Source organism: Apus apus, chromosome 1, assembly GCF_020740795.1.
Source record: "Apus apus isolate bApuApu2 chromosome 1, bApuApu2.pri.cur, whole genome shotgun sequence".
In the NCBI taxonomy this organism is placed as follows: Eukaryota; Metazoa; Chordata; class Aves; order Apodiformes; family Apodidae; genus Apus; species Apus apus.
In genome coordinates this window covers 149,152,479-149,223,303 of record NC_067282.1, presented here as the reverse complement: position 1 = coordinate 149,223,303, position 70,825 = coordinate 149,152,479, and the positions used below count along the sequence as shown (strand labels likewise).

General features: G+C 43.1%; 3 protein-coding genes across 10 annotated transcripts in view; 1 reads left to right on the top strand and 2 right to left on the bottom strand.

Moving 5' to 3' along the window:
* Nucleotides 1-22,296, bottom strand: part of POLR3B (RNA polymerase III subunit B) — a 78,295-nt gene extending 55,999 nt beyond the window's left edge. For 2 of the 3 annotated variants that reach the window (XM_051635940.1, XM_051636026.1), the window contains exons 1-10: nucleotides 22,017-22,296; nucleotides 19,754-19,786; nucleotides 17,471-17,527; nucleotides 17,324-17,388; nucleotides 16,770-16,845; nucleotides 13,465-13,565; nucleotides 9,940-10,031; nucleotides 8,637-8,754; nucleotides 7,877-7,985; nucleotides 90-212 (exon numbers count right to left, since the gene is read on the bottom strand). In XM_051635940.1, coding sequence (XP_051491900.1) covers nucleotides 90-212; nucleotides 7,877-7,985; nucleotides 8,637-8,754; nucleotides 9,940-10,031; nucleotides 13,465-13,565; nucleotides 16,770-16,845; nucleotides 17,324-17,388; nucleotides 17,471-17,527; nucleotides 19,754-19,786; nucleotides 22,017-22,088 — 846 coding nt within the window. In that variant the 5' untranslated portion in view covers nucleotides 22,089-22,296. Of the gene's footprint in view, nucleotides 1-89; nucleotides 213-7,876; nucleotides 7,986-8,636; nucleotides 8,755-9,939; nucleotides 10,032-13,464; nucleotides 13,566-16,769; nucleotides 16,846-17,323; nucleotides 17,389-17,470; nucleotides 17,528-19,753; nucleotides 19,787-22,016 lie in introns of those variants that run through there. The other variant, XM_051636100.1, reaches the window with a different exon arrangement.
* Nucleotides 22,297-24,311: 2,015 nt separating this feature from the next.
* On the bottom strand, nucleotides 24,312-41,406 carry TCP11L2 (t-complex 11 like 2). Of its 5 annotated transcripts, none has more exons than XM_051637439.1 (11): nucleotides 41,314-41,406; nucleotides 38,371-38,511; nucleotides 36,245-36,414; nucleotides 34,820-34,955; nucleotides 34,337-34,457; nucleotides 33,420-33,640; nucleotides 32,394-32,530; nucleotides 30,881-31,068; nucleotides 29,325-29,506; nucleotides 28,438-28,610; nucleotides 24,312-27,865 (listed from the first exon to the last, which is right to left on the bottom strand). In XM_051637439.1, the coding sequence occupies exons 3-11, from the start codon at nucleotides 36,378-36,380 to the stop codon at nucleotides 27,621-27,623; spliced, it is 1,539 nt and encodes a 512-aa protein (XP_051493399.1). In that variant the 5' UTR covers nucleotides 36,381-36,414; nucleotides 38,371-38,511; nucleotides 41,314-41,406; the 3' UTR covers nucleotides 24,312-27,620. The 5 variants fall into 5 exon arrangements, with proteins under 5 accessions (XP_051493399.1, XP_051493662.1, XP_051493488.1 ...); XM_051637702.1 differs by having other exon boundaries at nucleotides 34,820-34,952; XM_051637528.1 differs by lacking the exon at nucleotides 41,314-41,406 and adding an exon at nucleotides 41,206-41,306.
* A 6,734-nt stretch (nucleotides 41,407-48,140) lies between these two features.
* CKAP4 (cytoskeleton associated protein 4) lies at nucleotides 48,141-56,908 on the top strand. 2 transcript variants are annotated; one of them, XM_051637101.1, is made up of 2 exons: nucleotides 48,141-48,198; nucleotides 53,845-56,908. In XM_051637101.1, the coding sequence occupies exons 1-2, from the start codon at nucleotides 48,157-48,159 to the stop codon at nucleotides 55,174-55,176; spliced, it is 1,374 nt and encodes a 457-aa protein (XP_051493061.1). In that variant the 5' UTR covers nucleotides 48,141-48,156; the 3' UTR covers nucleotides 55,177-56,908. The 2 variants fall into 2 exon arrangements, with proteins under 2 accessions (XP_051493061.1, XP_051492979.1); XM_051637019.1 differs by lacking the exon at nucleotides 48,141-48,198 and adding an exon at nucleotides 48,971-49,327.
* The last annotated feature ends 13,917 nt before the right edge of the window (nucleotides 56,909-70,825 follow it).

Below are 70,825 nucleotides of genomic sequence, written 5' to 3'. Positions count from 1 at the left end.
TTGAAACAAAAAGTGTATGTCAATTGCTGACAAAGCAATACCCACCGTCTTTAGATTTTTATGGCCTCTGGCCATGTGAAAAGACACACCTGCATCTGTGTAAAAATCTGAGCTTTCTGGCACTCTTCCAGACTAGGAGCAAATGCAGCCATCACATGTTCCTCTGTGCCAATCATCTGTACAATCTCTTGGTCACTCTCAACACCCATGGCCTAGGACAAGAAGAAAAGACAGAAATAGCAGAGTCTTTATGTTAACTCACTGACATTTGCTTATGCTAATTTGGTATTGTTTGTCTGCCTTACTACTAAGCAAGAGCTAGTTCTTCTCTAAGAAACTGTGCCATCTGGCACTGGCAGCACATATTCGTGCTATGGAAGAACACTAAATGGAAACCTTGATAAGCAGCAGGAACACACACACACTCTCTTCGAAGAGTCTCTTTTTCTTCACTGGAAGAAGTTAAATTCTATGCTCTTACATAAGAAAAGTAAATACCAGGTAATAACCCTATAACATATAACACCCTATACATGTAACAATGAAAACCAAGTCAGAATCTACAATAAATAAAGGAAGGTGAAATTTCTGAAGAGATTACAAATGGGTCTCTTACCACAAGCAATTTTGCAAACTTGGTTGACTGCTATGCAGCATGAGGTATTTGAGAAATATTTACAATTTACCTCCTTTGCAGCTCTCTGCATTTAGAAGATGACTTCACTACACAATACCATTTGTAAGCCATTCTATTATTTCACTGATCTTTGGACACCTTGTTAGACTTTATACTGTGGAAAAAAAAGCTTAATAAACTAAGAAGGTGCTTAAGAGGTTTAGAAAATTCTCTCTATCAGTAAGTGTTTCAAGGTGGCAGCCAGCAGTGAAGGCCTTTGTGGATTCCAGATGGTGCTAAAGCTCCCCTCTTCACACATTTGCCTGGAGCTCTGCCATATAAAAAACCAGAATATTCTCACTAAACCTCTTCTGGCTGAGTTATAATATGTTTCTCAGAACTTTGTGAGGAAGTTACGTTTGCATTCACATTATTCTTCAAACTGCCTGGCACAAAGACCGTTGAAATAATGGCATATGTAGACCCTAACATTCTGGTTCTCATTAAAAACCGGCAGTGTCCCAAAAAGTTACATTTTCCTCAAAAATGCAAAACCACCTTCCATTCTTACTGTCTTCATTGGGTGTCACTTTGCTTAACACCTAGCTAACGCTATCCCCTTGCAAAACTGTTGCTCTAATTGTGCAGTATCATGCTTTTTTCTTTGTATCTTTCATTTCTTATTTTTCAACAAAGAAAGGGTTGGTTGAAGTTCCTTTAACTTAAAACTCCATCTCTTCACCTTTTGCTATATTTGAAATTAAAAGCAATGCAAAAGCAGCAAACACCCAAAACAATGTGAGAACATCCCTGTTGTAGTGTAAAGCACAGATCCTAACTCCACCATCTCAGACAGACTTGAGTGCCAAATCAAGACAGAGTTACTCTACGAGAGGTCACTACTATAAGATAGTTTGCTCCTACTAAGTAGCCACCCCTCTGATCTCAAGGCTCTTTTCAGAACCAGAATTTGCCCATGTGATACTGTTGTAGTTCAGATCTCTGCTTTTTCAAATATTATTACACTTTCTCACCCTTTTAAAGTAAGGTCTCCTACTACTCAAAAAACATCAGCAGGTAAATTAACAAAATCTCTCATGACCTGAGAGTCAGACTCATTAAGTGTCTGTAAAAGGATAAAAGCTTCATAACAGTAATTTTCCATACATCTAAGACTTAGGAGATCACCAGCAAACCAGCTTAGGAACCACAACTGGACTCATAAAATTATTGCACTTAGTCTACAGAAGAATCAAAATTCATTAAGGGAATCTGTGTGCCATTCTATGCACATATACCAGAAATACATTAACCTAAAGCAGATAAAATGCAAGCTGATATCACCCTATTTCTGTCCACCAGTTTAATTTTAGGATGCCAATCAGACTGTAAGAGTCCTGTAAAAAGTGAACAAAATAAGTGGGGGAAAATAAAAAGTCAACCTGCAGTTTTACTATGTTATTTTGTCCATTAAAAAAAAAAAACAACACAAAAAACCCCCACAATAAATTCAAGAGTGTCGATGATTTCTTCTAACTAACTTGAGGAATTCTCTGATCAAAAATCTGACAAAACCAAGATGAGAACAGGGCACATCTTTATGCCTGTATAGATTTTCTAGTCCAATTTTGTAGCAGCAAACTCACTTAAGAATTCTGAATATGTGTGAGAAAGGCTAGGATCTGCTATCTAACCATATCTATTGTATTGTTAGATAAATGCAAACTGGGGACAGTTAGTTTATGAGTAATGACTAAAAACATAGGAAAATTACTGAAAGAGATGCACTGATACAATAGGTTAAAACGAAGCCCATTTATTCTACTATGTGCTCTCAAAAAAACCAGGCAGAGCTACACAGACAATTTCACCTACATACAACACTAACAGGGCAAGCAGCAGGCCCATGCTGGTATGAGATAGACTTGTAATGTTAACACTTTCTGGCCCCGATGTTGCACTTCTACAGAAAAAGCAAAACCAAAGAGTTACTCTCAAATTAGCCTGGAACATCACTAGGATAGTAACAAAATATTCCTGGGTTGCTGATCATGTTACAGAAACACTGAGGATAGCAAAGCAGGAATGCGCTGTATGCTTCAAGTGCTCATGATCCCAGGGCAAAGGCAAGACATGAAGGAATTAACATGAAAGCAAAGCAGGAAACAAGATGTCCTGGTTTTGGTTTTCTTGTTTGTTGTTTTTTTTTTATTGGAAGGCAATGTCACAAAGGGATAATGTTAGGGTAGGGTGGAGAGGAAGGAGACATTGCAAAGGGTAACTTAACAGCAGTGGTGAAAGGATAAAGGTGGTGACAGTCACAGGCTCTTGAAGAGCACGGTCGGAAAGCTAGCAGGCAACAGACATAAGAGAGACCAGTCAAAAGTAAAAATTAAGAACCTCCATATCATCTTGAGTTCAAGTGGGAGAAAGTGGTCCAGCTGGGGTCAACCACTTCCAAAGACTGGGGAGGTTCCTGCTGCCCAAAAGGTGTATGTATGCAGGCACGTGTGTGCATACACACGTACATATGAGGGAGCGTAAGTCCAGCTTTTCCTTCCCTAGCTTGTGTCTTAATGATGATGTCTAGGCGTTTCCATAGCACTTCCCTAGAATGTAGCTCTGCAGCCCATCAGGCTAAATTACAGAATGGAGACAGGCAGATGCCTGGATTAAAAAGATGTCAGGGAAGTTCAAGGTTGACATCACAGGCAGAACTGGTCTGGAGCTTTCATAATGCAAAAGATACAAGCTATGAAACTGCAGCTATGGGAACCTATAATTCTGCAGATCTAGTAAGACCACCATTCAGCTTTTCCTGTAGAGTTTAAATCTTAACAACTACAAGACTAACACAGGTTTCTAAAACTGAAATCTGACCTGCTCTTCAAATCTTTTGCTGCAAGTCCTAGAGAAGCTCTTTTTACCTCCCACATAAACTAAAGATACTTCACCTAGTGAATGAGGTCATAAAATTCAACTTTTAGAAGTCCCCATAGGTTACTTATAAATCTTTCCCAACCAGTCTTGGTGCAGCACACAACTTTCATTTACTTCAGCTTCCAGAACTCACTGGAGCCTACTGATCCAAGATCACACACTCAAAGGAAAAATAGCCCTTACCTTAAGACAGCTCTAACCCCTTGAATGAAGAGAGTTCCCTGCAAAAGCAGCAGCACCACCTCACCTGTAACCTTGATGTTTTCCAAGATAGAAACACCCTTAAGTACTACACAAATATTCCACATGTTCTCTAATGCTCATTGCAACCTAAAACTGTCTGAGCTCCCCCCGATAAAGTGTGTGTAGTTCATGGCCTTATATATTTAAAAAACCCACGATGCACCATTCACACAGCACTAGGATCTGTGCACAACTGACACAATGATAAAACAAAGGTCTCTTGTGGTTGCAAGTCAACTCAGGACATTTTAAGTATCATTCTGGTTGCATGTGTATATTATCTAATGAAGCAGTGTTACTCAGTAAGCGGGAAGCAAATCAGTTGTGTCTGTTTTCCTTAACAATCCTTTAGAAACCTCAAGATATATATATACTTTGGGAGCAAAACTGTCCAAGTTATAGCACTACTTTAATCCAAAAACTGCATTTACATATCAAGGGTCTGCAAAAATGTCTCTGTCACTTTCAAGAAGAAAAGTAAGGGAGAAAGTGTTTAAGCTAGCACAGTAACAAAGCACTAACTCCCCCACATCTGAAGAGCAGACACTTCAAGTCTGTCCTAGAATAGTGCCAGGACTGTGACTTTTGTAGCCTATCAAATTTAGTTTAGCTATGGTCAATATGTTAAACTTTACAAAACCAAAACTCAGCTCAGCTCAGCTCAGCTAGCTGTTAAATCTCCAAATATGCCAACCACAAAGATCCTTACTGGCCTGGATGGCAGAGAAGCAAAACAGCAGAATAGGTCATTTGGGCTTGCAGTTTAGACAAAAAAATATGGATAAGCATGAACTAATTGCCCTTAGGACAGGATGAACTATCACACTTTAGGGTGATCCTAGACAGTCGAGTCCCCCTGCCTACCCAGATCAAGGGACCTTTGGATCCGCAGTAGTATTCTCACCCATCCCCATAACCCATGGACCTGGGTATTCTTCCTCTCCATGAAAGAAAGGGCGAGGAATACTGCATGTTAAGATCTTCCCTTAGCATGTAGTTAAGATGTATCCATGACTCATGCCTGAAACATGAAAGTGCTCTTAGATTCTAGTTAAAGGGAGTTCTTTTAGGTCTCAGTTCTGTCAGCAGCTGGTATTTGTAATGCTCTCTACTTCACAGCCCTTGCTTTACATGAAGATGTCTAAGGGGTATTAGTACACCTTCACTTTACAGTAGCTTTAAACCCAGAATAAATCATAAATCTCTTCTACTTGCTTCCTTTTTCTATAAAGCAACAATGACTTTATGTACTTGATCTACATCTTAAGTCATCTGCAGGAACACTGGGTCACTAAAGCTTTGGGATTAGTAAAACAATCCAAAATTACCCAACTTTCATCTACTAACGCAGTCCCTGACAAAACTGTGCCTTAAGAGACTCTCTCTAGCAATTACTAGTCATTTTCTTACTCAGAACACAAAGGTCTGTGGAACTTGGTTGCAGCCTAGATACTGGTCAGGGAGGAAATGCAGAGCTACAGATTTTTGTCAGTCTTCTCAGTTTAATTTTTTAATCAGAAATTACATAAGCAGTTACTACAATAAAAGTTAAGGATGCAAAGGCAACCAAACCTTCAGACCTTGTATTGTCAGTACAGCTTAACTTTGCCTCTTGCAGCTCTGTATCTTTATATTACAAGAAGCAGAACACTTCCTAGTAAAGAGGAAGACCCATGCTCCATGCCATAAGCATGGATCTCAGCAGAAAATAATGATTCTCCTTACTTTTCCAACAAATCTCCTATGTATACTACTGCCATGAGAGAGAATTTAGGCTACATGGGGATCCTTAAGTTAGAGATTTTCCAGTTTCAGGGCTATAGCATTTGTAACATCACTTCTAGTAGTTAAATACACAAAGTAGTATCTGCATTAGAGCAGTGCCCAAGAAAGATAGATCAGAGGCTGATGCCTGCCTAAGAAGCCACTGAAAAGACTATGTGGGATTTTGTTTTCAGCTGGAGCCTCCTCAAAACCAGACAGAAGATACCTCAAGTTCACATGTCATTAAAGGAAAGGTAAGGAAAATGACCCCTCATTAGTACAGGTAAGTGTCAGTCCAGAATGTAATATCCATCACAGTTAAAATCGGTGCAGCTCATTCCCTGCTGGATTCAAATCTGTGTAAAACTTTGAAAAGTGCTACTGGGGAGAGCTTCTAAGAACTGTAACCCTTTATTTAATAAATAAATGAAAAATTATGCAACAGTATCCAGAATATAAAAGATACATATCAGCAGGGGAATAATTAGAGCAGGGATTGTCACATGATGATCAAATAGTCAGTATAACGCTGCTTAAAAAAATGCAACAACCACCTCCTCAGACTTAATAACCCACAGCAGTTACTCTTCTGTGAGCACGTATTTATCTACACCAGCAGGGGGTGACAAAATGTAATAAAAGTCTGTAAGTGAAGGTGGAATCCAGCTGTTTGGTACTCGAGCAAATGGATTAAGAGCCACATTAACACTTTCCTGCAACAGAAAAGTTCTGAACTTAATTCTGACACGTTTGTGTGCATTTTGTCCACAAATAATTTTTCAACTTCCTTTAGCACTGGTCACTAAAATCAGAAGATCTTTAACTACTTGAAGAGTTTAGCTTAATCAGCAGACATTTGTTTCTCAAGTCCAAATCCAGTTACTAAACTATTTTCCAATACCAAACCCAAAGAACTTCCTACAAGACAACCGATTCTTACAACTCTCAGTCACGCAAAGCGCTGTGGTAATACAGAAAAGTCTGTAGTCACAAACGCCGACACATCAGCACTCCCGGCAGGAACTGCTTGGATGCTGCGAGCGAGTGGTGCCCTCTCCTGGCAATTTATTTCCTCCAGAGATTATCACCTCCCAAAGCCTTCTGTGCTGTAAACCATTACAGTGAAAATGAAAAGGGAAGTATAGGATTTACTTCTCTTTTTTGCTAGATCCATTCAGACGAGTTTTTGTGTCCTAGTTCACTTTCATTGTGAACAGCACCTCCAAGACTGATGCCCAGTTTCCTTCTGCCCAGGCACTGCACCAGGCTGCAAACCCACAGGCAGCAGTGAAGCCTACAGGACAGGAAGGAGATACCAAGTCCCAGCCAACAACTTGTCTGCTCCAGCAGCCGCCAGTGTGCATCCACACACCACCTTTACTGGCTGTAGCCCACACGTTTGATACCACTGATGGACTTCCAGTCCAGTTGGGCAGCTAAGGAGTAGGCATCGTTCTGCATTCAGCTGTGTGCACCCTTGAGTGAATTAAAATCAGAGAAGCAGAGGGTGAAAGAAAGCAGTTCTGGCAGTTTTACAAGACAAGAGACACACTGTCACCAGCTCAGCTAGCTCTTGCCCAGAATCAGGGATGGATGCCTCTCATAGCCCTCTGTCAGTCTCACTGGAGATGGCTTAAAAACTCCAATGCCTGTCCATGTATTCACTGGGCTGAAGATTCCGGTGGGTGTTCCTGAGTCAGGCAGGGATTCTGCAGCAGTTTGACTGAGGCAGAACTCATTCACAAGGGAAGGAAGTAAACTGCCAGGAGATTCAAGCCACCCTAGTAATCTTAAAGAATTTAGGAATAGGACTAAGAATTGCTATCAGTTTTGTTTACAGTTATGACTGGAAGTAATGTACAGTGAGCTCATGGTTATGTCATACCCCTGGATCTGAAACAGCGGGCACTGAGCTACTCAGCAATCCAGAAGCTGGAGGTGGGAGCAGGGGGGGGACCAAAATCAGAAATTAAGACCCATAACGTTTGCAAATTAGCTCATAACAAAATAAACCAAAACCCTTCTGACATTCTGCAGCAACAAGAGAACAGACAGTAGTGCAGAGCGACCTTACAAAGCTATAAGGGGGTGGCAGCACTTTTCTTGGCACAGCAATGCCCTCCTTGCAGAAAAATGCAGCACTTTATCTCCTTTTTGCTGTACAAGAAAGATTACTTTCCAGGGCAAAAAAAGCTTGCATTCTCTAAGCCCTGCCAAGTCCTTCTGTACACATTAACTTCTAAGAGCTGCTACTGATCTACAGAACAGCTTTTTTATTATTATTTTTTTTCCCCAAACCAACAGTTGTATTACCTTAAATATGATGGCAATGGGAATATCTTCTGACAGAGTGTTGTGCCTCAGGTAAAATCTTCCTTGCTTCACAATCAGATTTGTTCTGCTCTTTTTCTCATGGGTGGAACTGAAGTTAAAAAAATATATTATGTCCAACAGAAAGTTTTAACTGATGTTCCTAGAATCTTCTGTATAAAACTTACCAAGCTTGAGCAATCTTTCAGCTCAATTAATCCCACCTTCCCCTACTTCAAAAATTACATTAAAACAGCCAGACACCTCATAACACCACGGTAATAGAGTATTATCACTTGTGATGGGGAAGGTCAATATTCAACTTCAGAAAGTAGAAGGCTGTATTTTTCAAAGTAATCTTTGCATGCTTTTATCATCGACTCAGATGTAACCAGCAAGGTCAAACTGCTGCACAAGTACTGCAGCAGCAACAATAATGAGATAACAGTACTTTGTGTTACATGTTTAATCTCACCTAGCCTTACTGTAGAACAGTAAAGTAGCTAGGAGAGATGTGTGAGAGGCCTCTGGAGAAGAAAAAGCAGCCCTCACACTGAACAGTGATAAACAACGTATTATACCAGCATGGGGCTTAAAAACAATTGATGTTTTAGCATACAAAATGAAAGCAGCAAGAGAGGGGCATTGACTACAGCTTTTTCCTGTTAAACTATACTAAACTACACAGCTACTTCAACTACAACACTAAACTTCAAAAGCTTTGGTTTTATCTCCTTTATGTAATTGCAGGCATTTCCCATACCTGGTAACAGAAGCGCCAACTGTGCCTTTTCTATCAGCTTCCACAATTATTCTGTTTTTGGATAACTGCTCTTGAATAAGGATGACTTTCTCTACACCTTTAACAATGAAATAGCCACCTATTCAATTGAAAAAGAAAGATTATACATGTTAGCACTCATACTCCTTAGTTGCCTCCTTCAATATGCCTCTGAATATAAATTATTAGAAAGTATAGTAGTTACACATAGGACAAAACAGGAGAGTAAATTCTCCCTTAAAAGAGTGAAGAACAAACTCTGTGGAACCCATGATAACTCTAAAAACGCTCCACTAGACTTAAAAGAATTTTGCTAGGCTTGCTCACACATAGTATGCAGGATCTAAGACTTTACTTGGGAAATATTTGTACAGAAAGAACTCACACCTAGAGAGAAAACTGTAGAGTTGTAAAAAAACCCCAAACCTGTAACATAGCCATACTTATTAAAAGATGTTATAGAATTGTTAGTTGTACAAATTAGGTTAAAATATTGCCTGTCAGAGGAGTATATCATAAGAACATCAAAAAACGAATAGACTATTTCAAATGCTTGGTACCAAATAAAGATAGTAAGTCTTCTATAATTACCAACTTGCTCCCCTGAGCACTACAAGGAGAAATTTCTTTTCTATTACTTTAAAAGATGTCTTTTCATACACTTGTTGTATCTAAGACAATACACAGAATCTGCATGAACCGTGTTAGATTCCTCTCTTAAATTGTAGCTACTAATGCTCCTCCAGCACAGCATGCCATGTCAATGTATCTTGCTGTCACAAGGAAGCACAGAATAGGTCCAGTACATGTTTCAAAGGCAGCAGACAAAAAACAAATAAGTTGCTTGTTATACCCCTTAATCTCCACTCTACGTTTCAAATACTACCATGTAACACTTCATTCTCACTTTACAAAATGCAATAAATGAGAACTCCAACTCTGATGGACACCATTATACTCTCTTCTCCCTTGATTGACTCAATTTTCATGAATGAAACCCATCTCTATTCCCATTTAACACAGCACTGCACATACTATATTATCTTCTCAACTTTCCCAAAATTTTGGCGTATTGTTTTCGTGGTTGAAAACTTTGTCCACAAATACAAACATTCTGTGCTGTCAAGCATTTCCTACTACTTTCAAAAGCTCGTCAATTTCTTTTAGTCACAAGTTACTTCAGAAGTTCCCACAAAAACTTCCCAGTGGCAGGGAAAATACTAATGGGGTATTTATTTGAAAGATTTAAAACTAAAAGCACAGCTGAGATAAAAGAACCAAGTACCTGGATCTAAAGGACATTCATTAAGTTTGGCAAATTCTGCTGGAGTTTTCCCGGTGAGAACACAATTGGAGCTACGCAGCATTATAGGCATTCTGTAAGAAAACCAGTTACACTTTTACTTTAGATTCAGATAGAAAAATGTGAATGGTCAAAATCAGAACAAAAACCATGGTGAACTAACTGGAGAAAACATGTAGAGAACTGGAGAAAGGTAATTAGAACCCATGAAACCTATGAGCAACAGGTTTTTCCTTTAATTCCACCTTATTTCACCAAATACATATTTTGAAAACAGAGACTTGAAATTGGACATCTACTAGCAGAAACTGTAGACTTATTTAATTGTTACATAGCTACTACAGGCATCCATGACAAGTACAGTCACCAAGGCCAATGACTACTAGTGCTAAGCCTCCTGGTCCCCAAAACGAATACAGTTTGCACTGAAGAACACACCATTGCAGGTCCACTGTCACTAGTTTTAATTAGAAAAAGGTCGTTCAGATCTGATTTCCCACAAAGCAACCACACATTATAGCTGCACATAGTGCCTCGAATATATAACCCAGGCATGAAGTTTCCCCAGTACCAGCCCTGATTTCTCTGGTGTCTTAGGACAGAAGCCCACAGCAAGCATTTTCTGAAGCAACACCGAGTGGTAGAAAAATATTCCAAGAAATTAAAAACAAATTCCATGCTTAGGGAGGAAAAAAATATAAAGATGTACAGAATTAATATAAGACAATACTTGTTCACCATGAGGACAGTCAAGCAGTGGAACAGCTGCATGGAGAAGCTGGGCAGTCTCCATCCATGGAGGTCTTCAAGATGTGACAGGAAAAACACTGCTCAACCTGGTCTGAGCACAAAGCTGACCCCATTTTGAGCAGAAGGTTGTACCAGAGACCTCTCGAGGTCTCTTCCGACCTGAATTATTCTAACACCCAATGATGAAGTTAGGGAATGTTCACATTAATTTGGTTTTGTGTGTTTACACTGTAGCCTTACAAGGAACTTTGGCTTATTCAACAATTAACTAGCAATGTGAAGTTACTATTAGAAAGAGTACGTTTATAGTCAGCTTCATAACATAACTTCCCACTCTCAGACTTTTTATTAAAGCTTTTGAAAGAGAGCATCTTTTACTTTTACTTCAAAAAAAAAAAAAAAAAAAAAAAAAAAGGCTGCATTTTGCACAACATAAAAACAGCTTATCACTACATCTAATAAAAGACCTCCCTGCCCTTCAGGCTTTTATACCAAACAGTGACCTTTCAATCCAGCTTACAGAATTTCACTCTGTGGTGGACAGCCTTAGTAAGACCTATGTCCAGGTGTTTGCTAAGACATATTTTGACAAAATGTATCCATGACCTTACTATGAAACTATTTGCAACCTCAGAGATATTTCATTTAAAATTACTCCAACAAAAATTAAAATTAGTAAGCTCTTGCTAGCAAAGTCACATTTCTTTTCTTCAAATCTTATTAATTATTTTAGTTTCTTAGCCATTTTTATATTCTTATATCTTAAAAAAAAAAACTGGTGGACTCAACATTCTGTATTTTTGAAGAGGATAAAAAGCTATCTTGTCACTACAGTCCTCCATACAGATAACCTACCTACTTCAATTATTTCACTGATAAAGTGTTTCCTAGAGATAAGAAGCTTCATACGACAACCATAATCTTGTATCACACACACAATAAGCCTAATGCATTGGCTATTTATATCAGAAAGAGTGGCTAGTTGGCCTAAGGAAACTCAAAATGGAGTAGGCAAACTCCACCACTGAAAACTCCAGTGAATCAGATGCCACAAAATATCTATTCTTTATTTCACTTGCAAACAATAAAATATTTTGCAACTAACGTAAGACACTGAAGTAAGTCACTCTATGTTTAAGAACAGAATCAATCTTTTTAAGTATCTTAATTTATCAGGAAGAACAGGAAGAAAATTTTTAAAAAGGGAAAATCAAGTTATTGAACTTCTGCTCATAAAGACACAGAAAATGGGTACACTAATTTGGAACGCTATTAAGCATTTAAAGGAAATTTTCCTTTCTGAAGACACAAAGACACTGCTCTGGTGGGTTTTGGGGTTTTTTTGTTTCTAAGACACACATTAGCATCAATGACTCTACCAAACTACAGACGTAAGAAAGAACATCCAGCTTTCCTGACCCAATCTGAACCATGTGTCAAACAAGAGCATGAGCATTGCATATCCTCACCTGGCAAAAGGTAACAAGCACTAGGGAAATTATTTCCCATGGAAATAACAACTGGATATAAACAGTTTTTTATAGCAAAAAGACTTTCTGCATGTAAGCCCTTAAAATTCCTTGGACAACATAACTTTATTTTTAATGGAAAATATTTACTTTTTCTGCCATGATCCCACTTCACAGGAAGAAGAGAGGAATTTACAGGAACAGGCCTTAATGTAAGCTGCAACACACTGGTGCTGTGAAGTTCCAGTATATTATGGATGCTTTATGAGTTGTCTTCATCCCTTTTTTTTTTAAAGAGAGATGTAGACAAATGTCAAGACTATTTTTTTTTATTATTTTAACTATAACCTATACTTTCAGGTACTGTCTTTTTGCATACAAATTGGTAATGCATTTTGGTGAAAATGCACATTTCCTTGAACTTTTTTCTTTGCCTGCAGTACACACCATTAAATAATTCAAAGGGCTCAAACACAGATGGTCTTTAAAAAAATATATTTTCTTAAGCAATGACTCAGAACAATAAACTTACTACAGCTACAGATGTTTGGTTTGTAAATGCATTGCTGGGTAACATGTTCTATTCACAGAGTTGAAGTATATTTTTTTAATATGAAAGCTTAAAACTTCACTACAAGAAATGTAGCTTCTTAAGAAGCTATCTTCTCTTTCCTGTCAGTATTCCGCCTTTGGTAAGATGCAGAGTCACACAGTAAACAATTGCTGTAAGACACTGACCTTTAAAGCCAGGAGGGCTGGTCTTTAAGAAACCTTGTCTACAAAAGACAGTCATCTTAATTGCCTTTAAAATGGAACTTTGCTTTCAGTAAATGCTAGAACTGCCAGGTATTTTGCCTTTTTGGCATGGTTAAGAGCTTGTTTTTCTCCCGAAGGCACATTATTTTCTTTAAGAAATTCGATGTCCTTCACAATACTAATGACCTCAAGTCATTTGACAGCCTTTAGAAAAAGAAAAGCAGTAAAAAATCCTCAACATTAATCCACAAAGCTCAGCCTTGGCTCTAAACTAAACCAAACAGAGACAAAATCCATCCTTATATCCATCCTTTTTTAGAAGAAGACAGATTTCCAGAAGCTTTTGCAAAACAAAATTTTATAACAGAACCTAACAATCACATCCTGTACAGCTGCTAATCAAGATTTGCCTGCTTACTCTTTATTTTAACATGGAAGCAAGTTCAGCCTACATTTATTTTGCAGTAAAAACTCTTCCCAACACAGCAACGAATGAAAACTAGTACCAGAGACTTGACATATGGTGTCTTACCTGCCAATGGGCAAGGCATTGCGTATGATCCTCTGACTACCTCGTGTATATTCAATGTCCACTGTAATTGGGGCAGAATATGTCATGTCTCTCAGACGGCACTAAAAGGGGAACAATCATTTGGTTAAATGTTGGCTTACGGGCTGAAAAGTCTCTCTTAAAACATCCCGTGTTTGCCCATGTCTCCTGTAGGTGCTCACAAAGAAATCAAGCAAAGCAAAGTGCAACCAAGCTCCTAATTGTTTGCAGAATATATTTGACAGAGTTTAAAACAAAACTGAAAAACCTTAAATGCAGTTATTGTGATGTTTCAAAAGCAGCCAGTGGATCTGTGTCTTCAGAAGACAGCACTACAGAGCTTCTAAACTGCCTAATTAAACAAACAGGCCTAATAAGCAGAGCTGACACAATGACCATACTATACCACCAGCTCTGAGGACAGAACTCAGCTCAGTGACATTTCCCTAAGAAGACTCTCAACAGCTCAAGAGTTGTGATCTTATATGAAGTTTGATAGAAGGGAAACACACTAGAGTAGGAGGAACACTGTACTATCTTATTATTAGAATGAGCACATCTCACTCTATGGTACCGTTTCTAAAGATGACTTAGAGAAGGCTCACTACTGTATCACTTCCTTGAAAGATTCCCAGAATTTACTAATTCCTCAGACAGTAAGAGAAGCCGGATATATATATCTAGGACATTATATAGCTCAAGGCTCAATCATTTCTAATCCAATCTTTCTGCTCTGCTCTCCTCACCCTCACTCTGTGACTCTGTTGCTAGCCCTTAAGGTATTCATATCTTCATGCAAGACAAGGTTTCATTGCATTTGCCAAATACAACACAGCAACTCAAAGATCATTTATGACCTCAGTGAGTGTTCTGAATCTTCAAGCTCCAGAATTAGAGGTTTATCAATATTCAAACTTGTACATTTATGGTTCTGTATTTTGGTGTATTGATTATACATTAATACAATGTATAATCAATGCTGTGCATTGAAGATGCAACTGTATGGAAAAAAATGCCTCAAGAATCACTGCAAGCTGTGCGCTCCTCTCCACAATAAAAAAGCAAACCACTTCTCTAGTAATAAAATACCAATGTGCACCAGCAGTTTTCAAGCTGTGACTTGTAGGAAACTAGGTCCCATTGTGCTCCCAGCAATGTTGTTTAATTTAATAGTAACTGAGAATATTTACATTTTCTAATTACTTTAAATTCATCTGTAAGAAGAAAAATGAAACTCTCCTAAGGATTGCATAAGGAGAGTTTGACAGCTTCATTAGTATTAATTAGGGAAAAAAAGGCTTCAGGATTCTTTGTGTGTGCTTGTCGACACAAGACACAGATAGACAGTCAGAATTACACAGTGTAAGATTCCAGTAATTGTATATTTGTATTACCTTCCTTGATATAACTTCTTCTTACATTACACACTTAAGAGATAAAAACAGGCATGACCTGATCTTCAAGGAAACCAAGGATACTAAAACTTCCAAACTGGATTGAAAATAGGTAAAATTCTGAGACCCTTATGGAAATCAGATCATTTCATGTATCTTTGGGAAGAAATTTTGCAAGCCTCTAACAGAGAAATGTAATGACATACTCCTAAGTATGCAATCTTTTTGTTTGGTTTGGGTATTTGCTTTTTTAAATTGCACCCCTGGTTTGACCTGATCAGCAGCGTATTTAACAAAATAACTGTGGCTTTCCTGTGTGTAGATACACTCAAAAAAAACCAACAAAAAAACCCCAACATAACACACTGGCATTAAGCATCAATGAGGATGTATCTGAGATGCAAGAGTAGTTTATTCTAAATTCAAGGTCAATATTCTCTATGAAGCACTTATCTTTGTACTCTTCTGCTTGTACAGTCACTTTACTCATACAGTAAGCAAGTAGTTTAATACCTGGATTCTTGGATAAGAGTTGTTTGCCATAAACAATTTTTTGCATGCAATTTCATTCATATATGGAAAATCTTCATTTTGTGCATGTTTGTACCTGCGAATTCAAGGTTAGCTCCACATTTGTGAGAACCATGAGCTGTCCTGTATTACATCTAATTGCACTGCTGATGGTTGTGTTACTGGCCTTGAAATCTTTCCAACGGGTTAAGTGAGATTTGAGTCAGGTCCCTGGAGACAGAAACGTGGCTCTGCACAGGAGGCAGCCACTAGATGGCCTTTGTCACAGCGTATCTCCAAAGCACAGAATGTCTTTCATAACAGAGTCTAAGGCATGCTACACACATTAAATTAAAAAAACCCTCAAATATCAAGTGTGCAAATAGCAATGAAAAAGTGTCTGATAGGTGAACTGTTTTATTAGCCTGACAATAGGCTGTATGTAGGTAAATGACTGCCAGTTTCATGCTCAGTTCCTGTTCTGAGGCCAAAAAGGTTGTCAGTACCTCTGTTGCAGTGATATAAATCACCAAGCACAGCAACAGGAGATGAATGTTTTGATCCCGAGAAATGTCTGACAGGAACAGAATGGCTTTAGATACCTGGAAGCAATACTAAAAGTTCTAAACCTTTATCTTAGTTTATTGCTTTCTTATATTACAGAATCTACCTTATACCCTGCCAAAAGCAACAAACTGATTTCAGTTACAGCAGCATTTTTTCTCCAATATGCATCTTTATTTCAGAAAGACACAATCCATTTGTTAATCTGGATGCCTAAAGCAGTGCTAAAAAGTTAAATATGCTCCTCATAAGGCTAACGCTCTTCTGCAGTTTCTTACAATTTTATCAACTTCCATCTGCTTCTGCTCAAAGTTCCCATGTTTGCTCTCTGACTCAGACTTAAAAACCATGAGCAAAAAAAAAAGAGAGATGCATTTCCAAGGAAGACTGGGAGGGAAAGGGAGAATTAAGTGATCCATGGTGCAGAGAGTAGCTGGGCTAAAATTAAAAATAAGTTAATAAAAACATGAAAGACCACTACACTGTAGTGTGAGGACTTCAGGTCTATCAGAAGGAGAGCCAAAAGACTCAGCAAGAGAGGCACTTCTCACTACTTCTATGGAAACCCATTGAAATACAGGTAACATGAGACACTGAATATAGCTATTTGAACATGACAGGAAAAAAAAAAAAAAAGGAAATTAAAAAAATTGCATTCATTAGATCATGTTTAAATCTCTGAGGCTTCTTTCTACAATGATGGTGGAATGTGTTGTATCACCTAATGTAGTACACATGTACTAAAAATTGAGTTATATGCAGCTATTATCCAAGGCATTCCCAAGATCAAACAAAGAAGACAGATGCAAACATTAATACCTCATGAGGGGATACAGGTCTTGTCACATTGAAGCTTTCTTCCACATCTGGAGTGCCTACATAGATATTGAGGTACCTGTAATACAAACAATTCCAAAAGGAGCAATCAGTCAATATTTTTCAGGCAACCTGGAAGGAGAATTTGACACATACTAATTTGACTAATGTCGGTTGTTTAATAGTCAGCAATGATTCTCAAAGCAACTCATTGTATTTGAAAGGTTCTAGTTAGTTAGAATTTAAACTGCACAGGCAATAAACCCCAAGTTACCTTAGCAAACAGACAAAAAGAAACTCGTGTCTGTCATCTGAGATTACTAAATAAGATTAAAATGATGACATGAAGTATTTTTAACAGCTGGCTGTTACTCTTTAGCATTTGAGATTATTCTTTAAATCTTCCCACCTTTCAATGCTCCAAGTAAGACATAAGTCATGGAAAATACTCTCTTGATTTATACCTACACAGTTGCCTATAAACATTTTATAGCCAATAACAAACCCATGAGATAGTACTGATGCTACTAATGATATGGAAATAATTTCACACTTACTTCAAGTACCACATTGGGTCAGCATCACTTGTCACTTTTTCATTGGCCTTCATTATTTTCTTTATCTGGAGGGGGGGGAAATGAAATTAAATAGAATCACGTGCAATGTGTACTAAGAGCCACTTTCTTCCCACCAAGAAAGCATACCTCTACATTGATGAAATAGTTGAATGAATCTATGTGCTGCTTCACAAGTCCTTTTACCTGGAAAACACATGCATGCAGCAAATAAAATTAGCTTCAGTAACACTAAACACAAGACAGAACTTAAGATATAGGCATTTGTAAGTGTTTTTGGATCTGTGCTGAATTGTTCCAGTTGACAAACTTCTGAGAAGTGCCTGGACATTCGGTCTAGTTCCACACTGTATGTTTCCAAGTTCTTCTTCTTTTAGTCAGAAAAGTAATTCAGTAACTGTACAAAGTAAACACCCAATAGACTTTGAAATTCATATAAACAAACAAGAGCAGTTGCAAGTAAAAGTATTTTATCCCTTTGCTGTTATTTTGAAGTGATTTTTTCATTTATAGTATAAGTAATAATGTATGTAACAAGAGCAGCTGGCATAAAGAATGGGAGACATTGAGATAAGAGATGAAACAGAAATGGGGTGTGAGTGAGAGAAGTCAATAAGCAAAGAAGCAGCCACAGGAGGGGAGCAGGACACTCATAAGAAATCTGAGTTAGATTGGTAGGCAGGAAGACAGAGAACATGCCCAGAGGTAATAGAACAGAAAACCTGTTTTTCCAGGTAATGAGTTGATACAGCACATTTCAAGGTTTTCAGTTTAAGGTATTTAGAGCAATCAAACGAAAGGGAGTTATACTAAGTAAAATTATCTGAGATTAAAGAAAAAAAGAAACATTTCATCTCACAGGAATACTAAGAAAATCAAAATTCAGCCTTTAAAAGGAAAGAGTGCTAGCTGATATTGAGACATACTTACATGCTCACAGAGGGCTTACAAGACTTAAAACTTCATACAGAAAACAGATGCATTTACACAGTTCACATGATAGGCAACAGTTCATTCTTAAATTATTTGAAAGAAATGGGAAGCTTAGAATGACAAATCTAGCTGCTCAGTGAAGCCTCCATGTGTTAAGACAAAAGAGGAATGTTTCCAGAGCAAAATTCTTTAGATAAGAATTTTCCTGATTTACAAAAAGCTTTGCATAGCAGATGATATAAGCAAGAAAACAGTATGGATTTATTAGTATCTAGAAATCAGACTAGTGGCTCTTTCCATTCTTTTATGAGGCATATCAAGAGCTTTCTTGAAAGAAAACTCCACAATAGAAACTGTAAGGCACATCTGCTTTGTATAACTGTAACGCTGCTGGCATAAACCAACATGTAACAGAAAGGCCAGACCCCCATCAGCAGCTCTAGAGTAAAGGGCTCACTGGCTGGAAATAATGGGGGATGGATACATTTGTCATAAAGCACACAGTAAATTGCACCTCACAATCAGCAGCCCTCCCTTTTTCACAGTCTCAAGAATTCAGACAATATCACTAGCTCAAGCTCATGCTTGAAGTTCATGTGGTTGCTAGGAGAGACACAGAAATGGGATTCATTAGGGCCCTGAAGCATCTTCACAGCCCTGAACCAAAGTCAAAACATACACAATCTGCAACTGACTTTTGAACTTTGTTTTCCTGTCACGAACAAACACTCACGGGTACCACAACAAGAGAAATGCAGGTGTTGAAACTGGGAAGGAAAGGAATCAATAAAGCTAGTCTGAAAAGAACCTTGCTGAAGTGGGCAACATTTCTGAAGAGTGCGGACAGGTGCAGAAGTGGCTGCAATTCCTGGAAGGCACCCGTGCACATCAAAGACTTTAGCTGCTCTCTTTATGACACAATTTTCATTACTGTCTTTCTCCTTCCTCATTTACAACTGTTTGTTAGTCCTGTTTTTTTATCTAATGGCATTTTATCTAGAACTGTGCCTTCAACTAACACCAGATTGTATGAGTAGCACTGAAACTAGGACATTAGTAATCTCTGAGTTCAGTCAAGCTCTGACATTCATGAGTGAAGATACACATCCATTCAAGCTTTTGCAGAATCCAGACCTGTGGTCATACACTTCCTATAACAAACACTGCTACAAACCTAACACCACAGCCTCACATAGAGACCACAAACGGGGTCTCTGGGTAGCAGTGAAAAAGTAAAATAACCTGCAAACAATACACCACATGAATTATTGTTCAGAATGGCCTCCACAAATTAATGTACAGATTAATCAAGAAACCAATCTATGCAGTAAGTTTATCCATAATTGCATGAACTAAAAAAAAAACATTGCAAAATCCACACAGAGGGTGAGGAGAGGTACTCTGGGAAACAGCCAAAGCTAGAGAAGGGGGATGTAAAGTTAGAGTATTCATGCTATGAAACAAGTGCATAACACTAACCTTTAGAAATGCTGGAAGAAGTCTCCATTTTTCCTGAAAACAAAAAAACAGTTTGAAGCAGATTTCCAAAGAGTGACCAAACATCCAAGATACTCAAGCTTTTTTGTTGTTGTTATTATTATTTTAAAATAATATTATTTAAAATCAGATCCCTTTAGAAAAAAAGACTGCCCAAAGCCAATCTAGATGAGTAAAAAAAAAAAATAATGGGAGATGACTTGGGTTATTTTAGTAAGCCCTATGCGCTCTGCAATATTTACACAGGATGCAACAGGACACTGCGCTTTCTAAAAACAAGGATACGTGTGGATATGAGTGAGGATATTAGTGCACCCTCAGCAAGTTTGCTGACGACACCAAGCTGTGTGGTGAGGCTGAGGCGCTGGAGGGAAGGGAGGCCATCCAGAGGGAGCCTGACAGGCTTGAGAGGTGGTCCCATGCCAACCTCATGAGGTTCAATAAGGTCAAGTGCAAGGTTCTGCACCTGGGTCAGGGCAATCCCAAGCACAAATACAGGTTGGGCTAAAGAACGGACCGAGAACAGCCCTGTGGAAAAGGACTTTGGGGGTGTCGGTTGATGGGAAGCTCAATATGAGGCGGCAAAGTTAGAGGAGGCCTTGTGCAGCCTTGTGAGGTGTCCCTGCTCACAGCAGGGGGCTTGGAACTAGATGATCTTTAAGATTCCTTCCAACCTTAACCATGCTATGAACGTGCACTCACGGCCCAGAAAGCCAACCACACCCTGGGCTGCATCAAAAGAAGCATGGCCAGCAGGTCAAGGGAGATGATTCTCCTCCTCTACTCTGTTCTGGTGAGACCCCACCTGGAGTTCTGTGTCTAGTTCTAGAGCCCCCAATACAAGAAGGACATGGAACTGTTGGACCAAGTCCAGAGGAGAACCACTGAGATGATCAGAAAGTTGGGGTTGTTTAGCCCAGAGAAGAGAAGGTTCTGGACAAACCTTACAGTGGTCTTGCAGTACATGAAGGGGCTACAGGAACGCTGGGGAGGGCCTTTTTGCAAGGGCTTGTAGTGACAGGATGGGGGATAAAGGCTTAAAACTGCAAGAGGGTAGATTTAGGTTAGACATTAGGAAGAAATTCTTTATGTGAGGGTGGTGAGACACTGGAACAGGTTGGCCAGGGAAGCTGTGGATGCCCCCTCCCTGGATGTGTTCAAGGCCAGGCTGGATGGGCCTTTGAGCAACATGTTCTAGTGGGAGGTATCTCTGCCCATGGCATGGGGATTGGAACTAGATGATCTTTAAGGTCCAACCCAAAGCATTCTCTGACAATGATTTTATATATATATGTGTATATATATATATATATATTTCTTAGAAAATTCTTTATTACCACATCCTCATTTAAGAACAACTAGCCCTTTTTTTGGGCCTGTTAACACTGTAAAGTATATTCCTAGCAAGGAAAAGCTTGCTAGAACTTTTTATTTTACAAAATAAATGCAGCCCTGGGAGCAGCACTTGCAGACATGAGTCTCTCCACAACCTCCCAGAGCTGTAATTCCTACAGAGATTCAGCAGAGTACTGACAAACACATCAAAATCCCTGCAGACTTTCCTCCATTTCTGTTCTTTGGTGATCAGAGGGGACACTACATCAGCCCCACCTTCTGCCCCATGGGAGCCCACCCCAGATTAGCCACAAGAGATGCAGGTGTGTGTGTGTGGGGGCAAATGCCAGGAGAACCAGAGAGCACCGAGCGGGGCTGCCGCTCTCGGCTCCGGGAAAGAGCTCGCTGTTCACCGAGCCCCAGCGCCTCGTCATTTCAGTTTGACGTTCGGCATCCAGAAGCCCACGGGAACGCTGGAGAGGCGGTGCAACGCCGTCCCGGCTGGTGCGGGAGCACGGGAGGAGGATTCCCGGCCAACACACGGGGCGAGGAGCTGGGGCTCCGTTTCAGACGTGCCCTTCCAACGCAAAACGCTCAGGCCCGCCCAAGAGACCTGAAACGCGGCCTCCACCTTCTCCCTCTCCCCACGCAGGGCAGCCGGCACACTTCAGAGGACCTGCCGCCGAGGCAGCAAGCATTCCTCCCGCGTTGCGGGGCAGGGGCCGGGCAGCACGGCTCGGCAGGCAGAGCCGCGGGGCCGGCCGTGCTCTGCAGACCCCGCGCAGGCCGGCGCGGAGCTCCGCGCCCTCCCTCCTCCCCTCATGCCACCCCAGCGAAGGCCCAACGCGTGCGGCCCCTTCCCCAGCGGCCCGCCGGCCCCCGCGGCCCCCCGCCCCAGGCCGCCGCTCACCTCCACCGTGTTCACAGGGGCGGCCGCCTGCTCCGGGCTGCGGGCGCCCAGCTCGGCGGCCAGCGCCTCCATGCCAGCCCGGCGGTGCGGCAGCTCCGCGCGTCCTCCCGCCCCGCCGGCGCGGCGCCCGAGGGTTCCGCAGGGAAGCGGGGCGAAGGCTGGCGGCTTTGCCCGGGGCGGGCAGGGCCCTCCCGACCACCCTCTCCCAGCGCCCTGTGTCGGCGCTCGGGGGTTTCGCCCCTGAACCAGCCCCGCGGCCTCGTCCCCGGGGCTGAGGGAGGGGGGCCGGGAGCCAGGAGGTGCCAGCCGGGCTTACACAACTTTGAGCGTTGCAAGCCAAGGCGGAGCATGAGCTTTTAGCGTTATTATTGTATTTTCCCCCATGAGCCGCCCGGTGGATGAGGGAAAGGCAGGCTGTGGGTGGTGTTGTCTGCCTCGACTTCCCTAAGGCCCTCAAGGCTGTTTCCCGCAGCGTTCCGAGGAAAAGCCTGGCTGCCCAGGGCCCGGACAGGCCTGTGCCCTGCTGGGCAGGACCCGGCTGCACAGCCGGGCCCGGGGAGCGGTGGTGAAGGGAGCTCAGTCCGGCTGGCAGCCAGGCAGAAGCGGTGTTCCTCTGGGCTCAGCGCGGGGAACAAGTCTGTTTAACACCTTTATCAATGACTTCGATGATAGAATGAACCCTCGGTGAGTTTGCCGATGACACCAAGCTGGGAGGGAGTGTCGATCTGGCTCTGCAGAGGGACTTTGGCAGGCTGGATCCATGGACTGGGTGGGTTGGATGAGGTCCAACAAGGCCAAGTACCGGGTCCTGCACTCGGGCCACAACAACCCCAGGCAACCCTACAGGCTGGGGGAGGACTAGCTGGAAAGCTGTCCAGCAGAAAGGGGCCTGGGGGTTCTGACTGACAGGCAGCTGAGTATGAGCCAAAAGTGTTCTGGTCTGTATTAGAAATAGTGTGACAAGTAGGACCAGGGAGGTGATTGTCCCTCTGTGCTTGGCGTTGGTGAGGCCACAGCTCAAATACTGTGTCCAGGTTTGGGCACCTCAATACAGGAAGGACAGCGAGGTGCTGCAGTGTGTCCAAAGAAGGACAACAAAGCTAGAGAACAAGTCTTATGAAGAGCAGCTGAGGGAACTGGGGCTATGTAGTCTGAAGAAAAGGAGGCTGAGGGGAGACCTCATCACTACCTACAACTACCTGACATTGTAAAGAGGTAGGTGCTAGTCTCTTCTCACAAGTAACTGATGGTAGAACAAGAGGGAAAGGCCTTAAGCTGTGCCAGGGGAGGTTTAGACAAGACATTAGGAAGAACTTTTCACTAAAGGGCTGTCAGATGTTGGAACGTGCTACCCAGGATGGAGTCACCATCCCTGGTTGTGTTTACATTGTCTAGAGGTGGTGCTTGGGGATATGACTTAGTGCTGGACTTAGTAGAGTAGGGTTAATGGTTGGACTCAATGATCTTGAAAGTATTTTCCAACCTAAGTGATGCTGTGGATCACCTACAAATCCCTTTTTGTTTTTCTTCACAAGTGTGCCTGTTATGGAGACACCAAAACCCCAGGACTGCTCATCTTCCCCATTTTAAATAAGAAACAGTAGTGACCTTTGCAAGCCCCTGTAGCAGTAAGTTTTTGCCAGGTCATGTATAATAATTGCTAAGTATGCTTTAAAAGCCAAGTGTGAAAACTGTATTTAAACGCATCTGGTCTGGATCAGATTCTGCATAATGGAGTTCACCAAGTCTGGTCTGGGCTCTACACAGCCTGGACATGAAGGCCCAGGTTAAACATGAGAACAGCAGCATTTCAGAATAATTCCATTCTGTTTCCTGCCTAAAGTGAACAGTCAGCCTGGAGAGGTGATTTAATACATGGCAATTCTACATGGCCTTCCACCTAATTGATGCCATGCTCACTCACCAAGCAACTACTTCAGTCCAGTGACCCAGAGAGATGTTTCTCTCACTCCTCTCTCTGGCTGCTGTTGTGATGCAGTTCCCTCCCCCACCCACCTTCTTAAAGACATTACCACAAAGGAGCTACCACTGTCACTGATGGGCTTGGCATTGGCCAGCAGCAGGTCCATCTTGGAGCCAAGTTGCACAGGCTCTACCAAGACACAGAGGAAGCTTCTACCAGTTTCTCCCAGGAGCCCCCCAATACAACCTTCTTCCAAGCAATCAGATTCAAGCAAGTGACTGTTCTGAATGTTTTTTGTGCAGCTGGGCTAAAGTCACTACTCAACACTCCAGCTGCAACTGAGAAGTTAGAGAAGAAGACGGGAGTCAGAATCGATTATTAGTGCAGTCATTTATCTTCAGGATTTAACAATCCATTACATTTAAGAAACAATTTGCATAAATGACTTTTCACTACCAATGGTATCTCGAACAAAATTTAATACATACAAAACCTCAAATATTTGTATTTCAACAGAGAAAGCTGCCACAAAATGGCATCTTGTTTCACAAGGACAACTTCAAGAGTAGAGGCAAGTGCATTTCAGCCATGGTAGCATCAACAGCATGCAGCACATGACATTAAACAGATGCAATGTCCATGTTTAAAACATTAAATAAAAATTAAGATACATTAAACAATCACTTGAAACATAGGCCATGCTATAAAATGCCCTTTGCAAGTCATTTTAATAAAAAAAAAAAACAACAACAATGAATCCTCTTTTTTTTTAGTTTTTACTGGTAAAACTAGTATGGCAGTTTCCCCAGTCCATTAAAGACCTATAGTTTGATATTTTTTACAATAAAATGCATATAAAGTATTATGATAAAAGTTCATAATCATGTTATAAATCATCTTCCAATGTTCATAAAGTCCCCTTTTGGCTAAAGCTCAAAATAGTTTAGATTATTCCTAAAGATGCAGCACATCATGAAGACTTAATTTCCCATAATTACTTTTGAAACACATTCTTCTCTTGATGATTTCTGAATTGCGTATCAAAATTTCATATTCATCTGAACAAGCCTGTTTTACCTAGTAGCACAATTACTATATTCTGAGAGTTCCTTTTACTCAGTTTTTTCAGGCTTCAGGAAACAGTTCCCTTTAAAACATGAATTAATCTTTGTTTTGTGCAATTTTTTTTTACAAGATACAGAGCAGAAGTGCACTAGAGAAATTTCTAAAAAGGCATTTTGAAGTTTTTCTTACCAGGTACATGTGGCCAAAGTCCTTGGACACTAAGGAACAACTGACTAGAAGTTACTTCCCTTACTAGAGAGAGGACACAGTTCTGTAAAAATGGACTACAAAACCACAGTGCTAATAATGCCCAGTTTTTTAGACCTTTATGATAGACATAGTAATGTACATTAAAAAATTGTGACACTAAGCTTTTACGGGTAATTTTTTTGTCTCTTCATAAAAAATAGATTGTAATATAAAATATTAAAACCAAGCTATATAACTTGTACCACATGGAGTTTTTATATATATAGGACATTTTAAAAAGACTACTATATGGTAATATATTAAAAATAATTTTCAAGTAAATAACGATTCAATTTCATAGACAAGAACATGTATTCCAGCAGTATCTACTCCCAGTATTCTGAAATAGGCAAAATAAAGCCTGTGTAAACTTACAGAAGTTTACTTCCACATTTTTCAATTTCAAGCCTATTAATTTTCAGTATGCAAGATTCCTGTTGCCTTAAATGGGAACTAAGTATATGGGCCTATTCCAAAGGAATTTGAAAAAAACTGCAGTATTTCTCACAGACTCTGTGAATCTAATCACATTTTCAAGACTGACTAATCATTTGAGTTCTGGCTTTCAGACCCAAGAATGCATTTTGAAAAGCTTATGCCCTTACCCAACAGAAGGGGAAGTTGCTCTGTGGTGCTCTGTAAGGTCACTCTCAAGTGCTTTTGGGAATAAAGGTGCAAAAGACTTAACTTAAAAATAGAATCATAACGTTGGAAGGGACCTCTGGACATCACCAAGTCCAACCCCCCTGCTGCAGCAGGAACACCTAGGGCACGTCACACAGGAATGCATCCAGATGGGTTTTGAAGGTCTCCAGAAGAGACTCCACAACCTCTCTGCACAGCCTGTTCTAGTGCTCTGTCACCCTCACAGTAAAAAAAGCTTTTCCACATGTTGGGGTGGAACTTCTCTGCGCTCTAGTTTGCATCAGTTGCCCCTTCTCCCATCACAGGGCATAAATGAAAAGAGATTGGCCTCTCCTTCCTGACACTCACCCTTCAGGTATTTATACACATTAGTAAGATCCCCTCTCAGTCTTCTCTAAACAGTCCCAAGTCTCTCAGCCTTTCCTCATAAGACAGGTGTTCCAGTCCCTTAATCATCCTCACAGCCCACCATTGGACTCTCAAGTAAATCCCCATCCCTCTTGAACTGGAGAGCCCAGAACTAGACAATACTCCAGGTGGGGGTCTCATTAGGGAAGAGTAGAGGGGGATGAGAGCCTCCCTTGACCTTCTGGACACTATTCTTAATGCACCCCAGGATACCATTGGCTAAAAGGGAACACTGCTGCCCTATGGATAACATGTAGAACTCCAAGGTCCTTCTCCACAGAGCTGCCTTCTAGCAGATAGCTCCTAATCTGAACTGGTGCATATTGTTACTCTTCCCCAGGTGCAGGACTCTACACTTACTCATGTTAAACCTCATTAGGTTCCTCTTTGCCTAGCTTTCCAGTCTGTCCAAATCCTGATGAATGGCCACAGAGCCTTCCAGTAAATCAGCCAATCCTCCCAGTTTCATATAATCAGCAAACTTGCTGAGGATACACTCTGTCCCCTCATACAGGTCGTTGATGAAGATGTTGAACAGGATGGGACCCAGCACTGATCCCTGGGGAACTCCACTAGTTACACGTCTTACTTAATACCCATTAAGATCAAAGATCAGTACATACATACAGAGATAAGATTTAAGATCTGTATGACCTCCACTGGATAAACAAGATGCTTATCAACATTATATACAGAACCTTACCTACTTTAATTGATGAATGCTGCGTCTATAACTGCTGTACTCCACACAGCTTATAATACTGGCATTGCTTAATGTAACAGAGGCTAAGTTCTGGTTCCAGTAATTGCAGGAGTACCAGAGTTTTGCCTAGTATGAATCTGGTTTTGGTTACAAAAGCAGTTATGCTATCCTTCAATTTTTTTTTGCTTTAAAGTCTTTTAAGAAACATAATTTATTAGAGGTTGCTCTAAAAAATACATTTTATCTACAATTGTTTTGTCATTTCGTAATTGCATTGCTATACGTAAATATATTAAAGATAAAACAATATTCTTTTTCAATGGTGGCAAGTACTTTGCCAGCCCTTTCCCACAGCAAATCATAATAAATGCTTCCCTTGAAAACTAAGAATTCACTGGCTATTACAAGTGACACAATCCATTAAATAAATTTAGTCTATTAAAATGGCCTTGTAATTAATTTATTTCCAGTGAATTTCAGAAGCTATCTGCATACATTTTAGAAGATGTCTCTCATTAACAGTCACTGGAGTGGGCTGTTCTTAGCGGGGAAGTCAGATCACTTGTCTTGGAAGGTACATAAAAGGGGTAGCAGAAATAGGTCGTATTTTTTAGTTGGTAGGTGTTTCTGTTTCTGCTTTCCCCACTGCTGCCTCAGGAAAAAGTAGTTTTCTAAGTATGTTTGCATAGAATGGTCCATACACTCGTTTATTAAAGTTTACAATGCTTGCATACTGAGATCCTACTAGCTCCATCTCCGTCTGAATAACAGAAAGGCCTCCTGGCATAGTAGGCATACACTTCTGAGAATTTGGAAGAGCAAGCAAGCTTCTCATGAAGAACTGGATTCTTTTGTCTGGAACAGAACAAAGTGTGTCAGAACAAATGTCAACCCAAGATGCAACCATACTTGCTTAGTAAGCACCCTGCACATCAGAACAGCAAAAAAACCTAAGTCCAACAATGTGTATGAACAACTCTTTTCCAGTCCCATGTTGCAGTGGGAAACAATGCAGAAAACTTCTTAAAGTTGGCTCCTGCAAGGTGGACACAGCATAAACCTGCTGCTACAAGTTACATTACTTAATATGAAGTAGTCTAAAAGAAAAAAACCCACCCACAGACTAGGCTTAAACCCAGAACTGACAGAAGGGAGACTGAATAGCACTCATTTTTTCTAAATTCTCCAAAATATTAGCATGTCTAGGCTTGTTTGTACAGACACTTTCAAAATTATTTCTAGCTGCTGCTAACCATTCTCTGCAGTGTACCAAGAACACCATCTATAGGTAAACAACATTTCCCTACTCTTAGTTGACCAAATACTGCAGTAAACAAGTGCTTCTAAAATAATTAAGACAGCTAATTAAGCTTGCTGGTTTATATACAAACACATACAATAAGACAACTATGTATCATCTTACTAACCAATCAAAGAACTGACGGGATTATTCTCCTCAACAATATGAGCAATTTGGCCTATTAAATTACTCTGCATTTCTGCATCAAGAGTGGGAAGACCTCTTTCAGTTAGGGACCTGTTCACTTTGCTGCAAATCTGGACACCAATAGCATTCAGAGCTTCCTTCAAATCAAAAGTTCTGGAAGAAAAACAGAAAGCATTAACTTTTGCAGTTTCTGTAGCATAGGTTGTAAGGTGACCTCTCCTTTCCCTTTTATTTTCCATCTGCTCTCTGCAATGAGAGAATTCAGAAAAAAGTTTTCTTTTGCAGATTTATGTAGATCTACAGAAAGAGGACAAATCTCCACATGGAACATAAAGACCTAATTGCAATTCAAATAAGAAAAATAATTTCAAGTGTGTAGCAGTGACACCAGTTCATTTTGCCCTTATGCTGAGGTGTTTTCCTGGACCACATGCATAACATTTCATGAGAAAAAGCAGGCTGGAAAGGTATTTTATGAGATACTCTTTTGAGATCACATCAGACTTGCAGCAGCATAGGCAGCCAAATAGCTAAAATGACCAGAAACAAGTCTGAAGCAAGCAGCAAGACAATTTGGAGAATATACTGCCACACTCTCTCCAGTACTAGGAGTGTATAAATGAACTTTAGAACACCACTCTAAATTCTGCAGACTAACATAAACATTAAGATTTAATTAAAATACAACTTTGAAAATATGCTGACTGTGGACTTATGTCGTAAAGGAAGTATATACTATGAAAATTTAGTATCTTTCTATTAACAAGCACTGGCTATGACATTTGAATTGTTTCCAAAGGTTTTCAATTCCACCTGGTGTTTCACATTAAAAAAAAAAAAGTAAGAGTAACAAAAGCAAGGCCTTACTTCTTGTTCATGCCTTCAAGAAGAGGAAGAGAAATCCTTTTCAGCTGATCAGCAAAATCAGGCATATCAACAATTGCTGCACCCACCATATTGTTTGTTATGAGACAGACACAAGCTATGATTTTTAATTGATTGAGCTTTTCTCTCAACTCCTGAAGACGAACTTCATCTGTTATTAGAGTCTAGAATTGAAACAATAATATTAATTTAGGAATACAGAGGGAAAGAGGCAAGGAAAAGGACAGATACAGAAGGTAGTCACAAAGCATTAATATTTTTAATCATGAGTAGGTGAAGTCAGAAAAGAGGCAGATGCTGAAATAACCTGGATATGTAGTACTGCACAAAGAGGCCTTATGTATGAGCACCAGAAGTAAGCCTGTGGTGGGAAGAAAGGTAATACCTTCAGGGCAGAGGAAATTGAGGACACTGCAGCTTACTCCTTATCACCACTGACAGAAATCTGTGACCAACAATTCAGCCCACAATGTGGAATACTCAGGGGATCCAGAGGAGAGTATAGTGATCAAGGAGAAATAATAGTCTCCTGGATTCAGCTGTCCTTTGAAAAATGCGATAATCTGCATCTGACAGACATTGATGAACAACTGTACATGACAGCCCCCAGTTCAACCACCACAGCAGGTTCTGCTAGTGATGCCTAAATACCTAAGTACCTGCCACATACAAAAAGCCAGTTGATGCTACCAAGAGTGAAACTCATTCCCACAGCAAGATGTAGCTATCATGGCTTAAGTTAGAAAGAGTTCATCCTAACCAAATCCCTCCACTGAGAAGTGTGGGGAGACTTAACATTCAACTGTTTGATAGTAGTTTCATAGTATGATAGATTAGAACCACCAGAGGATACCTAAGTGTAGCTCTTATTCAAAACTGTTTGAAGAGAGGCAAGAATAAGGCAGCTTTCCTTCTGTCCACTGACAGAGCACTACGTATTTAGCAAATTCTCTGCCAGGCCACCCTAAGTATAGGTAAGGAGCTCACTGCAGATGCTAATTTTAGCCCTGACCCATGGCCAGTTTCAAACTGGCTTTACAGAAAGTTACAGAGGCAAATAAGAATTGGAGGGAAAACACCAATTCTTGAATCAATAATTTAAATGCACTGACAAATGGTGACTATTTTAGAGGGCTTCAAGTTTTTACCAATGCTGTTCTAAAGCAGGAATGATCCCACCAATTCCTGTTGTTGTTAAAAAAAACAGGATGCTATAGTCAGTTCTCTCAAAGATAGAGAAAACCAAGTGCTCGCAGCACAAGGCTCAGCCTTTGATCATGGCCAAGACCGCTCTTAGGGTGGAGCTGGTGAGCTATGACTGGATAGAGGAAAAACCACCTTTAAACTTAGTTTCTCCATGTTGACTTGTCCATCTCATAATTCAGAAGCTAGACTAGCATATACCCTCCAAATTCACTACTTAGAAATATACAAAGTGCAAGAGAATACTTCCCCTTTTGTCATCAATAGCAGGATTATAATACACCACCAATTTTTTCATATAGCTAGCAATCTGAAGACATTGAAACACTTCTTACCTCTGGAAACGTTTTGCAATAATCCCATTGTAACAGTCTCAAGTAGCCATTATTTAGCACCAGTGTAGGACTAATAATTGGTTTAGAACTACTATCAGCACCAGGAGATGAAGAAGATTCATCAGAAATAGATGACAGTTCATCTTCTATTGATTCCTTTATCCATTCTGTTGTGAGATCCAGGGCACCTAAGCATAGCAAATCACCACAGACTTACTGTGTATCAAGACAAGTAGTAGCTCTAGGAAAAGAACTGTATACATAAACAAGAGTAATGACCTTCTGAAGACCAAAATATAGCAGACAGCTGGGTCTTCATACAAATTATCTTCCTTATTTTTTTCCACTGATTATCTTCTGTGGGTCACCTTAATATTGTAGCTAGCTTCTATAAACCCAACAACAAATTATTAGACTTCATTTAAGACTTTGGGGTAAAAAGAAAGCATCAAAGTTCAGGTTCCCAAAGTATTTTCTTCCCTTTTTCAGGAATGGCATGGGACTCAAAAGTAGATATTCATGGAGTTGTTTCTCAGTCTGAGTGTATCATATCACAGAATGGTTTGAGTTGGAAGGGACCTTAATGATATAGTTCCAAACCCCCTGCATGGGCAGGGACACCTCCTACTAGACCAGGCTGCTCAGAGCCCCATCGAATCCAGCCTGCCCTTGAAAACTTCCAGGGAGGGGGCAGCCACGATGTCCCTGGGCAACCTGTACCAGTGTCTCACCACCCTCACACTGAAGAATTTCTTCTAATGTCTAATCTACATCTCCCCTCTTCCAATTTTAATCCATTACCCCTTGTCTTCTCACTACAAGCTGTGGTAAAAAGTCCCTCCCCAGCTTTTCTGTAGGCCCTCTTCAAGTACTAGAAGGCCACTGTGCAGTCTCCCCAGAGCTTTCTCTTCTCCAGGCGGAACAACTCCAAATCTCTCAGCCTGTCTTTGTAGGATCATCTTCGTGGCCCTCCTCTGGATTTTCCACAGGAGTGCCATTTCCATATGTTGGGGGTTCACCACAGGCCATATCAGTGGCTCAGGGTTCCCATTTTAAAAGTCCCTGGCTCCTGGCAAGTATTTCTTGAATACAGTTTAGCCATACTACACAAAACCTGTAATAGTTGATTGAGTTGACTTTGCAATACCTAAGAAGTTTTACTCAGAACCTGCTTTTTATTTATTAAAAAATGATCCTGTCCCTTCAAACTTTCAGAAACTAACTGGTTTTACATGTTTACTTCACACTAACAACAGACTTGCTGCCTACAAAAGAGATAAAATCTCATATTTCAGTATGTAGGGCTTCAGCCTCCAGACAGTAAGAGCCATTGTTTGTTTGTTTTTCAGATACCAACCAATTTAGCAAATACACATTTGTCTGAAAGCACCCCAGATTACAGATAAATAACTTTACAGCAAGTTAGGCAATTGCCCATTAGCAGCTTGCTTGTGAAAGAATTTTTGCATTATTTAGATTCAGACAAGAAATTTAAATATTGCATGATACCTACTTGGTTTTTCTTCAAGAATTTCCTGGAATTTTGCTCTTTCATAGTCCACCAAATTATGCTGAAGGTACGGCCTAAGGCTTTGAATTGTGTAATTAGCCATATCCATTTTCATCAGGTCCAAAACACGGAATATTTGCCTTGAAAGGAGAAGTTTAAAGTTTGCTGGTTAAAATCTATTCAAATTGTCACACATGAGGTACACTTAAATTAGTGCCAATTTCAATTCTGGGGAAAGTAAACTCCTTCATTGGCATTTTGGTGTAACAGATATGTTACCTGTCTTCCAGAATACTTGAAGTATTGTGCATAAGGCTTAGTGTAAGTTATAAAGAACAGAACAAGTATGTATCATCACTAAATCTTAAAACCCTGTAACAGAAAGAAGCATTTTCAAGAACTGTATGAATTTGTACATTTCAGTGATGTACTTCTGTACATTTTTTGTCATTCTAATAGCACCAAGAGAAACACTCCTTCTGACCCAGTTGCTTTGGTCCCTGTATACGATCCAAGCTGCAATAAAACAGTAAAACAACAACTACCACTTACTCTTAATATTCCAGTGTACTTAAAAACAGTAAACTGGTTTCTGCCCTTTTCTGCAAGTGCTTTACTAAAGAAATTTTCAATCCAAAGTTTGGCCTGCTAGAGGAAGCATGCAATAAACAGCTCAAGGAACAGTACAAGTGTGCTACTTAAATTTTGCAAGCATGAATAAGATTGAAAAAGCAGTCTCCAAAACACAGATTATTGCAGGAGTGCTTTTCTTTGTTGTTGTTCAGTAGCTTAGATATTCAGAGCAAGTCCGATCTAGGCATTCTACCAATTTCATTACAAAGTAAGATACACGTAATATTCCCATCAGTGTGTCAGCTCCTCCCCTTTAATACTTCCGTATAAACGTAAGTTAATGTGTAAATTGACACAATTTAAGACTTTTTACAACTTCATCCCCCGCTTCCACTGCCCAGTACTCTTTCAGAAAAGGTTTTTTCTCCAAAACAAACAAACCACCCAAATACCAACCTCAGTAGTTCTACGATATTGTCAGTTGCTTTTAACTGTTTTATATCGTTGTCTCTTATTGGAGCACATAACTTCCCCATAGTGTTGATGATATAGTTAGCTAGCCCGTGAATATCAACAGCATTATGTTCTGCCTGCTGCCTTATAAGATCTGTATCTAGAACTTCACAGATTTGATTTTGAATCCTGTTTGCTCCAGGAGTCAGGAAAGAAAGAAGAATCTAAAGTAGCAGGGAAAAAAAAAAAGAAAACCTTATCAATAAAAATCAAGTAACTTAGTAACAACCCTGAAGTAAGACTTTAGTACTAATGTCAAGCGTATTTAGCTGACCAACAGGACATGTTAAAACTAAGCATTATCTAGGGTAGCAGGAAAAAAGGACTATTAAAATGATCACAGTACAGTTCTGCAAAAATGCTCAAAGCCAGTAAACCAGAACACATGTCAACAATGAGACTGAGAGGCTCTCCAGTAAAACAAATATTTACTAACTTAAAATTTTGAAAAACTTAGTATTGTGCCAGGATTAAGGTTTGCATGCTCCCTTGTGCAATGATCATAAACAATGAAGTCTATTTGGGCAGGTGCAGCCACATTTATACTCCAGATCACACCTTAAGCTCACAGTTTGTTGCTGGAAAGAGGGAAGTAGAGGTAGGAAGCCTTGAAAAAAAGCTGACTTGCAACTGACCTTCATGCAATGAAAGCTGAGTGGACACACCACTGTGCATTTGTGGTGACACTCATGGTTAATCTAAACATACTATAAAGAGACACCTATCTGCAGTTCTGAATAATCAGGGTTTCATCTTAAAAGAAAGAACTTGAAGGCTTGACTGTGTTAGCAGACCCTTCAGTGAAGTAAGAGACTCTCAAATCTAAGCTGACAAAACAACACTGTGAGGAGGAACATTACCTCCTTGATTTCCTCAAAGAGCTTGATAGCATGTTCATATTCTGGAGGATCTTCATTCAGTTCTGATTCCAAAAGATCCCAAAATGCCTTGTGTGCAATTCGTTTCACTCTGCCTGCAAAGCTGTGGGATAAGTCAATTAGATACAAGACAGACAGTTGCCAACTACCTTTCACCCTCAAAGTCTGTTAGATTAGCCCAAATAATTTGCTGGGAAACACATCTCACCAGCTATTGGGCCCTGCTACTGTATTTTTCTTGGGCTGTGGCTCATCAGTTCTCAGGGTGTGAGATTCTAGGCTGACAATTCTTTCTTAAAACACCTGTGTTTTATAAAGTGGTGCTGGCAGTTCAAATGTAGCTGAAGAGCTTGTACCTTTCCTTTCTCCTTATTGAATTTGTATTCGTCATCCTACCCTGCTTTAATTTGGTGCTCCATTCGTTTCTCACCTCAGTGCTGCTTTTTGCAAAATTCAGGCTCTTACCTGTTCTCTGGGAAGTCTTCATTTTTTATGCAAAAGTTTGCATTTACAGCAATTTCATGAACTAGAGTCAAGTTTGACAAGTTTCTTGCAGCTGCCATCAGTTCATCAAACGTAATCATCTTGGGAGGGCTTGCTGCTGGAACAAACCACATCAATTCAAGCCAAATATCTATAGTTGATAAGTGCAATTTAAAATATTTACATTTATAAATTTGATTGCTCGCTAATTGGACAACTAGTACTCTAGAAGAAACAACCCAGGATTACCAGGTCTTTATATCTTCTTAAAACACTAACTCAGGAAACTCCCAGCTTATCAGGGTGGGGGGGGGGAGGGGAGTGTGTGTGTGTGGGGGGGTAACACCACATAAGGCTCATAACATTTTTAAGAGCAATTTCATGTTTCTGCATCTTAATTAAGGTATTTTTTCCTTTAAAATAGGATCTTGCCTTCCACAGGTTTCCCATCGACTGTTCTGTAAAATCCACCAGATCAAAAGCATGAAGAATAACCTATCAGATGTCCATTGTAATTCTGATCACACAATGGCTATATTGTGACTTTATTGCATGTAGAGAAGGTTCTGAAGTTACACACTTGAGACCCCCACACCCACTTATACTCCAAAGCAGATGCATGATAAGTTACACTCCCTTTTTACAAAAACAGTATTAACTATGTAACAAACTCTAAATTGGGAGAGTAAATTCCCAAAGTTTCTAAACCCCCAAACTCTGTCATTTCATTCAGTATTTGGAATTAACCTTTGAAGATAAGTAATAAAGAAAGCAAAAGAGCAGTAGCCAATTGTAGCTCCACTAACAATCTTGTTTTAATGCAAAACTTCACTTACATAGATGCTGAAAAGTATGCATGGTCTAAGAATGCATACAGACATGAACATGAAGCACACCTTAACCAAGGTTTTATTTATCATCATTCAAAATACATTCCTTGTGCAAATGTGAGTTTCCTGTTTGATCCTAGTATGAATGGAAGAAAATAAATGTGAATTCAATATTAGTTTGATGTAACTTCATGTAATATTCTAAATCTGTGAATTACAGATTTATTTTCTATATACCTGGAGCAAACAGAAGAAACCCACTCTTTGCACAAAGCTGTATCTGCTTGAGTAGGAGAGAGTACCAATGTCAGGATTAGGATGTCCATGGTGGCACACTTTTCTTACACTTTCTGAAGGGAAGAAGTGCAGAGGGAGACCCCCACGGATACAGCTGCTGGTGGTGTTCCAAACACAAGGAGATGCGCTGCTTCACAGCAGAGAGAAAGCCATGCCTCTCTCTTAATACTCTTAAACAGAGATTCAGAATCCCAGGTTCTACCCACAACAGCAAAGAGAAACGAGATAAGTTAGCCTTATCTGTCTATGCACAACACAGGTATGGTTGAAATAGGCTTACACGCTGGGGAACTGGGTTTGCTTGAAGAATCGCTGTTAAAGCTCTGCCTTGAACACTCAGAGTCACTGGAAGAAGCTGTGCTTTCAGAGAGGCGCGAGGAATCTGAATCGCTGTTCGGGTCATCATTGAGAGGCATTCTGATTCACTGCAGCTGCTACAGCAAGCAAGACCTAGAAAGACAAATACTCTTCCGTAAAACCAGCACTCACTTTGTTCCTCAGAAGTTGGATACTGATCATTATATTGTGGAATGAAGAACAAGTAGTTACCTTTCTAAAGAAGGTGTTAGAGAACAGGTCTGGCTTGACACGGGGAATCAGTTACTAACAAACCACACCTGTTCAGCAAGAAAGTTTTGTACCTTCTGCTGTTTCATACCTTCACAATTATGCTAGAGACAGTCTTTAAATTGGTTATGTTTAAAATAGTAGCCCCTGAAATGGCTTTTTGTCAGAATTTTGGAAGCTCTCAACATCCATAAAGGCATCTGGTGATGATACCATCCCCCACCTGATTTCACCAACAAGTGATATTTAGCAATTACTTCCCTTCCACAAACACACTGCACTGTGTGTAACAGCTCTGAAGCAATAAAAGTTGCTGGAGAACAGGCCAGTAATTCAGAATACTGCACTTCTTGAAAGGGTGTAGCTGCAAGCCTGGCCCGCTGCTTTAGATGGGTCTTCGCTCAGAATCAGATTAACAATGACATAGATCCAAAAAATACTCCTCGTAAGGGTCACAGTGGATGGGTTCTCCGTTTTAAGTCAGGTGGTAACTCTGAGCCTCTAACATTACATTCAGCATACATGACAGCCAACACAGAGAAGTGTCATGCTTCACAGTGCTTCTGTCTACATAAAGAAACTGCCTCCCAGGCAGATAATCTGCAACTGCAGAAAATTTGGACAGCTGCACAGCACGATAGAGATGATTAATAGCTGTATGACAGGAAGTGAAAAATATGTTCATAATCATATTAAAATGAGAAATTGGAAGTCAGCCATAATTACTACCAAAGGAATTTGGCCCAGATACCAAAAGCAGCTGTCCAACTTTGATTATGGCCATGAAGGACTCTGTAGTAGACTTTATGAAGAGACATAGCCAACAATGCTTTCAGTCAGCAAGTTTAAGTAATATTACTACACTTATTAAATTGCATCAACTTCAGCAGGCAAGGAATAACACTTTGCGACTGTTGGAACTTAGAAAAATCCACTTTTGTCAGCAAAAGTATGATCTTTGTATGTACTTATGTGAATCAATATGTTGTGGGGTCAAGACATAGACAAAACAGAGTAAGAATGAAGATTTCTTAATGCTGGCATCTAGTTACAGCTTAGAGAATTTTATTTTTTGGGTACCAGCTCATCCTGAACAGGCCTTTGTAACTTGATGAGGTATTACACTGATGAGTACTCCCCTGTTAATTGGGATAATTAACATTTGTTAACCGTATGTTTACTTCTCCTCTCCCAAGAGGAAAGAGAATGCATTTAAGTGCCTTTTGTATGCGATGCTTTATGGGTTTTTTTGTGAAAAGAATTAATCACATCAGCAAGAACACAGCTGACAGTTTATTACCTTACTGGAGAAGACTTTTGATCAGGATCAGGTCACAGGTTCAAGACTTCCAGCATTAGCTGTAATCCTTAACATTGTAACTCTTACTAGAACAGCAATTTTATAATTTCTAACAAGCAACTGAAAACAAGTAGATACTTAAAACAGTATTGACTAAATAAGACTGAGAGCTGCAATAGAAGCTAGAAAACCAAAAGGCTAAGTTATTTTTTACTTGGCCATTGTATTTGTTTAAGTTACAATTCAGAATTAGTCACTAGTTAAATGTTACACAAGAGACTAAAACTATTTATTTGATTAAGTTTTGTATTACATATCTCAAAGCTATTGCTGACTAGAAACTAGTTGTGACAAGTAACCTAACTGTAGAATGCACTCCAGGTTCTTGACGTGGAATAGCTCACTTAAATATAGTAACCCTACAGAGCCTGCAAAGCTTATATTAGCCTCCCACTGTTGTTTCTGGATCAGCATCAGAACATTGTATTTCCAAGCTTTAATAGTTTATAATAAACCTTTTACATATATAAATAACTAACCTCCAAAAGGCTAATGTTGGGTTACTGTTGCACGTGGTCCATCAAAAGATCTGGTTAACGTTGTTAGCAGTGTACTGGCCCAAACAGTCATTAAATTACTTGCCTAGTATAAGCAGTTCAAGATGGTGTTACTGCTGAAGTCTAGGTTTTAAGAACACAGAAGAAATTAAATTACCATTAAAATGTCAAAATTCTCACACAATTTACACATCATAATTTCAATAACTTCCTCTTAGCTGTCAGTATAAGAATTACAATAAATACATTTAAAAATATTCAATTTTACGAGGTGCTCCTGATGAAGTATTAGACCAGCCATGGGGCAAGTCAGCATTGCTATTTTCCACTCCAATCTTAATTCCCAAGACAACCGAAACATTAAGGTAGAAATTAAAATTATATACAAGTCTTCATATCCTAATCCAAGCAAAGGATCTTTCAGCAACAAATTCTTGCATTTCAAAGAGGCCCATGACATATTTCAAGGTACTGAGACCATACCTGTTTCTACAGTACATGCACACATACAGATAGCAGAGTTGTCAAGAGTGCTTCAGAAGGCTTAATTTAAATATGAAGTGTCAACAGTGCAACAGGACATGACACACTGAAACAGACTGCCATCTTTGCCACAGTAAATGTATTTCCTAGTAGGATGCCTTAATTGGAATGGTAAGGAAGAATGGATGTATTCTGCAGATTCAGAACATTATTGCTAAGCTCTAAGTTTAAAAGATACACAAGGCAGTGAGCACATAAAAGTAAACATACAAGGAGAATCTGGACATGGCATCTCTAGTTTTTAAATATGCTGTCCAACAGCTAAAACGCTAAGAGAAAAGTACATTCATTGAGCAGATCAAAGGGAAGCACAAACAAAAAAAAAAGGCTTTTCTAATTAGTTACAACAATGGACAACCAAGTTACTTAGTCTTCTCTTTACAGCATACACTGGAAGAGCTACCTTTCCTTATGCATTGGTAGACAGCACAGAGATTCTCATAGAATTACATGTGAACTTGGCCCCTTTCAATTTAAGGTTAGATTAATATACATCCCAGGTAAAAATGTTTCAGAAAGCCTTTTAGACTTCCAGGATCTGTTTGTAACTTGTTGTCTTGAATAGACAGCAAGATCATCTTATTTGAGTTGTTCATTAGGCATTAAATATTAGGTTGTTGTTCCAATACACAGCTTAAAGACCTACCTATTCTACTAATGGGTCTGCCTGTGTTGCAACCTGCCTGCTTTGCTCTTCCTGCACTAAAAACAACTGATGTTTACTTTTATATTAGGCTGGATACCTTCACAGAGAGGCTTCAATGCACTGTTTGCTTTCTTTTGATTAGTATTTTGCAGTTTAAGGATAAACTAAATGGGAAGCCAAGTTAAAAATATATTCTAGAGGTACAAAACCCAAGTTTCCAGTGAATTGAACAAAGAATAAACTAAATTATCATGGTTTACAGTGCTCTTTAGACAGTTTTTGATTATTCTTTTTAGTAAAGATGCAATGAATAAAAGAGTGAGATGCCTTTAGGCATCTACAGTGTTACATGGTCACATCACTCAATTCAGCCCTTCACTTAGAACTGATCAAGATTGCAAGATCAGATTTCTTTTAAAGAACACAGACACCCTTTTTATTCCTGAAGGCTTCCTTTAGAAGTTACTTAATAAAGTGCCTGGAGGGGAAAAAAAAAAAAAAAGTTTCTAAGGTGCTTTTTTTAATTCAGATACCATCTTCAAGAAAAGTTATTCCAAACCCTGCTTTGTTCAAATGAGACCCTCCATCCATGCTCCCTTTTAAAGCACTCCGTCCAGTTTTACTACTATGAATGTCTTAACTTTGTTTATTCTGCTAGGCTTGTGCCTGCGCTATCTTCAGGCTGGCACCGACTGAATCTCGCTCGGGCTCTCGTTTCCCTTTCCCTGACTCTACCTCCGCCAGCACTCGGGGCACAGGAGCAGAAAAGAGCCTTTGTCGAGTTTCCTCAGGCTTCATATTTGACAGCTCATAGCCGACGCTTCCCTCCCGCAGCGTTCCAGTTCCGCAGCTCTTCCCTTCACCCCCAGGCTTCCCTCGCCGAAGGCTTCAGAACCCCTGGGAGCGGGAGGGGAGCGTGTCCCCAGGGGACAGCCAGGGGGGGGCTGCCCTCACCCATCCCCGGGCCGTGAGGAGCAGCCGCATCCCCCGGGAGGCCGGGACGTCCTTCCCGCTCCCCTCAGCGGGGCGCGGGGGGGCGGCACGCCCGCCGCCGGCAGCTCCTCCTCTTCCTCCGTCGGTTTCGGGGCCTGTCTCCTCCCCCGGCCCCATGTTTTTAACAGTTACCAGAGACAGGAGTTTGGCACGCACCGACCAAAACAAACAACGTTTCCAAGGACAGGCCCGCGGGGGTGGGGGGGGGGGGGGCGGAAGGGAGGAGGAAAAGAGGGAAACCCCTCTCCGCCAGCCCCAGGGAAAGCCAGCCCGGCTGCCCACCTCCAAGTGTCCCGACCCCCGACGTCCCGGGAAGCGAGCCGCAGCGCCCCTGCTCTGCGCTGCTGGAGCGGGGCGGCAGGAGGACCGGGGGGAGAGGGCAGAAACCCCCGAGGCCGCCCCCGCCGGGACGGCTCGCCCCAGCGGACGGCGGGCGCCGAGGGACGGAGCCAGCCCTGGAGACGCGAGGCGAGGGGCGCAGCGCAGACCCGGAGCGGGGGCTGCGAGACCCACCTGCCGCAGCGGGACCCCCCCCGGGGCGGCAGAGCAGAGCAGAGCGCCAGCTCGCCATCTCCTGGCTACCCCCGCCGCCTGGGACGGCGACAGCCCCCGGGCCGGCTCTGACCCGGACTCACCCCGCAGCTCCTCGCCTGCCTGTGTGCCCGGACACCCAGGCGTGTGCTGCGCGGTTCCGCCATGGGACGGGACGGCTCGGGGGGCAGCCCTGCCCCTCGGTCACTCACCGCGGCCCGGCGGCGGCAGCAGCTCCCCCTCCTGCGCGGCCCTCGCCGGGGCTTTAAACGCCCCCCCCCGCATTTATGGGGCCAGCCCGGACTATTAGTGGCTTCCTTGGGCGCGTCCATGTCTGCCAGTAACGGGGGGGGGGAAGCATCACCTTTTGCTGCCAGCCAACGGCAAGGTAGCCCGGGGCACTTGGGCCGACCCGCACCGATCCCCGCAGCAACAGCTTGCGTCTCTTCGTTCTGCCTTGGACCGGGCACTAATCGGGGAGAAAGACGCGCCGACAGGAAAACACGCTCCGGCGGACTCCCCCGCGCCGAATGGGCCCTGCCCGGGGGGGAAGGGCAGGGAGGTGTTTACGGAAGAGCCGCGTCGCCCCGCGCTGATCCCGCCTCTCCCCGGCGGGAGGCGGCGGCTCCGCGTTAGCGCCGCCCCGGGGGGGTAGGTGGGGGAAGTGCCCCGTCTGGTGCGGGGGAGAGGCAGCGCCTCGGGGCGGGTTTGCGTGTTGCTGTTGGCTGGCCTGCCAAGGAAGCGCTGAATGTGCCCCCACGAGCTTTCCGGCCCTGGTTTCCTTCCCCCTCCCGGGCGCCCCCTCCCGCCCGCCATTTTGGACCCCTGGTCCAGCCCCCCCCACCATCTTAGCTTCAGGGGAGCCACTCAGGCCGGGGCCGAGGTTAGTCACCTGGGCTGTGCGTGGCTGTGGTGTTACGAGGCCTGCTGAGCACCCGCCGAGGAACGAAGCACGAAGCAGTGCAACGCTATTACTGCAAATGCCTTGCTTATTGCTGTGTTGACCTCCACACGCCCACCTGGCCAGCAGTACCTGTCAGGGTCATCATCTCTTCCTGTCACAGGATCTGCGTGCCATTATTGCTTCACCTACCAGGAACCACGGAGGAGAAAACACAGCAGTCGTCTCTGAGGCAGGAGCTGACTGAATCAAGCCTTGCTCGCCATGAAGACACAGAGCTCCCCTTCCTGAAGATAATCACATCATCTTCAGCACGCGTGACGAGCTAGATGCTGTGTTTGCATAGACCAAAGCCAAGTGTAGGTCCTGTTAAGCTGAAAGCAGGGACCAGAGGTTGGCTACGCACGGACCAAATGCTCTGCTGGCAAGGGGGGGTGAGGAGCCCTTGCTCCCAGCCATGCAGAGCACCTGGCAGCCCTGTCGCTCTGGGCACAGCCTTCAGAGACAGTAAATGCGATTAAGTCAAACAGCCTAATCCAATAGCTTCCATAAAGAAGACGATGTTTTAAATAACTGTGTTTGCGCTACTTTGGCCCAGTTTATGTGTGTCACGTGGCAACAGGAATCTGAGAGAAGCTCAGAGGAGCTCTGGAGAAGACTGATGGCATACAGATGGACTGCCTTGTACAGGACTGTCTTCTCTTCAAAGGACATGATTTATTACTGTTTTTACATCTGTTTTGGCTTAAATGCCATCTGTAAGATGGAGGAAACCTATGTTTTGGTCTTTGCTGTGATGGCTGCTGACACCTTTTACTAATTAACCAGTTGTATCATCTAAAACTCCACAAAGAATACTTGCAGCAAATACCAGGGCCAGTGGCTCAGGGTTCATTTTGCATGCTGTCTTTGTGGACCAGCAATTGTGGAAACCTGTGGTACTCAGTGGTCTAGCTTGCACAGGGAGGGAAACGGGATGTACCAGCCTCACCAAGTAAGTTAGCTTCTAAATATTTATATGAAAGATCAATCTTAAGGGAGAAAGTATCTCAGGGGTATCACCCAACATCATGGAGTAAGAGATGGAATTCCAGCAAGGGATGGCTCTAAGACAAAATGTTTTTTTTTCAGCTATAGCTGTGCTGTTCTCACAGGGCACACCAGCTGTTTTGGAGCCCATTCTTAAGTACCTAGCTTGCTTGCTTTTTCTGTCTGTCTGTCTACCTACGTACCTATCATGTGGATATGTGCATCCATATATATGTCTGAGGCACTAAAGACATGCTTCAAGATTCCAGTCCAAAGGGAAAGAATAAGTTAGACGCTGCAGTATTGAGCACTTAACCTCTTTTTTTTTTAATTGCAATTCCTTCCTGATCCAGGGGCACTGCAGCTATAGGTCATTACATGGATCCTTAAGTAGATTACCTACTGTGGAGATTTTCTCCAGAGAGAATTGTCATTCATTTCTAGTTGTCTGTCTCTTCTGCAATGTTAGCCAGCGAAGTAATTGTACAGCCTTTAAATTTGCTCTGCTCAATCAGGAAGATCAATGTCCTTGTGACTTTTGTAGGACATGCAGGTATGTGGTAGTTTTGGCTGGGACAGAGTTAATTTTCTTCCTAATAGCTTGTATGGGGCCGTGTTTTGGATTTATGCTGGAAACAGCGTTGATAATGCAGAGATGTTTTTGTTACTGCTGAGCAGAGCCAAAGCCTTTTCTGCTTCTCACCCCACCTCACCAGTGAGTAGGCTATTGTAGTCATTTCCATCACTTGTCTTTCTTGGGTTTTCTTTCTCTCTTTTTGTTATTTTCCCTTTCATTACATTTTATAATTATTTATTTATTTTCCGTATTACACTGTATTTCTCTCAACCCCTGAGTTTTCTCACTTTTAACCTTCCGATTCTCTCCTCCCATCCCGCTGCAGGGAGTGAGTGAGCAGCTGGTGCTCAGTTGCCAGCTGGGTTTAAACCATTAAAAGGTACAAATGTGGAAATTTGACTACTGTCTCAAGTTGGCCTTCATTCTTGGCCTTTCACTACAGAAGTGCTGTTAATTGAGATGAAGGACTAGTTTGTGCTCAGCCCTTGCAGCAAAGGCTTTCCTTACCATTACCAGTAGAACTGGAAAAGACAATAAAGCCTACAATTAATGCACAGTTTGATCCAGCAAACAGCAACACTGCTACTGAGCTGGTTAGACATGCAGCTGCATTTGGTTCCAAAGGTTGGAAATGTCCTAGTGTGCAGCTAACATAGTTAAGAGTGGGAGGAGAGGGAAAGGGCAAGGGATGTTATTGTTTACACCACGGCCCATGACAACTAAGTTGAGAACATAACTTGAAGTCACAAGATATTTTGCCCTAATCCTAATAACTGAGCCAGGCAGACTGGCTTTAGTGCTAACAGATGGATATTAAGACTCTGGGTTGACCGAGACCATCAGGGACAGATTTGATAATAGGCTCAACAGTAAGAAAAAAGTCTGTAAGATAGGTGTAAAGATGCTTTCTCAGCTTGCTCTTCTATGGAGTTTCCAGTATTCCAGGGAGAAATAAGTCTTGTAAGAGGCAAACAAGATTGCTATTTCTCCCTGCCAAAGCATTGAGCTTCAAATTCACCCAGAGGCAAAACAGGATATTGAAATCTCTCAGATAAGAAGGTGCATCAATAAACTCCCCCACTGCACCAGTCTGCACTGTCTAGCGACTTTACCACCTCAGAAAATTCCTAATGCACACTCCCCTCAACAGTAGTGGTCTGTCTTTCTGTACAGAGGAAGTAAACAAGTTTGATCCACTGTGTCAAATGCAATGAGAAGCTGTTTGTAGAGTGGTGTTCCTGGTCAGAAATAGTTTGTATTGGTTCCTTGGCGAGAAAAAGCCTTAGCTAGTACATCACCAAGTTGAAGAAAGAAATGGTGTGACAGTTACCTATGCTGCCTTACTTCCTTGATCCTTAACACTGATGGTCCTCTTGATTATTGTACCTGGTAACATCCATATGGCTCAGTTTTTATGGTAAATGCTCTGAAATAAATGGCATCTGAGCTAAAATCCTGGGTCTGAGGGTACTGCTGCAAATCCTAGCCTTTCTAGGTCCTTCCTAAACAGAAATCTGAGCGCCACTTTATCATAAAATGTGAGACAGCTAAGGCTGTGGCTAGATTGGCTGTGGAAACTCTACCCTTCTAGCCTTCCCAGGGTGCTTTGTTTACTGCTGAAGATTTCTACTCTCTCCGTATTGAGGAGGGCAGAGGATTCTGAGGCTTCCTCATCTGTTTTCAGTACAAGCCCCACCCCTGTATCAGCTGCAGCCACCTCTGGAATGTTATTTAAGACAACATCATGATGCCATGCAAGCTCTCTGCTGCTTGTTAGGGTGAGGGCAATCAGCTAACCAAGCTCTGTTGTGGTGTCCATAACCTACAGTCACACCAGCATCCTCTCCGGATGGTGACTTTTGGGGTCAGATCTGTGCAATTGACAGAATTATGCTGAAGAAATACCCGAGGCAATCACCTCCTTCTGTCACACATGCTAGTAGTTACTAACTAGAACACCATGTACAGATCACACAATTCAGTTAATCCTAAACCTTAGCAGCATGGAACTGAATTTACCAGGCTGAAATCAGGGACTGTGATCTGGCCTAGGTTTAAGATTCTGTCTCTAAAAAATATTTAATCTAATTTTTTTATATATTTATTTAAAAAAAAATAATGTACTGAGAATGAAAGAAAATCTCTTCCAAAACAAAACTTGATTAGATTTCTTGCTGTAATCATATAGAGAAACAGATAAATTGGCACCTCAAGTTTTTACTTTGCAAGGAGTTACGTCTTGCACACTGATGTAATGACCTGTGGAATCACTCTTGGCAAGCAAATGCATTTCAGTGTAACACAAAAGCACAAGGAGAAAATAAACTGCATTTGCACTAGCAGCTCAGCAGCCCAGGTGTAGAACTGGTATGAGCTTGTTACTACTAATGTATTTTATGTCTTAGAGACACTGAAGCTACACGTGTAAGATCTTTGCCCAGAAGCCCCAGCAGAGCTTTAAAAAGCATTATTTCCATTAACTGACTCTATGTCTTGGATAGAATTTTCTTTCATCCCACACAAATCTTTAATATGGGCAAATATTAACAGATAAAGGCACAAATAGACTTTTTACAAGTTAGTTTTAGATAAAAAGATACACATTAAAATACAGAAGAAAAGTAACATGTCTGAGGGAGAAACCAACTGCCAAGAACTTTTTGTTGCATTGTTCTTAAAAAAAGAAGCAACAAATAATTTTGAAACTACCACCATTACTATTGGTTGTCTACCACTTGTTTACTTTTGCACAGGTCTAAATCCATTACTGCTTTGCATGATCCTAGTCATGAACCCCCTGAGAAAACGCGAGACAGAGGCAGTGAAAGAAGTCTTCTGTGTACGCCTTCATAATTGTGAAAGAAAGGGGCAATATGGGATCAGCTGACTTTGTTCATCCATTGTCTTGTGAAGAAATGAAAATGAGTTTCCACAAATAGTTGAGAGTCCATCATGATACACTACTCAGCATGTTTACTGGATAGGAGAAAGGAGGTGTTGGAAGGTGCGTAGACCTCATTGGTGGTGAGACAGCTGGACTAGATGATCGTTGTAGGTCCCTTCCAACTGGAACTGTACAGTTCTGTTTCTGAAAGTGTGGGGATATAGCAGTGGAGAAGATTTTTTAGTATGTTTTTATTTTTAGGATTCTCCAGTACAAACTGATCACACTGGACATTTTGATACAACACTGTCCTAGGTCCAGGACCCTGGGTCCAGTTGCCTCATGGAAGCTGCCAGCAAAGACCATGTGATTACAAACTCTCTTCTACTAACTCAGAAATAGGGACTTCCAATATGCATCTGAAACAGAATCTCTGGACTGCGTAAGTCTTGCTTCAAATTTCAAAGGGAGCAGTGAACAGGGCACCAGCACAGGGGACTCAAGAACTGAAGAAGGCCAAGCAAATACAAATGTAATGTGCTCCATCAGCTAGTATATGAAAAAGAAGAGGAACAATATTGATTAACTCAAGGTGTATTTTTGAAACAGTTATGTTTTTCTGCACTATCATCTGTCACGTAGGCTGGACCAAAGCAGTAGGCAGGTAGTAGAAGGGGACTTAAATTTTTTCAAATTCCCATATTCAAGCCAATATAATGATTTAAGATAAAACATCTAATTTTCTGAAAAAACATATACTGGGACAAATAAAAATAGATACTGGAAGACCTTATAGCTGCCTTCAAGTATCTGAAGGGGGCCTACAGGAAAGCTGGGGAGGGACCTTTTGCTAGGGTGTGTAGTGATAGGACAAGGAGTAATGGTTTTGAACTGGAAGAGGGGAGATTTATAGACATTAGGAAGAAATTCTTTACTGTTAGGGTGGTGAGGCATTGGAACAGGTTGCCCAGGGAGGTTATGGCTCTCCCCTCCCTGGAGGTGTTCAAGGCCAGGCTGGCCAGAGCTTTGTACAACCTTGTCTAGTGAAAGGTGCCCCTGTCCTTGCAGGGGGATTGGAACTAGATGATCTTTTAGGTCCCTTCCAACCCAAGCCTTCCTATGATTCTATGGAAAACAAAAAAACAAACCAAACCAAAAGTTTAAGCAGCTCTTTGTGATGCTGGAAAATTGGGAGGCATTTTCAAAATAAGTTTTAAAGTTATTCCCATGTACCCCTTCCACCCAAACACAGGTGTACAGCCCCTTCTCATCTCCTTCGTACCATGTAGCAGAGTACCCACCACCCAGCCATGCATCACCAGTACCCTAAAACTGCAGTCCCAAGCCCACCCAGCTGCCTTGCATAAGGATCCTCTGTTACACGATCAGATGCATTTTCCCCCCTGATATGACTGCTAATGAATTCCATGCACATCAGACTGTTTCCGCCTTCGCTCTGCCTTGCTCTCTTCTTCCTGCCAGCACCTCCAAACCCGTCAGCTCCCACCTCCCTCTCACCTGGCGCCTCACAAGCAGGAGCCCAGCTGCGGGCACGAAGGAGATGAAGCGGCGGGTGGGTCTGTGCTCCGCACCCTGCAGGCTCTCGCTGGGGCCCGCGCTGCAGCGGCGAGGCCCGCGCAGCCTTCCCAGCCCTGTCCCGGGACATGCTCCGCCAGGATGAGGAACGCCGCGGGCTCGCAGACACGGTGAGGCGAAAAGAGCATGCTCGGAGCACGAAAGCTCGGCGGGGAATTTCGGTGTTGAGCCCACAGCCCCTACCATACGTGCTGGGACGAGGTCTGTGGAACCCGCGGAGTTTGTGTCGGGCCAGAAGCGCTCCTGCCAGCCAGGGCAGCTGTTGTGTGCCCGAGGGACCTGCCCGATGCCAAGTCTTTGCTGTACAAGCTCTAGAACGGGGGCGGGGGGGACGCGTATGGAGAAGGCAACTTTTTCTCCGCGCCTCGCTGTCGGAGCTGGCTGCGATCCCACCCGCCGGCATCACCAGCAGAACAGGAGCTGCATGAGGCGGGAGCCGGCCCGGCTCTGCCGCCAGCGCTACGAGAACAGACTAGAAGCCGGTAGCGGGACCGGGCTGGGGACACTCGGGGGCGCGGGGGATGCGAGGGGGGAAGGCGCGACCCACGCCGCGCCGAGACCCCCGTGCCGGGCACCGCGGGCAGCCGTGGCCGAGGCGGGTCTGTCACCCCGGGATGGGCGGGGGCTGCCCCTCCGCCCTGCCCGCCGCTCCCCTATCCCGTCGCCTCTCTCCGGACGGGGGCGAGCCCGTGTGCGTGGCAGCCGCCCCAGGCAAGGGCCGAGCCCGTCCCCGTGTGCGTGGCGGCTCCCCGGGGCGGGGGCCGGGGCGGGGCGGGGAGCGCGGCAGCTGCCCGGCCCGGCTCCCCCGCCCTCCTTCTCTCCATCCCTCCTTCGCTCCCGCTGCTCCCGCTCCGCGCACGACGACGGCGGCGGCGTCCCGCCATGTCGGCCGCCAAGCACCGGGGCCCGAAGGGGGGCAGCCCGCCTGCCGCCGCCAGCGAGCGGGGCGCGCAGCCCAGCGGCGCCGAGGAGGCGGCGGCCAAGAAGCCGGCGGCGGCGGCGGTGCACGGCCGGGGCGGCAGGGCCGCCGCGGGGGACCGGGGGGGCCGTTCCGGCGCTGGGCCCCGCCGCGGCTGGGCGCTGGTGCTGGGCGCCGCGGTGGTGCTGGGCGCCGCGCTGCCTGCGGGCTGGTACGTGCGGCAGCTGCGGGAGGAGGTCGGGCGGAGCGCCCTGGAGAGGGAAGCCTCCGGCCGGCAGCGGCAGGAGCTGGCCGCCACCCTGGACGCCGTGGTGCAGAAGGTAGCGGGGCGCCGGGCACCGCCGGCGGGCGAGAGGGAGGGCGGGGGTGCTGGGTCCGTCGGGGCGCTCGGCAGTGCTCGGGGTGGGGGGGGACGGAGGGCAGCGACTGCCCCTGCGGGAGCGAGGACGGGGAGGTTCACGGCTGAAATAAGCAGCTAAGGAGCTCTGGGGTAGCCCGGCTTACGGGAAAACAAACGTGTCCCGTTCATCCCCTGCGGATCTGCCCCAGGCCGCGCGCCCTCTGTGAAGATGCTTTCTTGGCATTCTAGGGACAAACGAGCCTGGGCCGCGGTTTTTGCAGCGCCTGCAAACGTGGCCTCGGTAAAGCGAGAAATCCCTGGCAGGCAGCGCGGAGCGGGGCTGGGACGGGGCGGGACCAGGCCCCGCAGCAGGCGAGGCGGGCGGCCCCCGGGACAGCCCGCAGCGGCAAGAGCCGGCTTCTTGCCCATCTTGCTGCTGCTGCTGCGGGGCTTGGGCGTGAAGCCATTTTATGTCATGCAGTCAGCACGCTTACGTGCCGGCAGCAGTGCAGACCTGCAGCTTCGAGAGCCTGCTGGTGGTAGTTTCCTATCTTCAGCCCTTGCAAATCACGTCAAGGCGGGGATGGCAGATGGGCTGCTCTCTGTGGTCGCATCGAGCCGGGCAGGTGTGCGCGGGGAGGGAAGGAGGGAGGGAGGTGGTGCCGCAGCGCCGTCGGACGTGGCAGGATCCTGCCTCGACGTCCCCGCACGCTCTAGAAAGCAAAGCGTGCGCAAAAAGTGTGCTTGTCCAGCATCACCGGGCAGCGGAGACGGTGACGGGAACACCATTCCTGCCGTACCCTGCCTGCCACGTTTCTGCGTCTGGCCAAGGGAGTGAGACTCGCCGTGTCCATGGCAGCCCTGGAGCATGGAAGAGCTGTGAAGTAGTCGGCAAAGGGTGTGGCTCCAGTGAAGTTAAAGAAATACTCGTTTCCCTCCTCTTTGTTTTTCACTCGGTCCTTACTAGGCCCCGAGCTACTTTCACAAATGGCACTGTCCATATGTCTTAGGGTGCCTAAAACCTTTAAAAAATGGCGTCTGTGAAGGCATATCATCAACATGTAATGAAGCTCCTGTCTAGAGAGTAGGTAAATTGGTTGGAAAGCAGTATGTAAAGTTATGACTGAGTCAGATCAAAGACAAGGAAATCCTTGTCTCAGCTTGACTACTTTCTGCACAGTGAGCTGTGCAGATTCCCCACGTTTCCTGCAAGTTTGGGCCCCGGCCAGCCGTGGGGGGACAAGGCGGTGGGGCGGGCACTGGCAGAGATCCTCTGGCCATTCTGCAGTGCTCCCAGCAGTGTGGCAGCCTGCACGCATGGAGTTTGTAGGGTCAGCCTTGGTGTTTCCTCTCCCTTGCAACAAGGAGGAAAAGGAAAACTCATGAGAGGGGAAAGGGTTGTAAAATGCGTGGCTATGGTGTAGTTTCTGAAGTTACCTATAAATCCTGGGGTTTTTACTCACTGATGGCTGGGCTGTTATTTGAACTAGCAAGGGTTATTTTTTTTTCTAGTTATTAAGGCATTTTTACAGGCTCTTTGTATGAAGGAAGAAATTGTGATGGCAGGATATACAGGACGTAAGATTACAATACGTGAATATAAAACCCAGATGTATGTGCAATATATAAGCCCTTAGAAGCACAGGAATGGGTACAATTTGTTGACTCCCATCTCCATGTCATCACAGATGTTACATATTCTGGGAGACAGGTATATAACAAAAGTTTATAAATAGTTGGTTTTAAAGAGAACTGAAACTTCATTTGCCTGTGTACAGCAGATGGCTGATGTTAGACATAGATACAGTAGTGGGAGAGTTAAAGGTGGGCAAAACAGATCACAGAGTTTCCATGTAACCCTTGAAAGCTTTGCTTGCTGTGTTTGCTTTACAAAAGAAGGTACTTGAGGGAAGGGAGACCAGGCTGTGTTCCATTGCTTTACAAAAGTGCAGGGTCCTGCATTGTACTTTCAGAGTGCTGTCAGCCCAGGCTGCTGTGTGGAGCTGGCTTTGCCTTTCAGTCTTTTATTGCAGAGAGCTCCTGCCAGGAGTAAGCATTATATAAACTCATCTGCTTTACCCATTGGCAGTAGGAGGAGAAAGGAAATGATGTGCAAGTTTAGCCTTTAATACAGCACAATTCTCAGAGGGGCCAAGGTCATTTGTTTTTTAAATACAAGATAGTATGACCAGTTAGAGAAGACATAGTTGTTAGCTATGGACATATTTTTATATACTATTTATGATGGTAAACTTTTCAAGGCTATGGTTTCAAAGCATAGCATCCACAGACACCAAACAGGCAAACTCACACATGTAGGTGCACGTGCAAACCCAGCCATATAGTGAATATCAACTATTACTTTGAAATTGTGAGTTTTCACCTCTTTTATGCAAGGGGTTTGCTTTGGGCCCTGGCTTTTGATTAGGGCAGTAGAGATTAGAAGCTGGTCTAATTTGAAGGTCTCAGTCCATTTTATTGGACTGATATTCTAGTGTCTGGCCCAGCTGGAAGTATAGAACAGCTTTGAGTTAACACCACAAGCATTGGCCAGATGCAGTGGAGGAGCAGGTATAAAGTACTTCCACTGCAGACAGGTGGGATCTGTCTTTGTCAAATGTATAGCAGCAGAGACCTCCTGGCTGTCTGGAGAGTTCTGGCCATTCTTTATGCCTTTTCTTAAGACTTAAAAATTGAATATTGTTAATACAAATTGGGTGATCTGTTTGGAACATGTCAAAGAAAATAAATTCTGTCATAAGAGGGGGAGGAGAACATTTTTATGCCCTCCTCCTAGATTTCTGAAGTCCATTTAGAATAGTACAGAAAAAGCTGTCTATGGAAAAAATCAGAATGAGTGACAAGATGTAATGGAAATGAGGTTGGTAAGTTGGTGTAATAACTGGTGCCTTGCTGCAATATTGGCAGTAATACCTGCTCTCCCTGTTCCCCCCCTTTTCAGCTAATTTCTAGTTTTGGATTTGAGCACTAGAGAATACAAGTATAGGGAATGTAAAGTCATTACAAACCTTTTTTACAGAGGAGGAGGAAAAAAATAAGTTATCTTCGTGGGTATTCTTCAGACTGTGAGGATCTTTGAAAGCAAGGGAAGTTTCATGGCCAAACTATACAATCCTTACACTGTGTAGACTTCCATGAAAACCAAGGAGGATTTTACCACGGATTTTGTCTTGCAAAAATACATATGAACAAGTTAATTTCTAATTAGTAAGTCTGTTACATCTGTTGAAAATAATTTTTGGGTTCAGAGGCTGAAAAGGAACTGCTGGAGCCTCCTTCAGTTTAAAAAAAAAATAGCAGCACAGTGTATTTATTTCTCAGAAGATATAAAATATATTTCCTTCTCTTTATAAAATAAAACCACTCCTCCAGCTGTGTATCTAATCAGTAAACATGGCAGCCCATGTGGCATGACTGATTAATGTACCCCTCAGTCATAGGGAGTAGCATGAGGCAAGGCAACATGCATTACTCAGCACTTGCCATCCTGCCAAAGCTCTGAGGCATTTTCTATGTGATGGATTCTTGTTGCAGCCAGTGAGAGTTCTTAACGTTGCCTTATAAAGTTTAAAAAAAACCATAATGCAACCCACACATGCACAAAAAGATTTCTCCAGTCTTGAGACTGATACTCTGCTTCACCCCAAAATTAAGTAATGCATGCTTCCCCTTCGGTGTGCCTGGATCTTACCTTTATGTGTGAGGGTAAAGGAATGTGACAGCCTCTCACCTCTTGACCTTTTCCCTCTTGCTGCTGCTAAAACCAGCTGTAAAGATAGTTTTAGTAATTAGGAGGTTTAATAGCATACCTGATCCAGTGGTAACAACCTGCTGTGAGTATCAACCTTAGATAGATGCGAGTCAGTCCCCTTGGCAGCTGCCATGGCTTTGTTCTCTGCCTCTGTACATACATGTGCCCTTGCTCACTGAGATTCTGTGGCTGTATGCATCTGTGTGAATAATGAGGTACTAAGGACTTAGAACATTAAATCCTTTCGATGTTTTTTATTTTAAAAATAATTAACAAGAAAAATCTGTGTCTCCATAGTTGTCTAGGAGCACCAAAATGTCATGATTACTAGACCTATTCCCCAGTCATTCCCAGCTCCCTTTCCCCCTATTTTCCCTGCTACTCTTTCTTGTCTACTTGAAACTTCTTTCATGTTCAGTAATTGGTCCAGATGCAGACTGTGGAGACTTTGAGCTTGATTTTCGCTGCCACAGGTTCCCTGGATCATCTGTGGCAGGTCAGTGAGGCCAAGGATCCTCAGCAGATGTATGTATCTATGATGTGTAAGGCTCTATATGCTGGGCTTTTTATGCCTCCCTTATCTGTATGCCAAAGGGTCACCTCAGGCAGGGACCATGAAGGATTGCAGGGTGATAATTGTATATGTATCAATGGCCATAAGGACTTTAGACACAAGGGGTAAGGATGAAACTGTTAAGTATTAACCATGTGGATTTCTGTTTTAGGTGCGTTCCCTTCAAGCCACATTTGGAGAATTTGAATCCATGATGAAAATTACTCAGCAGAAGCAGGAGGTTACCGAGAAGGCTGTTAAACAAGGGGAGAGTGAAATAAACCGGATCAGTGAAGTGCTTCAGAAGCTGCAAAATGAAATTTTGAAAGACTTATCTGATGGCATCCACATGGTGAAGGATGCAAGGGAACGAGACTTCACATCTCTGGAAAACACAGTGGAAGAGAGACTAACAGAGCTAACCAGGTCTATAAATGATAACATTGCTGTATTCACTGAAGTCCAGCAAAGGAGCCAAGATGAAATAAACAATATGAAAGCAAAGGTTGATTCACTAGGAGAAGCAAATGTGTATAAACATGAAATTAAGGTGCTAAAAGATGCTTTTGATGAGATGCAAGTTTCCATGAAAACCAAAGAAAAGGACATAGAGGAGTTGAAGAGTACAATAGACTCCATGGAGTCTGATGTGTATACTGAAGTGAAAGAGCTAGTCAACCTCAGACAAGAACATGAGAAATTCAAAGAGGCTGCAGACACTGAACACCTTTCACTAAAGGCTTTACAAGAGAAGGTTCTGAGAGCTGAGGATTCTATTATGCAGCTGCCTGGTGACATTAAAAGGCTTGATGAAGATTTACTACAAGTGAAAGCCAATCTTAACAAATGGGAAGAAAATGAACTCTTCAGAAAAGCATTGGAAACTTTTGGGAAGAACACTGAAGGACTGGAGTCTCGATTGAGGCACATAGAAGACAGCCTGGAGTCTCTAACTTCTGTTGCTGCTCAAAACAGTGAAAAATTACAATCTTTCCTCTCTAACGAGGGAGAATACAAGAATAAGCTCAGTACCCTAGAACAACACATTACTGTTCTTCAGGGAAACTCAGATACGGATGTAACCTCAGTCACTGATGTTTTGAAAAATCTTGGTGAATCACAGACCTCACTGTACAATGACTTGGAGAACTTGAGGAGAAGCATAAGTGACCTGCCATCCTCTGGTGCTCTTCAAGATATCCAGAAGCAAATTAGTACTTTGTTGGATCAAGGAAATGTTCAGATGAGTCAAGCACATTCTCAAGACTACCTTGAAAAATTTTCTTCTGTGGAGGGCTCAGTAGATGAGCTGAGATCTTCTGTCAGCCAGGTTGATTCCGATTTGAAAATGATAAGAACTGCAGTGGATAGTTTAGTCTCCTACTCAGTGAAAATTGAAAATAATGAGAACAACTTGGAGTCTGTGAAGAGCTCAATAGATGACCTGAGGAATGATCTGGAAAGGTTGTTTGTGAAAGTAGAAAAAATACATGAAAAAGTTTAGGCAGCAGTGCTCCTTGTGCAAATAATGGGTTAAGGAGAATGGCTTTTGTATGCCCAATTTTTTACTCTTTTTAAAAGCAATTTGATACCTCCAAAGAGAGTAAGAATACTTTAATACGGACAGTTCTGCTTATTTCCTTTATTTCTCTTTTGTGTAGTGTCTGTTGGTTTTTGTTTGGTTTGTTGGTTTTTTCAATTGTGTTTAAGAAAACATGAGTTTGTTGGGGGTTGAGTTTCTAAGGGCTCATCTTCTCTATAAAGCTGTATGGCTGTAACTGTAGTGGTGTAACTAAGGCACTACAGCCATGTTAGCATGGGCACATACTTAATGGCATGAAGGTGTTTCACACAATGACACTAGATATCTCACACAGAAGGGCCACAGCTGTCCTGGTACAAAAACCATGCTGCTGTACACACTGAGAATGTTACTGGTATGTTTTGGTTTAAGAAATAAATGAACAAAACTACACCCCTATCTTAAACTGTTCAGACCAGTAAACTTAAGTGTGTACCAGGTTTGAAACAACTCATCTGTTTCTGCAGTTTGGGACTCAGCCATGTAGTCAGTTTAGGAGGTGTCAGCTGACCTGTAGTGTATTTCTGTGAGTCTTTAATCTGTACCAAGAAGATAACAAGGGGATAACTGAACCCCCTGAAGGGAAGGTTTAAGATAAGTGGGCACTGCTTGGTGCTAAGACTGATGTTCCACCATGTGGCTGAAAAGATTCATTCTTTGTGATCACAAGCTTATTTCCCAGCATCTTCAGCGGCTGGTGTAGAAAACCAGTGCTTTGAAGGGACATCTGAAGGATGGGATTAGCTTCAAGAGGGTATAGTAATATTTTTCTCTAATTTTCTGGCTGTTTGTATGAAGAAGCTGTGTCTTTCCTGGAAAGGTCTAATGTCTATAATACAGGATTTTCTGTAAAAATGATCACAAATTTGAATGAGGAAAGAGAAGGACTAAATTTGCACCTCTCATGTTCCATTTATAGAAAGCATGCTGATGATAATGGTACACTCCAAAAAACACATGGGGGAAAATCACCATGAAATCGGCAGAATTGCTTCTAGGGCATATACATTTCCAAGTTTTCACACAGCTGACAGTGACCTGAACTCCTGTTACATACTCAGGACTTGGTGCCTGGTTCTTGTCACCATTGTTGTCACTGGGTATCTGGGGCACTGGTAGCAAAGGATCCTTCTAGGAAATGGTTGAGAGTGAGAAAAAAGTGTTGTAGTTCTCTAGATGTTCATTTAAGAAACACTTTCTCATGGAGCTTTCCTGGTTTTCTGGTTTTGGAAAGGATTTCTAATATCCCTTCTTTTCAGGTTTACCTCTGAACTTTATCCAAAGATTTGGTAAAGGGGTTTGCACATCATGTCCACCTCAGCCTGCACTGACCAGATCCTGGGCTATGTTGGAAGAAGAATTCCTAGAAACAGCACCTCCCAGAGGTGGTCTGCCTGCAGGAACGGTGCAGGTGAAAAGGAGTTCTTGGTGAATAAGATACTGAACCATATCTCGTGTTGTTCCCACTGTAAGCAGGAAAGAATTGATAGCAAAGAAAGAGTGACCCATGGCATTAAAGTAACTTGTCACTGTTGTAACCGCACTGTTCTTTGTTAACTTCTCAAGTTCTTGAACAATGTTGTTTAGGTTACTGTGAAATGAACTGTATGGCTTATTTGCGGTATTTTTAATACATAATAAACATTTGGAATATTCTTTGCACCTTTTTTTGATTGCTGCTTCCTTAATGTTGTGTTTCCCAGGATGCTTCCAGTGGCGTACAGGAAGGGGAAGTGCCAGATGTGATGCAGCCCTGTACTTGTTCTCAGCTGTCTTAAGGGAACATGGATGCATTTCTGCCTGTTGTGGTTACAGACAAACTCCAGGATTTGAGTCAGATCAATGCAGTGGTGTTGACGAGGCTCAGAAGCCCAGGGTGATAGTTGTGAGGTGTGAAATACGTGATTTATAGAATCATAGAATAATAGAATAGTTAAGGTTGGAAGGGACCTTAAAGATCATCAGGTTCCAACCTCCCTGCTATGAGCAGGGACACCTCACACTAGACCAGGCTGCACAAAGCTCCATCCAGCCTGGCCTTAAACACCTCCAAGGAGGCATCCACAACCTCCCAGGGCAACCTATTCCAGCACCTTACCACCCTCATGGTGAAGAATTTCTTCTGATGTCTAACCTAAAACTATCCCCTTTCAGTTTAAAACTGTTACCCCTTGTCCTATCGCTGCCCTCTGGTGAAAACACCCTCCCCAGCTTTCCTGTAGGCCCTTCAGGTACTGGAAGGCCACTATAACATCTCCCCAGAGCCTTCTCTTCTCCAGGCTGAACAGCCCAAATTCTCTCAACCTGTCTTCATAGCCGAGGTGGTCCAGCCCTGTGATCACCTTCCTGCAATGTGATCTTATGCACTGAATCCTATGCCAGACACTGCCAGCAATGCCTCGGTAAGATCTTCTCAATGCCCAAAGCATGTAGAACAGAAATAATGTACAGAAAGGACCTAAGTATTTCCAGAGTGGCTGCTTCTTTTGTGTGGGTTTGAAAGCTGGACTGCAAGGCTCATAAGCTGATACCATCTTCATAATGGGTGTCAGGCTTTCAAAAGTTTGGGAAAGGGTGATTTCAGGAGTATGGACATCATCAGGTCCTGGCAATCCCTGTTGCCAAATTCATAGGAGTAGGTAACCCCTGTTATTAGGCTACCCATGTTCAACAAAGCAGGGGAGCACACAAGCCCTTCAAATCTAAGAGATTCGATATAACCGGGTTGACAGCAACCTGGCTGTGAGCATGCAGTGGCTCTAGAGGGGAGTAGCCACGTGATGAGAGAACTTCAAGAGGCTGTAATTTAAGTTGAGTCACTTAATTTTTATGACAAGTTATTTAAATTATTTATTTCACTAAATAAGAATAACAATTTTCTGTAAATAATAGTGTGGCTGGAGGCAGGCACAGTGGCAAAGATCCCTTGGTGGGCTGGCAGTTCAGCTTTTACATTTGGCTTAACAGTTTCATTGATCACAAGCACTTCCTAATTCCCTCATAAATGCTCACAGAGCACATCCAGTCCTGGTGCTGCTGCTTTTTACAGTCCCAGTGCTGTTCTTGCACTTTGCAATAAAGCAGTGGAGAACATCTCATCAAGACAGTCTATGTTGCCAATGTTCTACATTATTCGTGTGTGATCAATAGGATGCTGTTACAGTAAGAAATTTCAACTGAAATTGTCCACCTGATTGATGAGATATTGATTGAGCCAGTTCATTGACATTTGTCTTCATTTTCAGCTCTCATCTTATACATGGAGAAGCCAATATGCTGAGGCACTGCAGACCTGATCCCTCTTGCAAGGGTTTGCCTAAATAGCTACACTGGCAACAGCGAAGGAGATAAATCTTGTGCTGTTGCAGGAATTTCTCCCAGTAGGGTTTCAGCCACTGCTGCAAGTGAAATAATTTATAACAGCAAGCACAGTTGCTGGGGGCCTAAGTGTGTCTGTTAGAGGTTTTACTAAAGCACGGATTAGTGATTTAATCTTTTTGCCATATAATTTGACATAACTCAGCTGGTAGTGTAAACAAAGCTGCAGAGTTAAATGACTCCAGGAAGAAAGGCTTTCCGAGAGGTACCAACAGCAGAATAGCCTAAAAACATGCAACATGGGCCCTCCATTCTATTCAGCACTGCCAAGGGACAGTCTCTGCAGTGTGGGACACTTGAAGAAAGGTGTGGCTGGGCTGGAGAGACTTTGAAGGAGGAATATGGAGACGATCAGAGGTGCAACGTTATGTGAAAAAGAGATTGAACAACTGGGCCTGTTTAGACTTAAGCAGAGGGAGGGCTGAAGGGAAAAGTGAGATGGAAGAAACAAGCAATCATCAGGGAGGGACTTTTTACAAGTGATGTGATAAGGGGTAGTGGCTTTAAATTGGAAGAGGGTAAGATTTAGGTTAGAAATCAGTCAGAAATTCTTCACTGTGAGGGTGGTGAGACACTGGCACAGGTTGCCCAGGGAAGCTGTGGCTGCCCCCTCCCTGGAAGCGTTCAAGGCCAGGCTGGATGGGGCTTGGAGCAACCGGGTCTGGTGGGAGGTGTCCCTGCCCATGCAGGGGGTGGAGCTAGATGGTCTTTAGGGTCCCTGCCCGCCCAAACCATTCCGTGATTCAACTACCCGAAAGGCTGTTCTGTACACAGGACCCGTTTGCTTATCGTGGACGTGGACGTGGACGTGAGGCCTTGCAGGCAGAAGGGCCGCGGGGGAGCGGCGAGGACGGCAGCGGGAAGGGAGGCTGCGCCGGTGGGGCAGACAGCAGCGCTGCGGGCACCGAGAGGGCAGCGCCGGACGCGGGCCGGGGGGCGCGCCGGGCTCGGGGGCGCGGGGCCGCGCCCGGCGGCGGCTGCGCGGCGGAGGGCGCCCCCCGGTGGCGGCGGCGCGGATCGGCAGGGGCGGCTCAGGGGGCGCTGTGCGCCTGTCCGTCCGTCTGTCCGCCCGTCCCTCCGCCTGTGTGCCCGTCTGTCCGCCCGTCCCTCCTTCTGTCCGCCCGTCCCTCTGTCTGTCCGCCCGTCCCTCTGTCTGTCCGCCCGTCCCTCCGTCTGTGCGTCCGTCTGCTCGCCCGTCCCTCCATCTGTCCGCCCGTCCCTCCGTCTGTCCGCCCGTCCCTCCGTCTGTCCGCCCGTTCCTCTGTCTGTCCGCCCGTCCCTCCGTCTGTGCGTCCGTCCCTCCGTCTGTCCGCCCGTCCCTCCGTCTGTCGGCCCGTCCCTCCTTCTGTCCGCCCGTGCCTCCGCCTGTCCGTCCGTCCCTCCGGCTGTCCGCCCATCCCTCCGGCTGTCCGCCCGTCCCTCCGTCTGTCCCACCGTCTTGGATGCCTTCCCTGGACAGGGGCCGGGAAGGGGCCCAGCCCGGTGACTGCAGCGGTCAGGCGGGAGCTGCCCCCGTATCCCAAGTTACAAGCGACAGAACAAGAGGAAATGGCCTCAGGAGGCTTAGATTGAATATTAGGAAAAATTTCTTCACCAAAAGGGTTGTCAGGCACTGCAACAGGCTGCCCAGGGAAGTGGTGGAGTTACCACCCCTGGAGGTGTTTAAAAGACGTGTAGGTGTGGTGCTTAGGGACATGGTTTAAGGGTGGACTTGGCAGAGCTGAGTTAATCATAGAATCACAGAATGGTTTGGGTTGGAAGGGACCTTGAAGATAATCTAGTTCCGATGCCCTGCATGGGCAAGGACACTTCCCACTAGACCAGGTTGCTCAAAGCTTCATCTAATCTGGCCTTGGTGTTTTCCAAAGCAAACAAGTCTATGATTCTATGATCTCCGTTCCCCGGGTCCCACAGCAGCACCCACCGATGTGCCCTGTTTAATGCTCTCCTTATGTGGTACCATTCGCTTGAAAAAAATAATTCTCTCTCACTGCAGCTTCATCCAGTGCTAGGCTGATTTTAGAAGAACTGCTGCTTACCCTGCCCAGTGTAGCCATTTTGCTAATAAATGGTCCCAGGACCATTTGTTGCATCATCAACTGCCCAGTCTACAGATGTTTAGGGAGGTTTGTGGTTGTTTTGCTTTCGGTTTTACTATCAGCTGTGCATGATATTTAGCCCTGTGAGATGCTAATCCCTGTTGGACCTCTGAGTGCTCATACTTTGCCTTTTCTATCTGCATTTTAGTGTTTGTCAACCTCCACCAGCCATGAGCAGATATTCACTGATTCCAGAGATGCAGAGTCAGAAGATTTACACACAGGACTTAATCAACACTTAATTAGAAATCCTGGCATGAGAAAGCCAAACAGCATACAAAGCAATTCTTTTTCCCAAGAACCCCTTTGGTCAAACATTGACCAAGGATGCTCAAAGAGCAAATCTGCCTCAGACACCAAAACAAACAGTGAATTTTCTGCTTGTTCACACAGCAAAACCTCTCCAGAATCTCTACTATACAATATATTGCAACCTGCCAATATAATATATCTTCTCAGAAGTCAATGCTTGTTCATGCACTGAGAAAAGTAACTTGAAAATGCCTTTCTAAGAGCACAGCTGGATGATTCCTGCATTTATAACACAAATACTGAACCCTGGAGCTATTCAGAGTTCATGTAACATCGCAGTTGTAGCTTGCTAGACCTCAGACAAAGAGATCCTTGAACTCTGTTTTTTTTTATATTGGAGTTTATGGAGCAGGTGTTCCTTTGGTTGCTATGGATATACAAATAATACATCTCACATTTTTTTCCAAGACAATGCTATCGAGATACTTAGCTTAGCACTGGGGGACAAATCTTTTGTCAAGTGATTCCATTTCCACTGTGAGAGAAGCAGAAACCAGAGATGTGATTTCTCATTTTACTACATATCCTGTTTAGCACAAAATAGTTACTATGAAATACTTATTACGCAGCTAACTCCAGTGCCATACCCTAGTGTCCACCCACAACTCTAGAGGAAGAGACTAGTTCGAATAAGGCTGGTTTTGTTCCACTCAGGTTTTCCTTTGGCACTCTCTAGAGGTAAGTATGTAAAATTCCTGTGGATAATTCTTTCCTGTCAATACTGCTTAGGTTGGGGTTGGGTTGGACTCCTAGAGTTATGAGTAAGGATGGAAAACATAACAAGTAGAGAAAGAACCAGGGTTACCTTGGAACCATAAATTTTTTTTATTTTTTAGTGCTCTGAATGTTTTATTTTTCTCTCCTTTCTTTTACCCAACTTCCCATCAATATATACATACCAGGGGGGTGCAAAAGGTGGCTTAAGTATTTTGTTCCTTATAGTAATAATTTGAAGCCACAAGCAAAAACAGGGCTTGAGATGATAGCCAACTAAAGAGCCCCCTGTTTAGAGAGGGCACTGCAAGAGACACAATCTAGCCAAATGAGTTGAGATCATTGCTAGTGACAGGTAAAAACAAAACACTGCAGTTTCCAGAATGTGTTTGGATAGCTTACACTTTAGTGTCACTCTGGCCAAAACAACCTTTCTGCCAAGTACTTCACAGAAGTGCATCCTTGCCCTCCCCGGCAGGGGAGGTTCAAATTGGATATTAGGAAAAATTCTTTACTGAAATAGTGGTCAGACATTGGAAAAGAGTGCTGTTCTGGTTTGGTTTGGTGCGTTTTTTGGTAGCAGGGGAAGGGCCCAAGAGTGGCTCTGGTAAGAAGCTGAGAAGCTCCCCCTGCTCCAAACCCAGCCAAGGAGCCATTAGAGGGACAATAGATGCACCTCAGTGATTAACATACGAAAAAACAGTTATAACACCTGAGCAGAGAAGCGCTTAAGGGAAAAAAAAAAAACTGCTGGAGAGGCAGAACAGTGTTTGCTGGTGGTTGGTGAGGAAGAAGGGGAAGAAGGTGCCCAAGCAGAAGTTTCCCTGCAACCCATGGCGAGATGGCAGCTGTCGTCCTGCACTCATGGAGGAACGTGGTGGAACATTCCCTGAAGGTGCCAGGAGGGGTGAACTTGGCCAGTGGACTTAGATTTTGTGGCCAGAGGATTTGCTGCCAGTGGACTCTGATTGCGCAGCTTTGGAAGACCCTGGTGCCAGGGGAGGTGGCTGTTCCTGAACCAGCCCCTGACTCTGTGGGAAGCCCAGGCTGGAGCAGCTCCAGACCTCGTGGGAAGGATTCATGAAGGAGAGGTTTATGGAGGACTCTCTCCCATGGGAGGGACCCCGTGGGGAAGCAGGGAAGGACTGTAAGGAATCCTTCTTCCTGAGGAGGAAGGAGCAGCAGGAACCACCAGCCTGTGAACTGACTCGAAACCCCATCCCCTGTCCCCCTGTGCTGCTGGGGGGAAGGAGGGAGAGAAACCGGGAACAGAGTGATTTGGGCCTGGGAAGAAGGGAGGGGTGGGGGTAACATATGCAAGCCCTGCTCTTTGTGTTGTCTGTGTCCTGTGAGTGTGTGATTAGTGTGAAATTAAATTATTATTTTTTCCCCAAGTTGAGTCTGTTTTGCCTGGGACCTTAATCGGTGAAGAACCCTCTTTGTTCTTTGTCTCAACCCATGAGCTTTGTCCTCCTCATCCCAGTGTGTGTGTGGGAGAGGACTTGAGTGAGCGGCCATGGGCTGTTCCTTTGTTGTTGTGTTGGGCTCAAACCATGACAAGTGCCCAGGGAGGTGGTGGAATCACCATCTCTGGAGGTGTTCATAAAATGTGTGGACATACCAGGACAGGGTTTAGTGCGTATGGTGGTGTTGGTTTAGCAGTTGGACTTGATGATCTTAGAGGTCTTCTCCAACATTTATGATTCTACAATTCTAAGATTCTAAGGGGGCAAGATCCAGCCTGCAAGGTCAGTCTGCCTGGGAGCCAGAGACCTGGGGAGGGCTGCAGGCTACCTCCGAACTGCACAGCCTATGAAGTCTTACTCTGATGACATCTGCAGAGTTCTCAAAGTATGTAAATTCAGAACAGTGAGGTCTTAAATAAAATTTCTAACCAGATGGGAAACTTAGAAATTATGCATCTACAAGAATCCTGACCCAGATCCCACTGAAGTTAGTAGCAACACTCCCATTTCCTTTCCCAGTACAAAATCAAGGCCAATGCACTTTGCCCAAAGCAGCATAGAAAATGTGTAATAAACCCAGAAATTATTTATAGTATCTAAAGCTTCAAAAACCCTCTCTTTTCCTTCAAGTACATCAGAGCTTTTTATCAGAATACTTAATAGCTAACAAATCTTCCCATATTGAGTGAGCCTTTCCTTTTTGAAGTCCCTTTCTGGGGGATGTCTGGACAGAGAGGCATAAGAACTTTATCAAGGAGGCAGTACTGGCTTATATAGTTTATGGTTTAAACAAATATGGTTTTTGGGGCGTTGGGTGTATTTATTTAACAGTGTAGAGAACCCAATGCTCATCATTAAGCTCCAGAGTAAATAACTAACTGAGGGACAGCCTTCTCAATGTTATTCTTTCCAGCTGCCTGGCATTTCAGACAGAGCAGCTACACTAGTACATGTTCAGCTGATGCCTTAAGAGATCATATCATAACTCTCAGAGCTAAAAACAAAAGGGACATTGACTGATCTGAATATAGTTCCCTGAGTGAGTGAAGCTGTTGTTATTTCTATGTCATGTGTCTAATGCCATTGCCCACAGGTTCAAACCCTATCCCAGTAGGCACTGGATGAGAAGACTTACTTAGGCACCTGTCCGCTGGAATGCTCTGTGCACCAAAATGCTCTCCCACTGGCATATTTTGTAGGATGAAATGTTGACCTCAAGCACCCCATTCTGATAATTTTTACCTTGTCCCCATACCAGATTTCTAACATCATACATTCAGGTCTGAAGATGGTATTGTTCTTAGGGCTTCCATTAAGTATGACACATTCTTAGGATGGTTTCTAAGAGAGGGAAAAACCCCTCAGTTCTGCCTAATGTGTTTAGCATTTAAAAATAAGATATGCAAGAAAAAAATGTAGCTTTTCCATTTAGGAAGGAGATATTTGTACTGCTAAAAATAGCCCTACTAAGCTTTTGTGAATATGAGATTAATGGAAGGATAATTAATGGTTGCTGGAGTCTGAATTCTTACAGATAATTAACTGAGGTGATAATAACCTCTTAGATCTATGAAAAATGCCTCTGTACTTGAGTGTGTTCAGTGATCAAACTTCATTACAACATCTTAGAAGAATGTCATAGCCTTCCAGTGACTGCAGGTTGGTGGCAAGACTGGAAAAAGCCCTGTACCTCCTCCCTAAGTCATCAGGGTTTTAAAGCTACAGCAGCTATAGAGACAGCAGGAGGAGTCCTCATGGTTGTCTCTGGGTTCAGGGGAACCTCCTTTGATTAAATCAGGCCAGGACATTGTAGAGCCTTCAGAGTATATTATCACTCAGGCACCTGTGGGCTATCCTCTAACAGCGTGGGGAAAAATTTAGCTGTGGAGCTGTAGGAAGTGAGGATACAGGCTACATTCGTCCCTTGTGTCACTCTTCCCTCCCACCATTGTATGGTCACATAAGAGACTACCTGCTCAAAGGAGATGATCAACCAAAGAAAGCAGAGGGACAAAGATGAGGTGTGCTAAAGCAATGTGGCACAAAACAGAGAGCTCAACCAGGCAACCACTGCCCTGGTTAAATTTTTATGAGGTTAACTTTTAGGTATTTCTGCACCTTCCCTGCCTTCTGTGGTATCACATCTTTCATGTGACATGACCTGAGGCCCAAGGACATGGACAGATTCTTCTTTGTCAGTTTCCATAGTAATTGGATAAGCTGTGTTTGGGATGGGGATAGAGGAAGGTGAAGAATTCAGTTATGAAGCAAAATTTGCAAGGACCAAATAGAATAGATACCTACTGCTTTCCAGCTTCCAGCCCCATTACATATTTTCCAGGGTTTGAAGAGCTTTATTAGTTCATAACTTTTTTCTAGGGCAAAGAATCTTCTGTTTCTTCTGTCCATTCTTTCAGTATGAACAGGAAATATTCATAATGCAGCTGGCAATAAATAATGGTATTATTTGTTAAATACAGCCCTCAAAAATAGTTTTTGATTCAGGTCACGGAAGAGGATCAAGGACTTCAAGCATTGCAACTGAGTGCTCCAGAAGTGCTGGCACCCCATAACGTGAGACAGAAATCAAATGTTTGAACTTTATAGAATTAGTGAATTTTCACCAAAGAACACAGGAATCACCAGAGATTCGGTGAGGGGTTGCATTTAGATTTTGTTCATTTCGTCATCCAGTTTGGGGGATCCCTGCTCACATATAATCTTGCTGTGGTAGTAGAAGCTCTGCAAATACTTTTGGCAGATAAGTATGTGTCTCATATTAATGTCTTAGGGTCTAGCCCCCTGCAGCATGCATGCTGACTCTCTACTTAACACAGGTCAGTAATGCAGCTCTTGTGCATGAGGAGATCTGTCCCTAAACCTCCCAACACGTGGAGTAAAAGTTTAATCTATCCAAGAGTCCTACTTCATTGTCCTTTGTTCAGATCCTGATTTGCCTTCACTTGCCTTCACAAACCTCTTCCATTTCCTAAGATCTGCTGTTTTCATTAGAACTGGTAGAATGTACTGCTTGACGTATAAAATTAATTCAGTATCAGAGCTGCCACTTCAAATCACAGAATCATAGAATCACGGAATGGTTTGGATTGGAAGGGACCTTAAAGTTCATCTAGTTCCAGCCTCTCTGTCTGGGCAGGGACACTTCCCACTAGACCAGGTTGCTTAAAGCCACATCCAACCTGGCCTTGAACACCTCCACAGAGAGGGCATCCACAACTTTCCTGGGCAACCTGTGCCAGTGTCTTACCACCCTTGTACTAAATAATTTCTTCCTCATGTCTAACCTAAATCTCCCCTCTTCCAGTTTTAATCCATTAACCCTTGTTGTCTCACTACAAGCCCTTGGAAAAAGTCCCTCCCCAGCTTTCCTGTAGGCAGTGGTTGCACAGAGCTAAATCCCTGTTTGTGAAAGTATCTGAACTATAAAAAGAAGCACATAATTAAAAAAGAGCTTTTGGTGTGTTGTTTATTGTTCTTTTCAATTTCTCTTACGTCACCATAACAAAAGGTTCTCCTCCTCTTGAAGAGCAATGAAATAAATCTAAGCAGTTCCAGTCTTCACTCCACAATCCAAGTTCAGGACTAGGTGTGCTTTCTTGCATTGGCAAAAGAGAAGCGAACTGAGAACAGATGCACCGCAGCAAGTGAAGTTCAGTGTTTGCATTTTTGTCTGAAATATCAGAAGCAGCCAAGTGGTTAATACAGCCCCACTTCCCATGTTTCCTAGATTAAGTTTGGAGATGTTTGTCTCAGGATAATGGCTGAGGCCAGCACTAGATTTCTGCAAGATGGAATTAAGAATACAACAAGCAAATGTACGTTGCCATGTTTTTCAGTGAATCCAGTCAACCTTAACACCATTGCCTGCAAAAGGGAAGGGAATTTCAGAGTGTGCAGCTATACTGTATCTTGAGTTTGAGCTCAAACTTCCTTCATGCCTAAAATGATTAGACAAAAGCCTGTACTGAGGAGTGACATTTAGTATGTATTAGGAAGAGGAGCCCAGAGGAGCTATTTTCTTTCCTTCCCTTCCCGTCTGCATCCAGGAAGCAGAAACAGCTATTTACTATGGATTTATGTAGAGGGAGGATGGGGGCTCAGGCTAGCAGACATCTCTCCTGCCTGTCACAACTCCCAGCCCCAAGTCAAAGTGCTTACATCTCTCTGAAGTTTGTAGCAAGTAAAGATAAACATATCCTGAAATACTTTCTTGATACCACAGGGATGGGCTTGACAGAGGGACCTGGTTTGAGAGAGGAGTTCTCCACTCCAAATGAAAAAATCTAGGCACTATGTGATTTATTAGTCCCTCTTCAATGATACTTTTGTTTTAAGAGAGCTTCAGTTACCCTCTGCTGACTGGAATTTTTCATTTATGTTAGAGAAGTGTTGCTCCTTGACTTAAAAAATTACTCCCAGTGAGCAATAAATGCTGTGGGTCTCATCCTGTGGCTTTGGACATGACAGGTCACCACCGGTCACTTTGCCATAGGATCCCTGCCGTTCCTTCCCTCTTTTCTTTTTCTTGCTCTATGCTTTACATGTTCGTCTTTTTTTTTTATTTTTTACTTTTTTAAATTTTTTTTTAAGTTGCCTTGTTACATCTCCCTCTGTTCCAGGCTGTCAACTATGGGTTTCCCTGTATTTAAGTCCCAGACATTCCTCATCAATGCGCTTGCTGAAATGCTTTTACCGCAGGAGAAATCGTTTTCTCATGTTGTTTTGAGTAAAGTAAGGTAGAGAGAGTTCTTTCAGTTTAGGAAAATTCTCTCTGAGGAAAGATCTTAAGTGAAAGGAAAAACTCACAAATCAGAAATTTGCTTTAAAAAATAATGGCAACATTTTGATCTTAGACATTATATGCACGTTTCTGACAATGAAGCCTCTGGTTGGCTGTATTTTTGAGTCTCCTTTGCAGTTACCAAGGAAAGGGGTCAGGTGTTTTGTCAGATCTTTAATGCATGTTCTACCAGTAACTTTATTCTGAACAACTGTTTTCTTTAATATGAGTCCTGATCTTGTGGAGAATCTTACAGCTTCTTGAGCTTTCACTGCAACATTGCTCTACCTTGTATTAACCCTTGGTAGGGAACTGTGGGGTCTGTCTTTCCTTGCCTTCTCTTGCTTATTTCATTAGGAATATTTGTTAGAGACAAACACTGTATTTCAAGGCAGTTCAACTCCACTTACTCTTTTAAAGGTCAAAATTAAACCATTTAAAAATATGTTTGTTACTTATCAAAGAAAGTCTTGCATACTTACAAACAAGAGGAAAACAGCACATGGGTATGATGTACTAGTGATGTTAAATGTCTAGACATGAGTAAGCAGCCGTGTGGAAGACCTTCCTAGAGCACCTGGGCTCAGGAGGGTGCAGAGTGTCCTTGCTGCCCCTTGTGCACTGCTCTGGCAGAAGTAGGCAAAGGAAGACAGCAGCACCCTTAGGATGGAAGGTAATGCTGAAGCCCCTAATTTTGCAGCTTGGTATGTTGAGACATAGGAGTCCCTTCTCATCATTCTGGCAGGGTAAATGTACTTCAATGTTAAAACAATTCCATAATCAGGCAAGGACTTGCATTACTTAAGATGTTGTGTAGAACAGGGCTGGGAGTGCCCACCTTTGGGCATAGCATGTTTATTAACTGCCTCTTGCTATCCTAAATCTTATACCATTCTCAAACTGGGGCAAAATTTCCCATTTGCTGCCCTAGCAACGCGCAGGGAGGCTGGCTGCTGCTGACCAGCCTTTCTGTGGTGACTGAGAAGATCACATGAGTAATTCACACACCATTTGCTGAAGTGCATGTGGACCTCTGAAGAGGATTATTGATAATTTTTTAATAAATATTGGCTAATGATAAACATGTTCGGGTCTTCTCAAGTACAAGAATATATTGCAGTTATCTTTCTAGCTGATTTGCCAGTACAGACAAGGACAGATCTCCAACATTCTGATACTATCTTCTGACAGTGCCTGAAATTCTCCTTTTATTTCCTTATATCCTTATATAGGATAATAGTTGTGCCTGGGGATTCTTCTCCACCCTCCAACTCAGCTACTGCAATCACAATGAGCAGTACTCAGTCCTGTGGGAGTTAACAGCACATCTTGCTTCCTGCAAGATTTAGACTTCAGCTTTGTGCTGAGACTTCTTCAAAGGCAGCCAGGAAGAGCAAGGTTGCCAAGCCTCAAGGCAACCCTAATGGAATTCAGTCATCCAGTTCCCCATGGCAGCTGTGAAAATCCCACCCTCAGCTCCATATCTTGCTATTTGCATAATGTTCACACCGCCATGCTGTAGCTTGGCTAGCGTCAGTCCCTAAAAGGCAACTTGTCTTAATGAACTGCAATTTAGTTGATGTGCCCAAGGAAAACACAGGAAACACATCAGAGTAAAGAAGGAAATAAAGAGAAAACCAGATAACAACACTCATCTCAGCATTGCCTTGCAAGGAATGATTTAGATGTAGAGAACAGAAGGAGCAGCCACCAACTAAGTCAGGTTACCAGCACGAGGCTATTTAGACTGCGGTAGCAGGAATGGTGATCAGATATGCAAAGCTTTTCTGATGCATATTTCAATTCCCCTGGTCAATGGCATGGCTCCAGATGTTCTCTAGTGTAGTGAGGCAGAATTTTTTTTCCACTGTAATCCTGCTTTCTCCTCCAGGTTTCACTAACCATAAACTTCTCATTAGTCCCCTTAACATGAGGCATGAAAGACTTCAGACTAACACCTGTTGCATCAATTTTTATAAGCCAAGGGACTGATTGGTTCCACAGGGGATTCAACAATAAAACATATTTAGTGGCCACAAAGGTTTTCCATTAACTTTATATTTGTTTTCCTTTCAAATCTTGGGACTGTATAGCCTATATGTGCCAACTGCTGCTGTTCCTTTTTGATGGAAACCTCTCTTTTTTTGCTCCTTTAAGGTCAGTGTCCGATTCTGCTCACACTTGTGCCCATGTAGATCCAAAATAACTCCCTGGATGCTAATGATGCAATTCCAGGCTTTCTCTGGGGTAACTGAGAGTAGGAGCTGTCCCTTGTTGGTTCAAATTTACCCTTGATGTAGCCTCATTGAGGGTGGAGGAGTGCCATGAGGGTATTTTGGTCTCATAGCTTCGTGACATTGTTTCCTACAGGCTGTGGACAGATGGAGTGCTGTCCAGCCAAACATTGTGAGTGCAGTGGGTCGCACAGCTCTCATGAAGCTCTGGAGCTGAACTGGGTCAGTGGAGGCATGGCAGTCCACATCAGCTAAAGACTGGCCTGAGTTATTTGTGTGAAGGAAGACAAATATGTGCAGACACATCCGTCCAAACCTGTAACTGGAAGTGACAGAGGCGAAGGGAGTTCCCTGCGCCGCTCACTCATCAGAGAGCCTCGATAATAACCCCCGACAGAGAAGGCCTCTTCCTGGGCAGCTGCAGATTTAATTTTGGTCTTTGTCCAGCCCAAGCAGCTCAGATCTCTAAAGAAGTGGATTTTCTATACAATAGGGGTGGGATGCACCGAAGCGTGAGGAGGAGGCGGGACACCAGGTGTCTATGAATGAGCTAACGAGGAGCCCGAA

Coding starts and splice junctions, on each gene's coding strand:
- TCP11L2 (XM_051637439.1), bottom strand. CDS start 36,380: ATGCCTCTCAATGATGACCCGAACAGCGATTCAGATTCCTCGCGCCTC. Junction 34,956..36,244: donor CAAACCCAGTTCCCCAGCGT/GTAAGCCTATTT, acceptor GGTTTGTTCCAG/CAGCAAGCCCTCCCAAGATG. Junction 34,458..34,819: donor GAAGACTTCCCAGAGAACAG/GTAAGAGCCTGA, acceptor CTTATCCCACAG/CTTTGCAGGCAGAGTGAAAC.
- CKAP4 (XM_051637019.1), top strand. CDS start 48,971: ATGTCGGCCGCCAAGCACCGGGGCCCGAAGGGGGGCAGCCCGCCTGCC. Junction 49,328..53,844: donor TGGACGCCGTGGTGCAGAAG/GTAGCGGGGCGC, acceptor TTTCTGTTTTAG/GTGCGTTCCCTTCAAGCCAC.